Source organism: Dama dama, chromosome 3 (assembly GCF_033118175.1).
Source record: "Dama dama isolate Ldn47 chromosome 3, ASM3311817v1, whole genome shotgun sequence".
Classification (NCBI taxonomy): Eukaryota; Metazoa; Chordata; class Mammalia; order Artiodactyla; family Cervidae; genus Dama; species Dama dama.
Window position 1 is genome coordinate 59,078,316 of NC_083683.1, and position 71,978 is coordinate 59,150,293.

The 71,978-nt window shown below is 42.6% G+C and overlaps 1 protein-coding gene across 1 annotated transcript; it reads left to right on the forward strand.

Moving 5' to 3' along the window:
* The first annotated feature begins 784 nt into the window (after window positions 1-784).
* Window positions 785-47,265, forward strand: BEST3 (bestrophin 3). Its single transcript, XM_061123091.1, is given in 10 exon segments — window positions 785-823; window positions 825-937; window positions 4,141-4,235; window positions 4,702-4,935; window positions 16,879-17,033; window positions 19,006-19,083; window positions 19,191-19,343; window positions 22,982-23,062; window positions 24,725-24,876; window positions 46,344-47,265. Coding segments are annotated over 10 exon segments (2,022 nt in total).
* The last annotated feature ends 24,713 nt before the right edge of the window (window positions 47,266-71,978 follow it).

The window sequence follows — 71,978 nt, forward strand, 5'->3', positions numbered from 1 at the left end:
TACATACTTTAGCAAATAAAGACCCAAACTGACTTGGGTTTGACCACTGATTTTGAAAGTATCAATGACAAACTAAGAGAGTAGGATTGAAACATATGCATTACCGTATGTAAAATCGGATAGCCAGTGGAAATTTACCGCACGGTGCAGGGAGTGCTCAAATCCAGTGCTTTATGACAACCTAGGGGGGAGATGACTGAAGCGACTTAGCAGCAGCAGCAGAGGCGGGGATGGGGTGGAGGTGGGAGGGAGACTCAAGAGGGAGGGGACATATGTGCACCTATGGCTGATTCATGTTGGCACATCACAATGTGTTGATACAATTATCCTCCAATTTAAAATAATTAAACTTTAAAAGACAGCAAAAAAAGAAAATTTCAATTAATATAACATATATCAATACCCTAAATCTTCCCATGGATGCAGAAAATATATGATATTACAATGTATTTCATATATCTTATTTAGTCATTCAAATATTTATTGAGTGATAGTTATATAATCTCTAAATAACATTTAGACATGAGGGCAAGCTTAAGATGTCTAATATTACTTTTTCCAGAACTACTTTCCTTCCCTTTTCTACTAAAAGATTTAGCACTGAGGTCGTGGTTATCTCCAAATTCCAAATTGTTCAAGCTAAGAAAGGCAAATAGTAAAGAAGCCTAACTCATTGCTGACTAGGATTTCTTTGAAATACAGATTTATGCTCTGTCTTAAACATTGCTTTTTACTTGTGTTTTGTCTTCTTGCTCTTCTAGGAAAAAAAAAAAACCTATCCAAGATGACTGTCACTTACTCCAGTAAAGTAGCAAATGCGACTTTTTTTTGGATTTCATAGGTTACTCCTCAAGTGGAGAGGCAGCATCTACAAACTACTGTACAGAGAATTTATTGTTTTTGCTGTACTTTACACAGCAATAAGTTTGATGTACAGGTACTTTCCTTTGCATGTGTTCTTAAATGACCATGAAATAGCATATATGAATACAGTCTCAAAAATCCAAGTCCTTTGGTTGCCTCTGACTTTTGCATTATGTAATCTCCTCCTTTGCATGATTCTCTGTCGCCTTCTTCTCCCTGGGACTGAATATCTTAATCCACACCTAACCATTTTTGAGATGTTAAATGGACTCTAACCCATTGTGTTTAGGTGGTTATTCCAGCCCCACTTTAACTGGTCATGATGAAGTATTATTTGTGCTTCAGGAATTTTGCTCCAGGCAAAAAATGAAAGATTTATACCTAGATCCTCCCTGAGTGATGATTTTTACCATTCAAAATCATTATTTGTGCCTCTGAATGATATCATTCGTAGTTTGAGTTTATGATTTGACTGCTTGCAGCGACTACTTACATAATTAACACTTTCATAAATAGTGTACATCAGGCAACTTTCCTTCCTTTTTCCTGGAATGGCAACATCTTATCCAAGATGGTGCCCCCAAACTTACCAATATCTCAATGAAAGAAAAAGGCTAAAAGCGAATTTATTTTCTTCATATCTTCAAAGTTGAGGGCACATTATATTCACAAAAGATGTTTATTCTTTATAACCTCACAAACTTTGCCTATCAGATTGACAGGTAATTTGAGCAACATTATGTCCATGAAATACTTTTATGACTAAAAATTATAGTCTTAAAAAATTTTATCAGTGTTATAAATGGGAAGCTCCATGAGTTCTTTTAATTAATATTGATTGCATAATTTCTTCTCAGGGAGAAGTTAAAACTTAAAATAGGAACATTAAAGGTTTTTGAGGCTGTATTTCCACCTTTTCTGTGCCTATCAGTCTGTTCTTTCCCTTCCGCATACCATGAACAAATTTGCGCGTCATTGCTCTCACCTGTATTCTTCCTTGCAGCAACAGGACCCCATGTGGAGAAGAGGGAAGTTAATTTGACTGGTCGGTAATGACCAAAAACAGTTATTTTGCTATATATCAAAACTACTGTTCCCAAAAAATGTATATATTGGTATACATTTTGGCAAAATATCTTTAAAAGGGAAGTTTTATTGAAAACCTCTAATTATTTTTAGAATAAATCCTCTAAATACAGTATTATTTTGACAATTTATTTATATGGCATCCAGTCCTTCACAATATCAAATGGTGGAGGAAGACACATGACTTTTCAGGATAATTGTCTCATTCGTTTATTTTTACTAATGTGTATTTATTGCTGCTGCTGCTGCTTAGAATAGAATAGCTCTTAGAACAGTTGCGTCATAGCCAGAGATGCTCCACTGGGCCTTAATTTTGGCTCCAATGTCTTATTTATTTCCCACAAAATTGTACGCGTATATTTTTTCTAAAGACCAAAAAGTGCTTGTGTTTATAACAATCATCATTAGTTCAAGCCATTTTTCATTCTCTAAATTTCAAATGTAAAAGCTTATTAAAATAGATCCTTTAATCTTGATCAAAGCTCTACCAAGAACTACAGGCTGAATCTGTCGAGAAAGTCAGACATACCTGTAGACAAATATAGACATAGTTTCATTCTCATATCCATTAACAATGCTAAAATTGTTTAATCCCATTATAAGCAAATAGTTATGCTTGTTAAAAATCATAAGATAGAACCAGAATTCACTAGTTTGATTATCTCTCTTTGTATTTGGGGATACGTTTGACAAAATACTTGCTGTAGTACCTTCTAGCTAGTGAAATTTCTATGTGTCTATTAGCTTAATATTTTTTCTTTGACCACTTTATTATTGACTATGACATTATATGCTAAGTGGTTTTATATATCACGTATTCTTTAATCCTCCTAACATCCCTGATACACAGGTATCATTATTATTATCCTCATTTGCAAATGAGAAAACTGAGACTCAGAGAGATTTAAAAATATGCTCAAAATCCAAATCTGTAAGTGGCAGATCTGGGACTCAAGCATGGCTCTGTGAGGCTCTATGGTCTGTGCTGTCCACATTTAATTCTCTCTGACCAACTCAATTTGAGTACCAGAAACCATTCTGGCTGTAACTTGTAATCAGCCTCACCTTGAGAGACCTATCCACCAGGTAATGCCTTGCCTGTAATCTTTTCTTGACTGTAGAATTTCTGACACCCCCTCCAAAGCTATGGCTGCACCCTCAGCTTTGGGCACTCCAAGCCCACCCCGAATCCCACACACCTTTTTAGCACCAGCTCCCAGCTCTTCACCAGCAATCTGACTGGTGGCTCACTGTCACCTCATTATCCCTCCGCTTCCTTCCTCAAAGCTGTACTGATCCAAATAGGCCTCTGACACACGCTATGGCATTTCCAAGGGAGTCCTGATTCTTTTGGAACAGCTGCATTCATTCGTTTATTCAAATTCATCCGTGATGCTTTCTTTCCAGATTTCAATCATTATTATTAGCCTGTCTTGAGATATCTCTTCTGATTCTAAATCTCCCCCTTGAAACATAAATATCAATAATAGCTCTATTAAATGGATTCATGTTTAACAATACCAGAAAATGGGCTTCTGTCAGATCTATAATGTAAATTTTGATATTTTTATACTATAGAAATAAAAACTCACCACATATAATAATAAAAATTTCACTTCTAGCTGTTGAATCTGTGTTGTTGTTCTATATTTTAAATAACTCTAGGCTTTAAAATAAACAGTTATAACATCCCTTGAGGTATAACACACATAACCAAGAATGTACTGAGGAGAATATTCATGAGAAAGTAAGAACAAGATGTCAAATCCAGGGTTATTATTTAATAATTACTTAATAAGCATATTCCAATAATAAGCATAATTAAGACATTCTTTTTTAAGTACACATGTTTAATAATTGGATAATGGACTCCTTTATGAAGTATTTTGCTCCAAATCCCGTGCATTAATCATATAAAAATTAGAAAATATAAAACATTCAAAATGAAATGGATTACTATGACCCACTGTCTAATGACCAATAACATTTATGTACTAAAAACATTAGTACTTAAAACGTTCAGCAGTTAAATTTTGAGATACATCAGCTTAGGTATAAAAGGAAAAGCTACTGCTCCTTTAAAAAAAAACTGGGATTATTTTTGCTTAATTGTTTGCAGTGAATGTCACTTGCAAAGCAGGTGCAGAAGTATAATATCATAAAGGGCTGTGCATTTTATTTTTGCTCCAGATTGTTACTTACAGGAGCCCAAAAACGTTTCTTTGAAAAATTATCAATTTACTGTGACAGATATGCTGAACAAATTCCAGTAACCTTTGTGCTTGGTAAGTATAGGTCACACGCAGCATGCAGCCACACAGCTGTCTCTGCGACGGCAACACCAGTGACTCTGCATGGGAGTGTTTCCAAGCTGAGAGGCATGCCTGAAAAGTCACTGCTTGCAACAGAACCAGAATCATCCATAAGGTTTACCTTCAAGACTGCTTTTGCTAAATTAACACCCAACAAGTTTAAGGTAATGATCTGCACTTGGACAATTAAGCTTTCTCTTCACTAACTCTCCATTTTTTGTCACCAATATGTGAGTTCTAATATTCACTTACTGAGTGTTATGCCAAAGGCACAAATTACTTTTTTTTTTTTTTTCTGGAGGGAAAAATCATAAGATATGGATAACTAAATGTTTTTACACCCTGATCTCTAAAAAAGGCTAAAATTCTGCTAAAAGCATCAGTGTCAACAACGCGTCTTCGGTAAGGAATTGCTTGACAGTGTCCTGTTATTCTGCAGGCTTTTATGTTACTCTCGTAGTGAATCGATGGTGGAACCAGTTTGTGAATCTGCCCTGGCCAGACAGGCTGATGTTCCTCATCTCCAGCAGCGTTCACGGAAGTGACGAACACGGGCGCCTGCTCCGGAGGACGCTGATGCGCTATGTCAATCTCACCTCCCTGCTCATCTTCCGCTCGGTCAGCACAGCCGTGTACAAACGGTTCCCCACGATGGACCACGTGGTTGAAGCAGGTATTGTGAATTACTTTTCCTTTCCATGGGGCTCCTCTCAACCTTCACATCTCCTCTGAAAATATCTTTTATTCATTCATTCATTCAAGAAACATTTACTAAACACCAATCCTGTGCTACAAACAGTCCTAAGAGGCAAGAAATGAATAAGTCATCGTTCCTGCCCTCAAGAGGTTTACTTGGGGCGCAGGGCAAAGGAAACAGCAAACAACCTCATATTACGTTGCCAACAGTCATAATACAGTAATATTATATTATAATCTATAATAATTATAATATTCCATTGTCATGTTTCATCATATATCATTTTTAAAGAAATATAAGCCATCTGTAATATTATCTTACATTGTCTAGCACTTAACAGCTTATGCACTTTCACAAACATTATTTCATTTGGACCTCAATAAAGCCATGAGAGATTCAGAGAAGATGTGACCTGCCCTGGATCACATTGCTCATTAAAGGGAGAGTCAAATTTTCAATTAAGGCTCAGAACTCCTAACTTAATACTTTTGCCCAAACATAGCAGATTCTGAGAGGAAATAGCAATGTGGGTTTTCATCTATGCAGACTCTGATAGGTGGCAGTAAAAGGCTGCTTCAGTGGAGGTCTGTTGTCTCTTCTGTTCCTCAGAGTAGATGTAGTTCTGTACCTGGGCTCCGGGACACAGGATGCTGAGAACAAATCACATTTGAAGGATGGTTCTCTTTGTGGTTAATATTTAGCAAAGAAGCTGCTAAATCAGCCTTCAAGGGGATAAGGATTAAATGAGATCATTGTTGGCATGTACAGAATTAAAATGGGTTGTTGTGCTGAGTTGTCTTTGATCGATCTGAGAGAATATTGAAATGTATAAATGAATATATAGTAAACATAGGAACCATGAGATGATTTTGCCTTTATGTTGAGTACAGTCTCAAATTAGTTTTCATTATCCAGTCTCTTTTTCTGAAATATCCTTGAAAATACATAGAGATATGTATATATATTTTAAGAGTAGCATTTTTGCTTGTTTTTGGAGGTTTGGGAGGTTTTTGTTTGATTTGATTTTGTCTTCTCAGATGACAACAAGAATACAGAATAAGAGTTCCACTCCTTCTCCACCCTTTACCAGCTTAATGACCTTGTTTAAGTTACTTTACCTTTCTAATGCTTCAGTTTTCTCATCCTAAAATGGGGTTATAGTGATTTTGTAAAACCCTCTAATCTCATATACCTCATAGCTTGTTGTGAGGATTAAATAAGATAATACTTGCAGTGTCTAGAAGCTTACTTGGCACATGGTATGACATGCATTCTTGCTTTTAATAATGAAATCATCTAGTGCAAAGGCATAACACAGGCCTTTGATCATTTTAGAAGGAACAATCATTTGATGTGACATCCTAGGTCTTCCTGATCATCTCTGACCAGGAGGCTGTGAAAGTCAAGATGGAAATGGAAGGAACGTAGAGGCTGTTGTGAGGGGTGCAGAGCAAGTTGTGGGAAAGCAATGAGTCACAAGGAGTCAGTTATAGAGTCAGATGAAGGGTATAATGGCCTGGCAAACATACAGGTATATTACAATGTAAAACCGGTCAGAACTTAAAGAAAAATTAACTGCCACCCGTCCTCCAAATTTAAAAGTGGAACACTGCTTCAGAACGACCAGGTTGAAAATGCCACTTGACAGGTTAATTTTCTTACTCTAATATCCAAAGGATAGAATGAGATAAGAATTTTGACCTCTGGAAAATGTTATAAAAACAAATGAGAAAGATTTGGCTCATTCCAAAAGGATGAGTGAGAGCTAAAGTTTACTCGGATGGATAAAGGTACCTCTAGTCCTGACACATCCTTGGAGAGAAGAGGGCACATTTTGACAGGAATCGGAACTCCAGGCCCAATTCTCAGAGTAGATCTCCTCCTCTTAACGTCACCTTCATATTAACAGCAAGTGGGGAGGTGGAAGGGCAGCTGGCAATGAAGCCCCTTTTGGGACCCCAAGTCAGACATGAGCTCAACGAGGCAGGCCTGAGTTGTTCTCAGGTCTGAGGGGCAAGTAGAAATTGTGCGATGAGTGGGAGAATGATGTTTAATGATATGAATTCATTTCTTTTAGGTGCACTTTTCATAACACCAATGCTCACTCATTATCAAACTTACACAAATGCCTATTTTGGTTACTTGCATCCACCCTCTCCCCCTTTCCAAGACATTTAGAATACTCCAATACTTCTTTCTCTCCAACCACCAGCACCCCAACCATTCCAAGGGCATATGAAATCATTTGCTCCTTGATGTGCATTTAAACAAGTATGTCTCAAGGTATGATCTGCAGGCCCATGGGCCCTTTACACCTTGAATAACTTGAGTTGTTTATTTAAAATGCAAAATCCTGGCTCCTGCCTCAGACCTACTGAATCAGAACCATGGAAGGCCTAGGAAATCTGCAGTTAATCATGCTCTTGTGCTGCTTTGTCTATACACTGGAGTTTGAGAAGTTCTGAATCTTTTCTGAGATGCTTATTTTTTAATCCTTTTTCTCATCCCTGGGGTAAAAAGCTTTGGCATTCACCAACTAATTCATTACTAAAAACAAAGCTGTAACAGTTAAAAAAAAAAAGGGTGAATTCAAGGTTTCGACCATGCTAGAGGCTCCAGAGATGTAGGGTGGCTTTGGGCAGCAGTTTGCTCAGAGGTCATCATCTAGGGCGGCAATCCCCAACCTTTTTGACACCAGGGACTGGTTTCATGGAAGATAATTTTTCCATGAACTGATGGGATGGGGGGTGCTTCGAGGTGATTCAAGCTCATTACATTTATTGTTGACTTTATTTCCAAGATTATTACATTGTGATATATAATGAAATAATTATACAGCTCACCATTGTGCAGAAACTGACAGGGGGCAGAGCTTAGGCAGTCACATGAGCGATGGGGGCGCTACACAGATGAAGCTCCCCTCACTCCCTTGCCGCTCAGCTCCTGCTGCGCAGTCCGGCTCCTAACAGGCCACAGGCCAGTACCAGTCCATCACTCGGAGGTTGGGGACCCCTGATCTAGGGGACCTGAATTAGACCTGCCTGGACACAACAAGCATCATTCTCACTTTGGGCTTTTGGTCAGTTTGTGGGAAGAGTCTGAAGGAGGAAGAGAAGTGAGGGAGATAGGAGGGGGGCTAAAGCCTTTGCAAGTGCACTCTGGGGTCATGACTAATTCTGACAGTGTAGAGGTCTCTACTGGAGAAGGCAATGGCACCCCACTCCTGTACTGTTGCCTGGAAGGTCCCGTGGACAGAGGAGCCTGGTAGGCTGCAGCCCATGGAGTCACTAGGAGTCGGACACGACTAAGCGACTTCCCTTTCACTTTTCACTTTCATGCATTGGAGAGGGAAATGGCAACCCACTCCAGTGTTCTTGCCTGGAGAATCCCAGGGACGGTGGAGCCTGGTGGGCTGCCATCTATGGGGTCGCACAGAGTCGGACACGACTGAAGCGACTTAGCAGCAGCAGCAGAGGTCTCTACTGCTCTTTTTCACTTATAAGTGTTTTCTCAAAAGGCAGAAAAAGGGGTGGTGGATCCGCATGTGCCCACAGGAATACCAGGTTTATGTATTACCTGGTGGGGCAAAGGCTCGAGCCTCTGCCTTCCAAGCTGGGGCACATGCTTCGGAGACAGGGTCCTTCCGGGCTGCCCCACTGCCACCCACATCGGGGGGCAGCCTCTCTGTCTGTTGGTGGCACCGGCCTTCTTTAACAGAGAGGCCTGGCTCAGTCTGCACGTGGCGTTGGCTTCCAGGCCCCCCCAGACGGGCACACGTCTCCTCTCTGCCTGTCCTTGGCCTGTGCCAACATTTCTGGGAAGAACAGGAAGTTCAGGCATGGCGGAAAATGTTTGGCAGATGCCCCGAGCCCAGAGCCAGGGCACCTGCTCCGCCTGAGGGCAGAGAGGGCTGGTCGTAGAAACAGGGGCCCCCTAAGGAGAGGGGACAAAGCAGGGGGGCAATGTTGGGGGCACAAAAACCTCAGTGGACTTCCCCACATAAAGCCACCTATCAGGGAAGTAAATCTTCTCAAACTTAAATCAGTATGGCTAAAACTGCAGGTCCTAAGATACCACTCCTAGCAATTCAGTAGGTCTGGGGTGGGGTCTAGGAATGAGCATATTTAACAAGCTTCTGGAGACTTCGAGGCAAGGGGGCGTCTCTGGATCGCACTCTGAGAAACAGTGAACTTGAGGGCAATGGCAATTTCCTTCCATCCTCTTTGGATGGCTTCAGGGAGGGTCCCTGTCACAAAGATTCAGGACTAGCAGGAGAAAAAGAGGGAGGGGTGGAGAGAATAAAGAGCAGCATTTTCTTCTGAAGCATCTGGCAATTGCTTGACTAGAGCTGGTGGTTGAAGCAGTCTGAGCACAGGTTGGAAAAGAATTTCCAGACACAGAGTATTTTAGAAGAGAGAATTTGTTGAGAACAAAGGACTGAGGTAGTAAGGGGCACTGCAAAGACAGCAGGCTGACTTCCTAACAGACCAGGAGGAGCTGACTCAAGGGAGAGCAGAGTGAGAGATGCTGTCAGAAGAGCGCGCCAGCTTGAGGGCGAGCAGACCTCTTACATGGGCTTGTGGCCACTTTTTATGGCCTCAGGACAAAGAAAATTCCTATGGAAAGGGGTGGTCATTGACTGGGGATTTTGGGTCTCCACCTTGTCTCATATGGAGCTGGGAGCTGGCAAGTTAGGGACAGAATGTCTCATGATAAACAGGATGGCGTAACTCACGACAAACAGGATGACCTATGCCAGTGGCTGCCGAGGAGCTTGGCAAATTCTGGAAATATTACCCTAAGACCCCAGCCAGGGGCTCCACACTTGTGGACTAGGTCATTTACCTGCTGGTCCTTGAACATTCCTTGCTGTTAAGTTGGACACTCAAGTTACATTATTCCAGGAAGTTAGAAGAATCATTATTCTGGGAAGTACATAAACTTTGATGTTACAGGTTACATTTCCCAGATTATAAATTAAAAGTTCTTTACGCTCCCATGAAAATAGAAATACAGCAATCAAATGCAAAAAAAGTGTTTATTATGCTGAAAGTTCCCCGCACTGGTCCATTTTCATACATTTATTTGCCAGAGGAGCTGCAACCCAGGAGCCTCTGTTATTTTCCCTCTTGGCTACAAACCTACCCTGGAAAATTCCAGTCACTTAAATCACCTGTCTTGGAAGATGTCACTCATTCCAAGTTGAGTCAGTGGCTCAATTCCAGATCTTTGCCAATTTAAGTGATGGCCTTAATTGCGTTTACGTTACGGTGAGACTGAATCAAAATATTTTATCTGGAGTTTCACAGTGACCAGGAGAAGAAAACATTTCCCTTCATAATTCCTCACCAGAAGCACAAAAATAGGTAAAGGGAAATGGTATACATTCTTCTAAAAGAAACAGTACTAAATCTGTTTGCTAAATCTGTCATGCGTTTGCTCATTTAACAAAGATTTATTGAGTGGATACAGTATACTGGGGCTTCCCAGGTGGCACTATTGGTAAAGAACCCGCCTGGCAATGCAAGAAGGAGATGCAGAGTCAATCCCTGGGTCGGGAAGATCCCCTGGCGAAGGGCATGGAAACCCACTCCAGTATTCTTGCCTGGAGAATTCCATGGTCTGAGCAGCCTGGCAGGCTACTGTCCACAGGGTCACAAAGAGTCAGCCACAACTGAAGCTACTAGCATGCACACACAGACCGTATGCCAGGCATTGTGCTGAGCACTGGAGCGCAGCTGAAAGCAAGTGTGGGTGTGGTCCCTGTCCTCAACCGTCAGTAAAGATTGCTACAAATCTTTTCTTCTATGAATCATTTTCAGAAAGAAGCACAAATATATTTACAGTTGAAACTGACATCACTGCATTGCATTTCTGTTTCTCTGGATAAGTTTCCTTTTGTGCATGGTAGCCTGTAAGAGTGGTTAAAAGACAGTAAAATTTAGGGAAAGGGCACTTCTGTTTTCTCAAAGGCCTGGAATCTTAACGTGAAGTTCCTTGAGCTTCTGCTCTGATGAGAGAGAGCCTGCGGACATCCCATCAGAATTTTTAGCGACACATATAGTTAACAGGCATAAATACAATTGAGTAAGCTCCCAATTATCAAATGACTGTTGAGATAAAAGTTCTAACTCTAGATACACTGACCGGAAGGCCAGCCCCACACTTAGATCATTTAATCTGTGATCTTCTCTCACTAAGTAAAACAGAATAGATTCTGTATAATATTGACTTTCTGCCCTGTGGTCTGCTGTTCACATTATCTGGATGCATTCTGTGGTGCTGGGGCTCCCTGGTCTCTCTGAAATTTCCCACTGTTCTGTGCTACAGGAGGCATGATCAAGGGGACAGTGGTATTCACGGCTGTGCCAGATTTTACTCTGTTGGCCGAACTTTAACAGTCTGAGTCAGTTACGCCTATAGTCTCACATGATGAGCCCAGAACAGACTGAATGTCATCTTGTGAGTGAAACTTGACTCACCTATGCACACTGGATGTACATGGGCCAGAAAGACCACACATCCTTGAAATAACTGCCATGGATGGGCAGTCTCGGCTCAGTGTCTGAAGGTTCCCACAAGCTCCGTTTGGGCTTCCCTTGTGGCTCAGCTGGTAAAGAATTGGCCTGCAGCATAGGAGACCTGGGTTGGGAAGATCCCCTGGAGAAGAGAAAGGCTACTCACTCCAGTTTTCTGACTTGGAGAATTCTCGTGGGAACTATACAGTCCATGGGGTCGCAAAGAGTCAGACACGACTGAGTGACTTTCACTTTTCACAGCTCTGTTTTAGGAGTTAAATCAAGACTCATCAATCAATGCCTCTCAAAGGATGACCATAGATCACGACATTCAATGAATTATCAAGGGTGCTTATTTAAATTACAGCTTCCCAGACAGCCTATGAATCTGACTCTCTGGGGCTTGGGACCCAGAAATCCACTTCTAAACAAGCTCTCCAGAAGCACTATGCTTGACCCAGAGCAAGGATGCTAAAATGTCCAGCTTGCTGTGTGATTCTGCATGAGATGCAGTTGTTCTCAAACTTTGTTATAAGATAGAATCACTAGGGATCTTTTAGAAATACCGATGCCTGGCTCACATCCCCAGACAGTAACATTCAATAGGTATACGGTATGACCTGGGCACTGGGAGTTTTAAAAGCTCCCAAGGCCATTCTAATGTGCAGCAAAGTCTTGCACCAGAGCACATCTATTGACTCCTCCAACTTTATCTGCAAATTGTCTCAGATCTATTTACCCAGCGCAAATGGAATTCTGGGCCACCTGGACAGGCGAGGAGTTAAGAGCAGTGATTTTGTGAATGGTATTTCCAGTGAGTCATGTGTAGAAGGCAGTGAGCTACCAAATGGGATACTAATTTAGAGACAGGTATGGCTGACTGGAGATGTTTTGCTCACATTAGGGAAATAGAGGAGTTTTTGTCTGTGTTCAGCATTGCTACCCCAGAAACTGACTTTACTCAACCGTATCTTATCTCAAGCTTTTCAAATTGTGGGTTGTAGCTTATTCTTGGGTTCTTAAATCATTTTAATGGCTTGGAGCCAGCATTTTTATGGAATGGAATGGAACAGAGCAGAAAAATCAAGGGGCACCTCATGCAGAAAAGCCAATAATTGTTTTAGGATATCTTTCTTTCTGTGGTTCATAGAGAAAAAAAAATATGTCTGAATACTACCTTCCACAATGCCTTCACACTGAGATTGCATCTCTCTCTCAGTCGCATTTTTGCCTTCTCTTGGTTTTCCCAGTTGACAGGGATTTCTGAACTTCTACCATTGAATTTAAAGAACAGCTGCAGCTGAATCTAGTGGCTTCATTCCATTCATTTGGAAAGTACACAGAGGAAAATGAATCAGGCTCACTGCAATGCTTCCGAAGAAGTCACCTCTCTGAGAACAGCTGAGATGCTGAATGCACAAGTTACTCTTTCAGAAAGAATTGGCAATAAACCCTGCTAAAAGTTTTGAGAAGCAGAGCTCTTAGCTCTTCTCTTAATAGAGCCTCACGGGCATCTCTGCTTTAAAGGCAAAAGACATCTGTCTCAGCTGCAACCAAATCTGCAATTGCTGGAATATTGTTGATTAATGGACTTCATTGGTCCTTTGGTTTTTTAAAGCAGTAAAATTTTGCCTTAAAGTAGCAGATCCTACTCCATCAAGCCACAATTCAAGTCACAAGAAAATATAAACGTGTGTGTGTGTGTGTGTGTGTGTGTGTGTGTGTGTGTGCATGCATGCGTGCTAAGTCACTTCAGTTGTGTCCTATGGACTATAGCCTGCCAGGCTCCTCTGTCCAAGGGATTCTTCAAGCAAGAATACTGGAGTGGGTTGACATGCCCTCCTCCAGGGGATCTTCCCCCCCAGAGATCAAACTCATGTCTCTTCTGTCTACCTGCATTGGCAGGTGGGTTCTTTACCACTAGCGCCACCTGGGAAGCCCCTGTGTGTATGCATAATTACATATCCATATATATATATATATGTATATTTACTCTAATTTGAAATATTAAAAAGTATTCTTTGGTATAAGCAATATGAAAATTGCTGAGCGGAGCTCAACTAGCCAGAAAACCAGAAGGAAAAGAGATAGCAAGAGAAATTCAAGCCAGATGCAATAGCAAGATAAAATAGCAATGTTAGGAGTGTGGATAGGGTCTGAGGAAATGTGGCATGAAGATAGATATGTGAAGGAAACAGGGTAACATGAGGATCAGCCAACTGATGATATTGCCAAACTGCAGCAAATCGATACCTGTGGTGAACATAGCCTTAGAGACGAGGATAATGACCACATTCTGAAAATATCAATGATCTCTGGTTAAAATGGTCTGAAGCACTGATGAGGATAGCATTCCATTTAATAACAAATGCTCTCTGAATTGATTTCACTAACAATCTAGACTTTTCTTTCAAGGGACCAGTAACTCAATTTCCAAAGATAGGGTTACTTTGTATAAGACGTGTAACCCTGAAGGAAATAATAAAAATTATTCTGCCTGTATACTCTTGGAGGACACATTAGTGTCTGGTTCATTTTTCACAGCACCTAGCAAAGTACTCAGTAAATTGGGACTGAACATTTAAAACCCCCTGCTTTCCTAACTTTACGTGTCCCTTTTCAACCAATGGGTTTGCTACACGATAGGGATGGGGGGAGGGGGGTACCTAACTCTTGCTTTAGTGTTTGCATTAATTCCTCACTCTGCACATTTGCTTTCTGCTAAGAAGCCAAGAAAGGACTTGCCAGCACAATTTGATCCATACTCCTGAATAAAAAATAACCAGAGGTAAAGTTATTCTTTGGTCAAATGACAGAGATTTCAGCCAAGTATACAAATGCGGTCATTTTTGGCAATTGCATTATAAATCCCAAGACTGTAACTGTTAGACAATTGATATGAAATGTCTGAGAACAGGCTTCCAGGGAAAGGATGAAAGGTTGCAGTAGGTCTTTAAGCACAGAGCCAACACAGGTCAAGTTCATCTATTGACTTCTTATCATTAGATTTAATCATACCCTGCAAGTCTTTTAAAACAAAAACCCAAATGGATTATCTAGATCATGCAACAACTTTGAAATGCACTGAGGAACAAGACAAGCATTATTGGGCTGATTCTTATTTTTGCCCTCCAGAGAGAGTTCAGTTCTCCTGGCGTGGGCAGACCTTTTCAAAGCTAATGTAAATAACCTGAGTATTATCTAAAACCAGTCTCTTGTTGGTAAATACTCACCTTGTAATTGTTACTCTGTTTATTTCAAACTGAGTTAACAGAATCTTCATTCAGTGAGGCAGTGATTTTCCAAGCATTGCTGTGGTTCAGAATTTCCTGCAGAGATTTGTAAACATGCAACTGCCTGGACCCAATTCGTTAGATCACCCAGGGAGATTTAAAAGCTTGCTTACCCCTGGACCTTACTCTAGACCAATTGAATCAAGACCTCTGGGGATAAGGCAAAGGCACAGGTATTTTCTAAAAGGCATTTGAGCTAAGGCAAAGGCACATGTGACTGTAAGGTGCAACACTGGGTCAGCAATCTTGCCCTAATGGTCTTTTGGACACAGGTAGGAAGGAGAGGGTGGGATGAATTGAGGGAGCAGCATTGACATATATGTACTACACGTGTAAAATTGATACCTAGTGGGAAGTTGCCGTGCAGCACAGGGACCTCAGCCTGGTGCTTTGTGAAAACAACTTAAAACTCTGTTCAAAAGAAGACTGGTTGTGTAAAATACTGTACGAAGCTAACTAGAATGCAGCCATTAAAAAGAATGATTCTGCTCTCCACATCTTAACAAAAAAATCTCCAAGATATAACTTGAAACAAAGAAGCAAATGGCAGACATGTATGGAGTATAAAGTCATTTGTGTTTTTAAAAATTTGGCCTATATGAAATCTGTGATACTTCTCCGGAAATATACACAATAACCTGGTTACAGTGATTCCCTTCAGGGAGGGAAACTGGTTGGTTGGGAAAATGAAACTTACTTTCCCCATTAATATTTTTTTAGCCTGTTAGGATTTTTGTGCTAACTGAACTACTAAATTGAATTAAAAAAAAAATAAAAGGTCAAGTGTAAACAGTAAGCTTTTGAAGCACATATTTATATGAACAAAGCTTTTTACATAGCAGACACTCCATAAATGTTTGTTAATAAATAAACCTGCTACCTTATTATTCTTCTCCTATTATTCAAGTCTCTTCTTTCGGTGTGCAGGCGGTCGAGGATGAGTAAACTTTCACATCATATATTATGTGCTAGCACTTACTGAGCGTTATTTATGTGCAAAGTGTTATGTTAACCTCTTGACATATGTTCCTCATCTCAGGTACTCCTACAACATACTTGTGAAGTAGACATTATTATCTCTCTTTTACGCATGAGAAAACTGAGGCTCAGAGAAGTCACTTAAAACTGAAGCAAATTGTGTTATGCACACATATACGTACATACACACACACATGGAGACACAAAAAATCAAAGAAACGCTTTTAAAGTATATGCAAAATGCTGTGGGGACTGTGTAGATAATATGCTTTATGCCCTCCCAAAGGGTCTTATCAGGGGAAACATTTGTGTCTGACACAGCCATAACACACGGCAAGACAGAGCCCCATGGTGATTTGAAGGGAGAGGCAGAAGGAATCAAGGAAGGCTTCTCAGAAGAGAACCTGGTTAATTAGGTATTTGAAAAGAAGCATCAGGAGGAAAAGTCATGTGATTCACCTGTTTGGCAAAACACTAAGTGCTTTGTATACATTATCACCTTTTATTCTTTTAATCCGAACAATTCTAAGTATCCTTGTTCTCAATTTTACCAAACCCTAAAGAAGAGACATTCCCCTGATGTCCTAGTCCACATTTAATGCCACCTTGCTTCCTATTGGCCCTGCTATCACACACACACACACACACACACACACACACACACACACACACACACACACACAGCTATATATCAGTATATGAGGCAATGCATGTAAGCAGTCCCTACAGAGGTAAATACTCCTTTTCTCTAACACAAGTAAAAACTACTTGAGACAGGAACCACATTATTTTTTATTTCTTGAATATCCCCCATTCTATGCTCACATAGTAGACACTGAAATATTTAGGGTAATATATTAATGCTAAGGGGCTGCCCTGGTGGCTTAGATGGTAAAGAATCCACCTGCAATGCAGGAGACATAAGAGATGCCAGTTTAATCCCTGGGTCAGGAAGATGCCCTGGAGAAGGCAACCCACTCTAGTATTCTTGCCTGGAGAATTCCATGGACAGAGGAGCCTGGAGGGCTACAGTCCATGGGGTCACAAAGAGTAGGACACGCCTGAGCAACTAAGACAAATATTAATGCTAAATCAAGTCTGTATAACCTATCTCTTTATTTTGTGTAAAGGTTTTATGACAGCAGATGAAAGAAAATTATTTGACCACCTCAAATCTCCTCATCTGAAATACTGGGTTCCATTCATCTGGTTTGGAAATCTCGCAGCTAAAGCCCGGAAGGAAGGTAGAATCAGAGACAGTGTTGATCTTCAATCACTGATGACTGTAAGTACATTGCAAACATCAGTTAAAAGATATGAATCAGATACCAACAGGGACTTGGATGTAAAAGGCTGGACTTGGACGAGTCCGCTTTGGGCTAGGATTAGAACCCTCAAATGCAGGAGGAGAATATAACACAGTTTTAACTGAGGTTGATTGGAGGTGATTGCTTAGAGGCTGTTTTAAGCAGAAGTAGGCTTTGTAATGAATGTTGAGTTTTAAGCCAACTTTTTCATCACTCATTATAAAGCCTACTTTGAACTATGGTTTTGGAGAAGACTCTTGAGAGTCCCTTGGACTACAAGGAGATCCAACCAGTCCATCCTAAAGGAAATCAGTCCTGAATATGCATTGGAAGGACTGATGCTGAAGCTGAAACTCCAGTACTTTGGCCACCTGATGTGAAGAACTGACTCATTTGAAAAGACCCTGATGCTGGGAAAGATTGAAGGTAGGAGGAGAAGGCGATGACAGAGGATGAGATGGTTGGATGGCATCACCAAGTCAGTGGGCTTGAGTTTGAATAAATTCCAGGAGTTGGTGATGGACAGGGAGGCCTGGCATGTGGCAGTCCATGGGGTCACAAAAAGTCGGACTCGACTGAGCAACTGAACTGAACTGAACTGAAGGCTTTATAATAGGCTTCCCTGGTGGCTCAGACATAAAGAATGTGTAAAGAATACACCTGCAATGCAGGAGATTCAGGTTCAATCCCTGGGTCAGGATGATCCCCTGGAGTAAGAAAATGGAAACCACTCCAGTATTCTTACCTGAAGAATTTCATGGATGGAGGAGCCTAGCGGGCTTCAGTCCACGGGGTTGAAAAGAACAGGACAGAACTGAGCGACTAACACACACAGGCTTTGTAACAGGCTCTATAAGAAAGTGTTCCTTGATTGATCAGCAATGTCTGCAAAGGGCTCAGAAGGTTCTGGCACCCCAGAGGCATATTTGCCATCCCTAATTCCAGGATCCTGGACCCAAATCCCCAGTAAGTTCCCCAAAATTGGAATATCCCAAAGTTAATCCCCTGGAGGAGGAAATGGCAACCCACTCCAATATTTTTGCCTGGAGAATCCCATGGACAAAGGAGCCTGGTGGGCTACAGTCTGCCAGTTCACTAAGAGTTGGACATGACTGAAGTGACTTAGCAAAGTTAATCAGCTTTCCAGATGACCCAGGAAACAAAACTGTGTTTTCATTAAATGAAATAATCCTGAATGCATTTGAGAAACAAATTTATAGATGGACTAGATAGATTTGTGCCATGACAGTCTCCTGCCTTCATTAGGCTAAAAGAAGTGAATAATTTTAAAATAGCTCCCAAATTAGCATATACTCTTTCTCAGTCTTAAATAATAACTTGTGTTCAGTAGAGAAAAAAAAATCAATGGATCTCAGTCCTTTCTGCTTTAACGGAGATAGATTTTCTGTCAATAGAAGTATTCTAGAGTCTTCTTTCATTGGGAAAGGCATAGGATATATTTAGGCTTTTTCCTAGGATCTTCAGTAAACGTGTTTTCAAAAGAGATAGAGGAAACAAAAAATAATCTGCTCTCTACATAACTTAGAAATGATTGTTTAAGATATTAACTACTGCGTTTCTACCACCCCTTTGGGCCTATATATATATATATATATATATATATATATATATATATATATAGTGTGGGAAATTATGAATTCAATAGAGTAGGGGATATTTCTATACCATCCCGATTTATCTTAATATTTTTTTAAACTGTACAACTGTACTTATTCCTTTTGCACATCATTGAATGATGTCAATAGCTTGTCATTTTCAAAATTTTCCTTTTGGAGTGGACTTCAGAACCAATTTCTAGTTCTTCTGAAGTCGTGATCATTATTTTATAGGTGTATTTCTAAAAGCCACAGCCATATTCTGAATCCCAGTAAATGTTATTTACCGCACCCTTCATCTTAGTAAATCATGTTTTCTCTATTTCTGGCTTAGGAAATGAACCGATTTCGCTCCTGGTGCAGCCTCTTATTTGGTTATGACTGGGTCGGGATTCCGCTGGTTTACACCCAGGTATCAAATGCTTGGCACGTGGTTTTTTCTTCCCATTGCCCACTTTGGCATGCTGGCTCTCTCGGGGCAGCCAGGGCTGTGCTCTCAGCAGACTCTCTCTGTTTCAGGTGGTCACGCTGGCTGTCTACACCTTCTTCTTTGCCTGCCTGATCGGACGCCAGTTTCTGGATCCCACGAAAGGCTATGCGGGGCATGACTTAGATCTTTACATTCCAATCTTCACTCTCCTACAGTTCTTCTTCTATGCAGGATGGCTCAAGGTAGCCAACAGTCTCCGTGCCTGAGACCCTCTCTACAATCTAGGTCCTGTTCCAAACTCTGCACACTGATCCATTACTGAATCATTCGTTCATGAGTGACTCCAAGGTAGATTTAACATTTAATAGCTGAGATGTTACCATTTTTCAACTGGGAGTTCGAGAGGCAGGGATGTGGTGAGTACTGTACTGCGGAGATCTGAAGCAGCTCATTTATGCAAAGACGTTACTCTTTTATGGCCATTGATCGTGTTAAGTCTTTGTATGCTCCCATTAGGATTACAATAATGTAATTAAAGTATTAAGTATACCTGCATTGATATTTTATACCACAACAAGCGACTAGGCAGAGTAAAAGAAAGTAAATAAGAAGTCTTGTATCTCAGACTTAAGCATGATTATTATATTATTATCTTGGTTCTGGGCTTCCCAGGTGGCTCAGTGATAAAGAATCTACCTGCAATGCAGGAGATGTGGGTTCAATCTCTGGGTCAGGAAGATCCCCTGGAGAAGGGAATGGCACCCCACTCCAGTATTCTTGCCTGGGAAATCCCATGGACAGAGGAGCCTGGCAGGCTATGCAGTCCATGGCTTGAAAAGAATCAGACACGATTGAGTGACTAAACCATCTTGGCTCTGCTCAACTCTAAATAGTTAGTTTCTATTCCCTGCCCCACGACATTAAATGCATTCCATTTTTAAAACCAGAACTGAGACTCGAAGGAATTCATCAGAATCAAAACCAGAAACACCAGGATTAATGACAACATTTGGTTTGCCAGGAAATTAAAAGCAGGTCAGAGCAATGAAAAGAACTAGTCCAGTCACAGCATTAAATTTTATTTGTTCCCACCACCATCTCTCTTCCACCCCAATGTATGTAACAATATCAGAAACCTGTTTCTTCCCTCTCTTTAGTAAGTAACAGAAAAGATCAAAGATTATGCCTTCTTTAAGGTAACCGAAATCTAAGGACAGTTTGAAGGTAACCTTAATTAAGTAGAATTCCAAATGTCTGACCTTCCAAAAAAACACGTGTCGACATGCACATCCAGGTCTTCCAGGTTGTTGCAGCCTTTTCCCTGCAGACGCCTTTACTTTCATTGGTTTGAATCTTAACCAGGAAAAAAATAAATATGTTGGCATTTCAAGTTACCCTCCAAAGAGTAAAGGCATTTCCTTTCCAAATGGCAAAAACATTTTTAACCAGATGACAGAGACTTGATTATTTTTACCCATTTAAGACGAAGAGCAAGAGAGACTAACAGCTCTCATTTCTCATTAAAGGAAAAAGTACATTCTAACTTTTTAAACAGAAAATCACCACAATTGGCCCAAACACTCAATCCTCAATCATTCTGGTCTTCTATTGTCCTTTTGCCTGAGTTGTGCTGAGCTTTTTATTCTTCACTTTGTCCGCATGTGAAGTGGTCAGCCAGGCTGGAAGGAACAGTCAGCAGTTCCTGCCTTTTGAAGTGCTCTCTAATATATTAACATTCTTGGGACTTCCCTGGTGGTTCAGTGGTTAAGATTGCCGCTTACACTGCAAGGGACATGGGTTTGATCCCTGGTCAGGGAGCTAAGGTCCTGCATGCTGTGCAGAGTGGCCCCCCCAAAATAAAATATTAACATTCTTTTCCTTTATAAAATATTTTTGAATGCAAAATATGAAAAGAAAATCTTAGCTCCATTAAGAGATAGGCGACTGTGAGAGAAGGGAGTTTTCCCATCCAGTGGATTGCATCTCAATTTCTAAACAGCTATTTTGTCTTGGCCATTCTAATATTTATAAATATTGAAGTGTAAAAAACCCAACTTAACCTTATGAACCATCTATTACTTAGTTATTTGCTAGAAACAGAGCCTCAAAGTGAGTAAAGGCTATCTTTGTGACAGTCAATTCAAAATCATGGCTATCATTTTGGTAGTTAAAGGTAGACTGTAATACTATATGCAGGACTGATGTCAGGAAAGTGAAATTCTGGATGTAACAAAAGTATTTTCAGGACCCATCCAGCGGCCCATTTTATTTAAAGGAAACCCCAGGCAAAAACAGGCTTCCCAAGTTGGAATCCCTGGGCTGGGAAGATTCCCCTGGAGAAGGGCATGGCAACCTACTCCAGTATTCGTGCCTAGAGAATCCCATGGGCAGAGGAACGTGTAGGGCTGAAGTCCATAGGGTCACAAAGTGTCAGGCATAACTGTGACTTAGCACGCATGCTCACACCAGGCAGGAAAGGGTAGACAACCTCTTGGAACTTGCATTGACGGACTCTTTCATGGATATTGCTGTGTAGCTGACTGATCCAGGCACCAGCCCGGCCAGGGCTGTCCCTTAGAACAGGGGGGTATCCTTCTCTATCAGTGGTTCTCAACAAAGGCCACACATTAAAATCTCCTGGGAGCTCTGCTCACTACTGATGCCCGGCTCAGCTTCACACCCATTAAATCAGAATCTCTGAGGGAGGGACCTAGCCATCAATTTTCTTTAAAAGCTTTTCAGATCATTTTGATGTTCACTCAATGTTGAGAACAGCTTTAAGTGATTAGACCTAAATCTTAAAAAAATATATAGATAGATCTTTTTTACCAAGAAGTCTCAGAATCTAGGAACCCAACTAATCAATGGTACTGCTTTTTTACACACTTGTAAGTTTTTCACATTTAAGCCCAATGTAAAACCATACACATGCGCGCACACACACACACACACACACACATCCAAATAATAAAAAAATCAAAGGGAATGAATAAAAAAAAACAGGTGAGTCTCATTTGGCATATAAATCTCTCATCAAGAAGATGAGAAGCCAGGGGCTTCCCTGGCAGTCCAGTGGTTAAGACTCTGCCTTTCCACTGCAGAGCATGGAATGGGTTTGATCCCTGGTCGAGAACTAGGATCCCACAGCATGCAGTGCGGTAAAAAAAAAAGTTGTTTTAATTTAAAAGAAGGCTGTTCAATTCAGGAGCATGGTAAGAATGTCTAATACTGACCAACTGTTAGAAGATATATGATAAAAACCTAGGTAGCTTCTAAGTAAGTTGCAGTAAATCCTTTAAGTTAAAACTAAGTAAGAAAAAGTCCAGCTTTATGACTTACTCGCTCTCTGACTCACTCACTTAGTAGTTATGGTCCAGTTACTGTGAAATCTCCTTGTAAAATTTTCTTTAATTGTGATTTAAGTCTTTCTCTGCTCTTTAACCTTGCCCACGGTTACATTTTCTCTCATCACCTGGGCTTTTGTAAATTCTTTCAGAGCACAGGCTCTGCACCCCTTGAAGTGCCTAGCATATTGTCAGAACTCCTTCGATATTTGCTGGCTGATTTGTACCCGAGAATCAGTCTTTTGGTTCCTAAACAGCCCATGGCTTCTCCTGGATGGGACCTGCATTGTCACCAGCTGAACAGACAGAGCCTTTGAAGAGCAGACCCACGCAGGTGCATGATTGGCGGTCTGAGAGTTCAGTCTTGCTGACTGATAAGTACCTGTGTGTTTACCAACCCACTCCCACTCTGCTGCAGGCTTCCTGCTGTGAAAGGTGACAAAAGAAATCAGAGAGTGAAACAGGAATCCTCTCCAAACTCCGCTCTTAGTCTTCACAAGCATCATGGCAGACTCATTCTATGTTCTCAATTGCAGGTAGCTGAGCAGCTTATCAATCCTTTTGGAGAAGATGATGATGATTTTGAAACTAACTGGTGCATTGACAGAAATCTGCAGGTTGGAGAAGCTTTTCTTTCCTTTACAAACATTAATAATCTAAACAGACTCTGAACGCAGGCCTCTGAAGTTGAGAGCTTTAGCCACAAATGAAAGAGGTTTGGCTATTCAGTATGTTGCTTCCAGGTTCTTTTGGAACCTTACAAACCTCACTGGATCTCAGTTCCAGTGAAATTCCATCCCTTTTCAATAGAACTTTAAGCCAGTTTTCTTTGTAAGTTTCTTTGTTAGCTTTACATAGCCTCTTCCATCTCAGTACAGACCAATATTTTAATACATTTTTAATGTTTCCAATTGCCACCTAAAAAGATTAACAGTGACATAAAGTGGCAGCCATAACACAATGTGAGTTCCAAAATGCACATCTTGTAGATCCCTACAGTCAGATGTCCAGCAGCTGGACACTGAGAATGTGGGGCCAGGCCAGCCTGTGTCTCAAAATCTCCCTCAATGGTACCAGATGGACCCCAGGGCTTTTACATTGAAGCATTATTCCAGAGAACTTATTCATGAAGAGGTAGCATGGGAGAATTTTTATTTTAGGCAAGATTCCCCTCCAATGATTCTCTTTCCTGAAAACCTAACCAAGAAAAGGCCTTCAGCTTGTCCATTTGTTTCAAGTCCTTACTCAGCTCTTAAACAGTATCAAACATTTAACTGTCGATTCACAAGCTAGCCCCTGTACACAGAGGGAAAGGGGGGACCAAAAAAAAAGGCAGACCAAGTTAGGTTGGAATGTGACAGTTCTAACAAGCTAGGGAACTTACTCGAGAGGCTTGTCTTGGGGAGATACAAGGTGAATAGACCTCCACACCTACCTGCCAGAATCCTAAACTTTGACATAGAAGCCTTACTGGGGTTCAGTCATGTAGTCAGTCCAGATGGTCTCAACAACACATTGCTCTCTCAAGACTGTATCCTTGAAACAGCTCCCACTATGGGGACAATGGGCGGAATGTATATTCCAAGGACAGAAGCCCACCCCATTACCCTGGTGCAGCTCACAGATCATGACCTCTGTATGACCCCCAATAATCACATTGTCAGCCTGTTAAGGAAGAATTGTAACGCCTATACCACTCACTGTAAAAATTGGATTCCCGGAAGTTTAATAATTTATTCAAGCATCAATTTGCCAAAGTCAAGAGGAGAAGACCATTATGACCGCAAGCAGTATAGACTTGTCGATATATTTTTCTAAAAAATCAAACAAAAAAATTCATGGCAAATAAGAAGTGATATCAAGTATAGATGTACTTATGGAATCAGTGAAATGCTGTATTGAAATCTTCAGCTTCCTGTAATATCTGGAATTATGTGGTTGCTGTCAGGATACCCACTAGACAATTAGAAAATTTTGAGCAAAGAATAAAAAGGTGTCTCTCCTGCATCCAGATAAGATGTGCTCCACTCTGGGGTATGTGGCTTGATGAATCTAGTCTGGGCAGCTTTATGGCCCCACTTACCCCCACTGCCAAGCGAACGCCATGTACAACTCTTTGTAGCAGCTCTAGTTGTAGCAAATATAAACTGTGGACATTTATATATTCACTCATTCACACTGTGTTCTGTCCTATTCCAAACTTCATTCACCCACTGGAACTTATTCTTTCTTCATGAATTCACATCAGAATTATTCTAACACTATACTGATGATTTTAGGTCTCTCTTTTGGCTGTGGATGAAATGCACATGAGCTTACCTAAAATGAAGAAGGATATTTACTGGGATGATTCTGCTGCTCGTCCACCATACACTCTGGCAGCTGCTGACTACTGCATACCCTCGTTTCTGGGGTCAACCGTCCAAATGGGGTAAGTGCATTTCTAAAACTCACCAACATTTAGAAAATAAGTAAGTCACCATGCTGATCTTTTTATACTGTGGTCCTGAAGTTACTTTCATAAGAACTCTCAATTACTAATATCCCAGAATGGTAGCCTTTTCAAATTTTCAGACATAATTAATATGTCCAAGAGAGTGAGAAATTAAAATGACTGTAGTTTCTGGTTTAAATATGGAGTGTGTGTGTGTGTGTGTGTGTGTATTTGGGGGTAATTTGCATTTCACCTTGCTTTTATACCACAGCAAATTTTTCTAATAGTTGTGAAACTATCTTTTTTTTCTTTTCCTTCCAACTTGGAGTAGTTATTTAATTATATTGTTATTTATTATTTAATTATGACCATCATAATGAAATGCATTTTAAAAAGTATTTATTGAGCATATACCATGTGTAGGCACTGTGCTAGACTATTTTGAGACAAGTAAGCCTTAAGGTAAATTTTATCAAAAAAGTTTCTTCAAAGATTATGCTTTGATCAAACTGACTTGTTTCGTGTACAAGCCAGTCTCTGTTCAGTGGTTTGAACATAACAATCTGTCCATATGTACTGTGAGCTTTAAATAAATGGGCTGAGGCCTGCAGTAAATCGTGTGCAGTTCTTGAATAATTTTATTAAATCTGATCATGTATTTGATTTTGCAGAAATGTGTGAATGTGGAGGAAGTTTAAGTGTATTTGCTGAAGGCAGATGCCATGGTTTCCAAGTAACTTAAAAAGAAGAATGTGGACAAATTTAGAAAAGTAAAAAGAACCCCTCCAAAAAATTATAGAGAAAGGAAAAACTTTTACAGAATTTTTCTTATAATTTTTGGCAAAACTGTAGTTCATTTTTCCCTGAGGCCAGCTCTAGGCAGATTTATGAAGTGAGAGCGTGTCTAAAGTTGCCACCTGTGACCCTCTTTCTCTCCCTCTCACACTGTTCAGCCCTTCTCTTTTGCTACTGTTAAAAAGCAAAATTCAACTGGGTAAATTTTTTTGAAATTCCCTCCTTAAGCTTTTTAAAAATGTATTTATTTTTAATTGGAGGATAGTTGCTTTACAATATTGTGTTGGTTTCTGCCATGCATCAACATGAATCAGCCATAGGTATACATATGTCCACTCTCTCTTGAACCTCCCCCTATTCCCCACCCCATCCACCCCTCTAGGTTGCCACAGAGTACATTGAGCTCCCTGTGTTTTATAGAAATTTCACATTAGTGATCTATCTTACATATGATAATGAATATGTTTCCATGCTACGCTCTCAATTCATCCCATCCTGTGTGTCCACAAGTCTGTTTTCTATGTTTGCATCCAACTGAGTAAATTTTAAAGGTCTTATTGCTTCATTCACCGGTTCTTGAATTGGGCAGCATCCAACCTAGCAAAGACAAAGGAGCTCCACAGAACTATACAAATGAAAGCCTTTTATAGGCAGAAGGGAGCAGGAATAAGGAAGTTATACATGGCAAAAAAACTGGGCTGTTTATTGCAAGGTCACTTTCCTATAGGAGACGGCAGGGGTCTAACAGGCAGAATACCTAACCAGTGCTGATCAGGCAATTCCTGATTGACTGGCTTAAGATTCCATTTCTGGGAAAACTAATTAAGTCTTGGTTTCGTGACATGGTGCTTAGCGTAAGTGACTCCATTTGGGGCCTGTTGTCTTGTTTTTAGTACTAATATGAGAACATTTAGCTTCAATCCAGTCCATACAATGCTTACTCTTAGCTGAACGTCTCCTGCCTGTTGCCTGCTGCTGCTGCTAATTCACTTCAGTCATGTCCAACTCTTTGTGACCCCATGGACTGTAGCCCACCAGGCTCCTCTGTCCACGGGATTCTCCAGTCAAGAATACTGTTTTGGGTGGCCATGCCCTCCTCCAGGGGATCTTCCTGACCCAGGGATCAAACCCACGTCTCCTGCATCTCCAGCACTGCAAGTGGATTCTTTATCACTGAGCCTGGGAAGCCCTGAATGTCTCCCAGGGCCCCTAGAACCTCTGAGGCTGAAATCCCTTGAAGACTCAAAGAAAAACATGACTGAAAGTATAATTTCAGGCGTTGTGGCAAATAATGAGCCAAATTAGGAGTCAAGAAACTCGCCGTGCTGCCCTCCAAGCACAGCTTGGTAAAGGTGGCTACTCCAGGCTGGCCTTGTTTCTACTTCCAGATGCCCGCTAAGCCTGGGCCCTCCCGTCCAGGGTCTCCTCCTGACCAAGGTACTCATCCCCACCCCAGCAGATTGCTCAGTCTCTATAAATAGCAATTCCCTGCTGTCCGCACTTCTCACTCTTTTGTAATATATTCTGCAGTGGTAGTTTCACAGATATCTGGCAACCTTCTCAGTTTTGAAAATTAATAGATGTTTTCCTGTCAGTTTGTTTTTAGATCACTCTATAAGCTTTAACCTTCCCCTCCTCTCCCGTCGTTGATTAATGCAAAGAATTTGAAGATCTGACTTGTAAAAGAAAGGAGACCAGCACCACTGATAGGGCTGGGGAGTCATCGTGATGACTCTGTTTGGACTGCAAGAGCCACTCGCGTCCATTCCCAGGTGGCTCAGTGGTAAAGAATCTGCCGACCGGTGCAGGAGACACAGGTGATGTGGGTTCAATCCCTGGGTTGATCCCTGGGTCAGGAAGATCCCCTGGAGAAGGAAATGGCAACCCATTCCAATATTCTTGAATGGAGAAACCCATGGACAGAGGAGCCTAGTGGGCTACAGTCCATGGGTTCACAAAGGGTCAGACACAATTGAGTATGCATTCATAAAATGAAGATTTTTTTTTTTGGTCTCAAGATTTAATCTTGATCTACATATTCATCTTAATCATCATAATTTCACATTCCTATGCAAGTGTCCATATTCTTTAGAAAATATTAAAATATGTATTTTGGGAATTCCCTGGTGATCCAGTGGCTAGGACTCCACGATTTCACTGTCAGGGGCACAGGTACTCCATGGCCAGGGAACTAAGATCCCACAAGCTGTGTGGCGCAGCCAAAAAATATTAATAATAAAACAAAAATATGTATTCCTATTTCTAAATATAGAAACATAGTATTAGGAATTTATAAGACCTTGGAGAAAATACATAATCCAAATGATTATTGGGAAGATTAAACAAGATGGTAAGCACAAAAACACTCTATAAATAACTGAAAAGTATTATAATTATCAACTAGTACAGATCCCTTATTTGTGAATGTCAAACTTTGGCACAGGAAGATTGAACAAGTCTAAGCTATTTTTCAAATTTAACTAAGCCTGGAAATCTGTCACAGAAAATGAAATGCTTGAAAGCGAACCAGGAGGTAAGAATGAAGCAAACAGTTACCAGCTGTCAGAGAGATCCTGTGGTTAAGTTGGCATATTCACTACTAGATAAGGTGACCTATTTACTACTAGTTACGATGGCCTATTTCAGTTCACTTCAGTTCAGTCGTTCAGTCGTGTCCGACTCTTTGCAACCCCATGAACTGCAGCACACCAGACCTCCCTGTCCATCACCAAACCCAGAGCCTACCCAAACTCATGTCCATTGAGTCAGTGATGCCATCCAACCATCTCATCTTCTGTCTTCTCCTTCTCCTCCTGCCCCCAATCCCTCCCAGCATCAGGGTCTTGTCCATTGAGTCAGCTCTTCACATCAGGTGGCCAAAGTACTGGAGTTTCAGCTTCAGCATCAGTCCTTCCAATGAAGACCCAGGACTGATCTCCTTTAGGATGGACTGGTTGGATCTCCTTGCAGTCCAAGGGACTCTCAAGAGTCTTCTCCAACACCACAGTTCAAAATCATCAATTCTTCCACACTCAGCTTTCTTTATAGTCCAGCTCTCATATCCATACATGACTACTGAAGAAACCATAGCCTTGACTAGATGGACCTTTGTTGGCAAAGTAATGTCTCTGCTTTTTAATATGCTGTCTAGGTTGGTCATAACTTCCCTTCCAAGGAGCAAGTGTCTTTTAATTTCATGGCTGCAATCACCATCTTCAGTGATTTTGGAGCCCAGAAAAATAAAGTCAGCCACTGTTTCCCCATCTATTTACCATGAAGTGATGGGACCTGATGCCATGATCTTAGTTTTCTGAATGTTGAGCTTTAAACCAACTTTTTCACTCTCCTCTTTCACTTTCATCAAGAGGCTCTTTAGTTCTTCTTCACTTTCTGCCATAAGGGTGGTGTCATCTGCATATCTGAGGTTATTGATATTTCTCCTGGCAATTTTGATTCCAGCTTGTGCTTCCTCCAACCCTGCATTTCTCATGATGTACTCTGCATATAAGTTAAATAAGCAGGGTGACCATATACAGCCTTGAAGTACTCCTTTCCCGATTTGGAACCAGTCTGTTGTTCCATGTCCAGTTCTAACTGTTGCTTCCTGACCTGCATGCAGATTTCTCAAGAGGCAGGTCAGGTGGTCTGGTATTTCCATCTCTTTCAGAATTTTCCACAGTTTATTGTGATCCACACAGTCAAAGGCTTTGGTATAATCAATGAAGCAGAAATAGATGTTTTTCTGGAACTCTCTTGCTTTTTCGATGTTCAGCAGATGTTGGCAAGTTGATCTCTGGTTCCTCTGCCTTTTCTAAATCCAGCTTGAGCATCTGTAAGTTCACAGTTCACATATTACTGAAGCCTGGCTTGGAGAATTTTGAGCATTACTTTACTAGCTTGTGAGTGCAATTGTGCGGTAGTTTGACCATTCTTTGGCATTTCCTTTCTTCAGGATTGAAATGAAAACTGATCTTTTCCAGTCCTGTGGCCACTGCTGAGTTTTCCAAATTTGCTGACATATTGAGTGCAGCACTTTCACAGCATCATTTTTTAGGATTTGAAATAGCTCAACTGGGATTCCATCACTTCCACTAGCTTTGTTCCTAGTGATGCTTCCTAAGGCCCACTTGACTTCGCATTCGAGGATGTCTGGCTCTAGGTAAGTGATCACACCATCATGATTAACTGGGTCGTGAAGATCTTTTTTGTACAGTTCTTCTGTGTATTCTTGCCACCTCTTCTTAATATCTTCTGCTTCTGTCAGGTCTATACCATTTCTGACCTTTATTGAGCCCATCTTTGCGTGAAATGTTCCCTTGGTATCTCTAATTTTCTTGAAGAGATCTCTAGTCTTTCCCATTCTATTGTTTTCCTCTATTTCTTTGCATTGATCACTGAGGAAGGTTTTCTTATCTTTCCTTGCTATTCTTTGGAACTCTACATTCAAATGGGTATATCTTTCCTTTTCTCTTTTGCTTTTCACGTCTCTTCTTTTCACAGCTATTTGTAAGGCCTCCTCAAACAGCCATTTTGCTTTTTTGCCTTTCTTTTTCTTGGGGATGGTCTTGATCCCTGTCTCTTATACAGTGTCACAAACCTCTGTTCATAGTTCATCAGGCACTCTGTCTATCAGATCTAATCTATTTGCTATTAGTTATAATGACCTATTTACTACTAATTAAGGTGGCCTATTTACTACTAGTTACTATCGCTTATTTACTCACAGGCTCAGACCCCCTAGGGTCTTTTAGGGGAGGTTTTTGTGAGACGTTTAACTGGACTCCACTAGAACTAACTCTTCAAGAAACAACTAGGCAAACGTTTACTTGGTCTTGACTTTCTGCATGAATGAGGACCCCAAAGGGGGGCCTCACAATCCAGGAAAGGTCACTGCAGGAATTCAGGGTTTTGGAAGTCAGCAAGAATGTGAATGTCCTCTTTAATCCTTTAGCATCACTTTTTCCCATGAGTATGTTATTAGACAAGATGTGTCTGGTTGCCAATGACAGAAAACCAACTCAAGCTGGGCTTAAGCAAAAAGGGATTTCTTGGGTCACATCCAGAAAGTGGCCTAGCTTTGGATGTGGCTGGGTCCAGAGGCTCATGTATGTCACCAAGACCTGCATTGCCCTATCTCTCAGTTCCACTTTTCTCTCCACTGGCTCAGGTTCCAGGCAGGCTCTCCCCTCCTGATGTCAGACAGACAAGATGGTAGCCAGCAGCTCCAGGTGTATGACCTATCTTCTCAACAAATGCTGTGGAAAAACCACATCTCTTTTCCAACTCCGAAAACTGAAGTACTAGATTCATTATGATTGGCTAGGTTTGGCGAACATATCTGTTTCTGAACCAATAACTATCAAGAAGAAAACACATTATTTTGATTAGCTAATGTTGTTGCATGCATCCATCTTTGGACCAAGGGGTATGGTCAGCTCCAACCAACAATATGGAGCAGGTGATGCTGGCAAGAAAGATGAAGGTGCTATTACAGGAGAAGGGTGAATGGTCTGCTGGGCTGGCGAAGACAATAGGTGTCCTCTAAAATCTTAAAAGATAACTCACTAAGCATGGAATTATTCACTCACCAAATACAACATCAATACCAAGTAAATCATCTGAGTGAGATTCAGGGAAAAGATAGTAAAAGTAAGGATTATTGTAGCACAGGCGGTTGATGATGACTGAGCCAAGTTTTTCTTGCATTTGGATGAAGACTAGATGTCAGCATGGTATGGATGCAAACATCTCAATGTTCATTTAAAATCCCTTCCTGAATATTTTTTTTAATTTTCTTATTCTTTTTAAGATATATGTTCCCAGCATATTTAATTCAGAAATCAGATTTCCCTCATCTTTTCCTATCAGTGTTTCAGGTTTGTAATCACAATTCCCATGATTCAGAAATTCCAAAATGGAGGCAATGTCTTTCAATAACTGAATAACAATATTACTATCCAAGGGCAACCTGAGAAATTACTCTGCCTCATACATTTTTTCACATTTAGCACACTACGCATTTCCACATAAAAAGGAAACTCCTTGGAGACAATTTCTTTGTTCTCTATATTCAGGAACATGTTCAAAATATTGCTCTATTTTCTACACATTTTTCAAATATACATTACTGAAATAAAGTAATTCCTCTCCTCATTTTTATCTCAAGTGCAAATTTAAATTTTCATTTTCCTTGTGTCTTCACATATGGAGCTTACATGTTCATTTATTCAAGCAAAATTTTCTTTTAGGGCCTAGTATATGGTAGGTTCTATGCCAGATGCTAGGAATAGGCAAAACAAAAACAAATTAAAAAAAAAAAACGTGTCTTTTAAGCTCTCAGACATAATGAGACTACTTATAAAACAATGTGGTAAATGCAGTGATAGAGAAATGCTGAGAGTTTTATGGGAATACAGTGAAGGTACACTTCATGGGGTCTGATAAGTCAAAGAAAGCCCCTTTCAGTTGGGGAATGTAGTATGCATCTCATTTTTTAAATTTTTATTCTTTAGACTTCGAGATGTGGCATGTGGGATCTTAATTCTCCGTCCAGGAATCACAGCTGCATCCCGTATATTGGGAGCACAGAGCTAATCACTGAATACCAGAGAAGTCCCTAAATTCATCTTTAAGAGTGAATTTGGACAAGACTATACGGTCTTCTTTGGTAACTCAGATGGTAGAGAATCTGTCTGCAATGAAGGAGACCGACTTCAGTCCCTGGGTGGGGAAGATCCCCTGGAGAAGGGAAGTGGTTACCCACTCCAGTATTCTTGCCTGGACTATTCCATGGACAGAGGAGCCTGGCAGGCTACATGTAGTCCATGGGTCAGCAAAAAGTCAGACACGACCGAGTGACTAACACTTTCACTATATATAAAATAGATAACTATTAAGGACCTACTGCAGGGCATAGGGAGCTCTACTCAATGCTCTTTAATGGCCTATATGGGAAAAGAATCTTAAAAAGGAGTGGAGACACATAGATAGATATAGCTGATTCACTTTGCTGTACGCCTGAAACTAACACACCATTGCAAATCAACTACAGTCTAATTAAAAAAATTAAAATAAGATTTAAATAAAGAATGAATTTGGGATTTCCACGGTGGTCCAGTGGTTAGGACTTGGTGTTCTCACTGCCAGGGCCCAGGTTTGATCCTGGCTGGGAAACTTAAGATCTTGCAAGCCACAAAGCACAGTCAAAAAAAAAAAAGAAAATCAGTAAAAAAAAAAAAAAATGAATGAATTTGCATATAGCACATAGACAGAAGTGGGAGGATGCAGCAGAGAGTACATTCTAGGTATGAGCAAAGACAGAAAGGAATGATAGTGTATTCAAAGCAACAATTTTTTTAAAATTTCAGCTTTATTGCAATGGAGTTGACATATAAAATTATAAGATAAAGTGTAATTGTGGTGATCTGATATATGTAAACATTGTGAAAGGATTCCCCCATCTCATTAATTAACAAATCCTTCACCTCACATATTTGGTTTTTTTTTTTTTGTTAAGAATGTTTTAAGTTCTACTGTCTTAGCAAATTGCAATTACATGATACAGTGTTATCAACTATATTCACCATGTTTTAATTAGATTCTCAGACCTGATTCATCTTACAGCTGAAACTTTATACCTTTTTACCTATTTTATCCCTATTTCCCCCAACCTCCTAGCCCCTGGCAGGGATTTTTCTACTCTGTGTCTCTATTCATGGGATTTTCCAGGCAAGAATACTGGAGAGGGTTGTCATTTCCTTCTCCAGAGTATCTTCCCAACCCAGGGATCAAATCTGCGTCTTCTGCATTGGCAGGTGGATTCTTTACTTCTGAGCCACCAGCGAAACGTGTTTCTATTAGAATAACAATTTGATATGCAAAGCAGAAGAGCCAAGGGATGAGTCTGGAGGGAGAGATAAGGAAGGATCATAGAGGGTTTTAGAGTCTGAGTAAAGAGTTTCAGCTTTTTTCCAAAGCTATTAAATGACATGGTCACATTCGTGTTTTCAACAAGTTGTCCTAGCAACTGGCTGAAAGATGGATGCCTAGGGATAAAACTAGAGTCAGAGAGACCCTAGTGAGCAGGCCAGTGGTATAGTTTAGACAGGAAAGCATAAGGGCCAAAGTAGCACAGTGCTCCAAGGTATGTTGACAGTGGAGATGGCAAAAGGGACAGATTTGAGAGAGGAGAAGGAGTTTAAAATGATGGAGTGATTGGTAATGAACTAAGGATGATAGAGAGTAGTGAGAAAGAGCTGCTGAAAGGGAAAAATATGAGCCAGCTTCCTTTCACATGGGTTGCATTTAAGGCATTTATGGGCAATTCACATGGAGATGTCCAACAGGCCAGGAGCACAGAGACAAAAGTACAGAGGGATGCTTTTAACTGTTAACACTACGTGGGTGTGTTAGAACCCAAAGAGTGGGTGGGAGCACCCAGGAACCATGTCAAGTGAGTAGGCCAGAATACAAAGGGTAGAACACTGTCACTTAAAGAGTGATCAGAATAAAGGGGTCCTTGAAAGAGAGTAGGAATGCTCACTACAGATGCAGGAGAAGATCCCCGAGAATGCCCTGTCCTAGAGACCAAGGGTGGAAGTCTCAACATGAAGCCTGAAAAACACCATAGGAGTTTGCATTTTAAAGCGATTGGAGACTTAAGTGAGAGTGTGAGGCAGAAGCTAAATTACAGCAGGTTGAGGGGTGATTGGGAGGCAAGGAGATCAAGATTGCCAATGTAACCTATTTTTCCAATAATTTTATAATAGAAAAACTCAAACATATACAGAAGTAGAAAACAAACTATAGTAAATCTCAGGTAGCCATCACCTACCTTCAGTTATCAAGTCATGGCCAACCTGGTTTCATACATCTTCCCACTCATCTTTACCCACTGTGAGGCAAATATAACCACAATACCACTTTCATGACTTAAAAGCAAAAGACCCAAAACTCAAAATAATTCCTTAACTCATTAACTATACATGAACTCTTTTTTTGAGAAGTCTGGATTGTGGAGAGGAGATACACTAGACAGTATCCAATGAGACACAAAGTCAAAGACAATGTCATGTTTTTTAATTGTTTTATAGAATTTTAGGATGGGAACATCTTAAGCATGTTTACAGGAGAGGGGGAATCTGCCCTCCCTATGCTACCACCCATGCTTGGAATTATTTAACCAATCTCTACTGAATTTCACTTCGATATTATGCCCTGGTCTTGTCTGGACAGATCCACCAAGACTGTCTATGGTATTTACTGTAGTACTGTCCACTGTATGATTTAGCATCCCTTTTATCAAAGGACCCACAGAAAAATTTATCTCAGCCATCAATGGGGAGAAAAAGAAGCTTTGCCTCTTATAGGTAACTCTTAACACTATTTCTCTTACACACTATGGATCTTATAACTGATGATGGACTTTTCATTTTGGCTACTGAAAACTGAAAACCAAATCCATAGCCCACCTTTAGTCAGTCTGTGAGATTTTTTTGCCTGTATCTCTAGGTACCCTGTTGGTCTCATCTTGTTAGTGTTCCTTATTCTTTGTTGTTGTTGTTGTTTAGTCACTAAGTCGTGTTTGACTCTTTTGTGATTCCATGCACTGTAGCCCTCCAGGCTCCTCTGTCCATGAGATTTTCCAGGCAAGAATACTGGAGTGGGTTGCCATTTCCTTTCCCAGAGGATCTTCCCAATCAAGGGATTAAACTGCATCTTATGCATTGGCAGGCAGATTTTTTACTACTGAGTAACCTGGGAAGCCCGTTCCTTATCCTAACCCTGTCTTTAGATATTATTGCATTATATTATCTTTATAGAAAGTGAAATTGAAGTTGCTTAGTCTTATCTTACTCTTTGCGACACCACGCTCCTCCATCCATGGGATTTTGCCATCTTAAAGCCTTTATAAGATGAAGTAAAATATAATAAAAAAACAAATCAATGTCTCTTCTCACTCTGAAAAAGGAATGAAAAAGGACAGTTAGAGTCAAGGGAGAGAGGAGGGAAGACATGGGAGCCAGGAGAATCAACAGAGGAGGGCCTAGGGAAAACCTGGGGGGCGGCAGGGGCTGGGGCTGCTCACGAGGAGGGGGCCTCAGAGCCCGAGTTGGAGGGACGGACTGAGGATGGATGCTGCAAACGGCAAGGGGAAGTGGTACCTGTGCAGCCAGTGACGCAGGAACGTGTTCCCACCACATCCAACCATCATCATGTCTTTTTTTAATGTTTATTTCTATTTATTTATTTGGTTGCCCCCAGTCTTGGTTGTGGCATGGGCACTCTTAGCTGTGGCATTTGGGATCTAGTTACCTAATCAGGGATCAAACTAGGCCCCCTGCACTGGGATCGCAGAGTCTTAGCCTTGGGACCACCGGGGAAGTCCCTTATCATATCTTAATTCAAAGAAAGATGCAACTGACAAAGCTCATCCTTCTGTTGAATCTGATTTAAACATTTTTAAAGATGTGTTAAAGGCTTCTGTTTTAAAACAGCATTTTATAATTTCTAACACCAAACCAATGCTGAAGTTCCATCTCCCATATCTTGTGCTTAGCACCCAGAATAGAAATGCTTTCATAGATATTTTTGTCTTGAGCATTTAATAAACCATGTTATTTAATATACAGCCTCTAATTTCCACTTAGTAAACCATTCTATGAAATAACTGAACAATGAAAAAGAGTCTTTCCTATTTGAACTTCATTCCCATTACCATACCTAAGATGATTTCAACTGAAGCTCTTTAGTTTCTACTTTGTCATAATCTAGAATGCTTTCTGTTCTGCTATTTTGATTGAGGCATTGTTTCATTAGCTTAACCATGGAAACACTAGTAATCAAGATTAATAAAGCACCCACAAGCAACCAAAAGAAGAGTTGTCCATAAGATGCACATCAAGAAAATATACCCAAACCTTACATGAAAACATTATCAGGTCTTCTTAAGGCAGTAGCAGACACTTAACGCTTGATAAACCTCACCTAACCAAATCAACAAAGGTCCGTCTAGTCAAGGCTATGTTTTTTCCAGTGGTCATGTATGGATGTGAGACTTGGACTATAAAGAAAACTGAGCACTGAAGAATTGATGCTTTTGAACTGTGGTGTTGGAGAAGACTCTTGAGAGTCCCTTGGACTGCAAGGAGATCCAACCAGTCCATCCTAAAGGAGATCAGACCTGGGTGTTCATTGGAAGGACTGATGTAGAAGCTGAAACTCCAGTACTTTGGCCACCTGATGTGAAGAGCTGACTCAATTGAAAAGACCCTGATGCTGGGAAAGATTGAGGGCAGGAGGAGAAGGGGACGACAGAGGACAAGATGGTTGGATGGCATCACCGACTCAGTGGACATGAGTCTGGGTAAACTCTGGGAGTTGGTGATGGACAGGGAGGCCTGGCGTGCTGCAGTTCATGGGGTCACAAAGAGTCGGACACGACTGAGCCACTGAACTAAACTGAACTGAACCAAATCAAACCTAGAATATTCACACTCAAGTCAACTTTGCTGAAAATAATCTCTCTTTTAAGCAAATGAAAAATAAGATTCAGGCCCAGGCCACCACAGCTAGCTTGAGGGAGAATGCTTGTCTTCACATTTTACCATCATGAGTTCACTCCGAAATTCTTACTATTTTTTAGATACTTGGATTTATCTATTAGCACATACTTTTAAGGCTCTGAGGGATGGAATACATGGAAATTAAAGACCTGAGGTCTCGTAACTCCCTTTAATCCTATGTTGGAAATCAAAGCAGCCAAGAGTAAAGCAGCAAAGATCCCTTAAAGGTATTGGAAAAACCCTAACAAAATATTCATCCATAACAACTAAAGGACTTGAAATTCTGGAGAAGAGAGGCTGCGCTGCTTAAGAAGTGAATCACTCAAGCGTGTTGTGAGGGGCATCCACGTGGGGCTGTGCTCACAGGGTGCTGCTAATCTAAGAGCAGCTCTCAGTCTGACAACCTTAAACCTGTTGACTGAAGTCCTCTTCAAAAATCACTGTTGTATTGGGCTTTTTGCCATGATTCAGATATGTCAAAACTTCCTCACATCGGTAGTGTTCTCAAGGAATCGGTCTGTAAAGTCAATTAAGTATCCACTTAGCAAAGAGGTTGTTCAGTCTCTAAATCGTGTCCAGCTCTTTGCGACCCCATGGACTGCAGCATGCCAGGCTTCCCTGTCCTTCACTATCTCTCAGAGCTTGCACAACCTCATGTCCATTGAGTCGGTGATGCTATTCAACCATCTCATTCTCTGTCATCACCTTCTCCTGCCCTCAATCTTTCCCAGCATAGGGTCTTTTCCAGTGAGTCGTCTCTTCGCATCAGGTGGCCAGAGTACTGGAACTTCAGCTTCAACATCAGTCCTTCCAATGAATAGTCAGAGGTGATTTCCTCTAGGATTGACTGGTTTAATATCCTTGGTGTCCAAGGGACTCTCAAGAGTCTTCCCCAACACCACATTTCAAAAGCATCAGTTCTTTGGTACTCAGCCTTCTTTATGGTCCAAATCTCACATCCAGTAGATGACTACTGGAAAAACCACAGCCTTGACTATATGGACCTTTGTCAGCAAAGTGATGTCTTTGCTTTTTAATACGCTGTCTAACCCCAGTCTCATGTCTCCTGCATTGGCGGGTGGCTTCTTTACCACTGGCGCCACCTGGGAAGCCCTAATAAAGAGGGAAGGGGGAGGTCACTCAGTCGTGTCCGACTCTTTGCAACCCCATGGGCTGTAGCCTACCAGGCTCCTCCGTTCATGGAATTTTCCAGGCAAGAGTACTGGAGTGGGTTGCCATTTCCTTCTCCAGGGGATCTTCCTGACCCAGGGATCGAACCTGGGTCTCCCACATTGCAGGCAGATGCTTTACCATCTGAGCCACCAGAGAAGCCCGTAATAAAGAGAAGAGGTGTTCAAATTTCTGTTAGAGTTCCTTCTGGTTAGGAGTTGAGGACTTAAGATTTATTCAGTTCTGTCAAACTACAACCACATACCCGGAAATCATTCCAAAAGTTCTAAAAATATGTAGAAATAATACAGTTACTTTTTTGCAATTATACATATATGTATTTAATGTGCACAAAGCATTTAGGATAGTATAGTACATTCGGAAGTATTCTTAGTGATATTAGTTCAAATTTTCAAAATATGTATTCAGGCAAGCAGACTGTGTCAAAATGTGGCTAAATATACTTCTAGATGGATGTTTTATTCAGTAATCCCTTCTTAGCCAACTATATTCAAACATTTTAACTTAACAAGAAAATACATAGTCATATATATATATATATATATATATACACACATATATACTATTGCATGCTTGTTCCATAAACAACCAAAAGTATATCAAAATCTGAATCACTAACTTCAACAAAAATGTATTCTTGGAACATTGATTTTCACTTAATGTACCAAAAAGGAAGGAGAGATGGAAATTCCCAAGGATGTGAATGTGCATTAAGTTCGTAATTTTAGAACTTGCTCAGGGATTTTTTCATGTACCTACACAGGGTCACTGCTGATGCTTAGTTTTCCCTAAGTGGTATGAGGGGTACAGACAGCTTCATGTCCTTTTCTAACAAAACTCACATAGGATACAACAGTCTTGAAAGGTGAGGACTGTAACTTTGGGCCACAATTTCTTCTTGCGAGAGCCAGGATAGAATGGGTCAGCAGAAGCAAAGTGATAATGTGAGGCTGGATATGCCTGTTATTTAACCAGATTTGCCATAATCCTTGGTCCAAACTAGCAGAGAGGCAACTGAAAGGCCTCCGGAGGATGGCCCGCTCTCTGGGGTCAGCAACTTCCCATGATGCTTCACGGCTTAAAACTCTGTCATCAGGGAAGGAGCAGGCAGGCAGGTTGCTGGGTGACTACAGCCTCTGTCAGCCTGCCTCTGTCAGCTTAGCATGAGGGTTTTTACTCACTTTATAAATCCCTGGTTAGCTTTGACAGGGATTCTGCAGTGCAGAAGGTTAAAAATAACAGTGTGCACCTCTAATGGGTTTGAAGAGCACATTTGCTTTGCCCATGAATAAACACCCCTGCACACGTATCTCTCCCCGATAGATTTTCAGGCAAATCCCTGGCTCCCTCCAAGGCAGCTGCTTGACTTTGAGGACACTCACAATTTGAAAACAATAAATCTGACATGAGACGTAGAGCCCGTTTTTTAAATATCATTTTCCTAAAGTTCTCGTTTCAGCTCTGCTCAAATGACCTCTTATTATTTTAATTTAAATTGTCAAAATACCACTTCAAACGTGGCCACAAAGAAAGCAAGATAAACATCCTCTTGTTTTATTGTTTGAAATTCTATATTTACCTGATCACACTAAAGAGAAGGGGTTTGCTTTGCAAAAGGCTTGCTTTGAAAAAAAACTACATTAAAACTTTCAAGCCGTGGGGGCCATTTTGGTCTTTCCATGTTAGACACACCCCAAGAAGTCTGGATGTCAGCTGCCATCTTCTGCCATCCTGTGCCCAGCCTCTTCTTTGTTGTGGCAACAGGAAGTGATAAGTGTTCTTCTGTACCCCTGGGCAACCCAAGCACCTTTTCAAGAGGCCTTAATTATATCAGAGCCCTCAGATATTAGTTATTGGCCAGGGAGACTGTGGATTTGGTGGTTTTGTAGGTATCCAAAAGATATTTTTTAAACCTTTATCACTTTATTATTTATTTATTTATTGGCTACAAAAGGTCTTCGTTGCCATGTGGGCTTTCTCTAGCTGCAGCAAGTGGAGGCTACTCTTCATTGCAGTGTGCAAGCTTCTCATTGCGGGGGCTTCTCTCGTGGAGCACAGGCTCTAGAGCGTGGGCTTCAGTAGCTGTGGCGCATGGGCTTTAGTTGTTCTGCAGCATGTGGATCTTCCTGGAGCAGGGATTGAGCCCATCTCCCCTGCTTTGGCTGGCAGATTCTTAGCCACTAGACCACCAGGGAAGTCCTCAATAGGTATTTTTAAAACTGTTTCTTTACCTTGAGATTAAATTAAGAATACATCCCAATTCTGACGTGTAGATGTGACTTGTAGAAATAATGCATGCTCTCCCTCCTTCCAGAACCAACTAACCTGCTGAGCTTAATATAACCTCTTCTCTCTCCCCGATGTATACTCCTCCTCCCTTTCAAAAATAGCCCAATACAAGTCACAGCCTTTCTCATTCTTGCTTTTTCTACACTGATCATTTATATTGTGCCATAAATTTTTTTTTGGCGGGATTTGACAATGTCTGCAAATGGCACCAAAAACAATATTGGGAGGCAAGTTAGGGCAGTCCCACCATCTGACTGGTTTTATCAACTTTCTCGCAAAAAACCCAGTTCCTCCTATCCTTTCATTTGCCCTCCATCTACTCGACATCCTCATCTCATCATTAAATGACTACAGTAGTCATCCCTTCCAACATGTTAATTGTTAGGTGGCAGCTTGGAGGTGTAGTAACATTTTAAAGGACACTCTTAAGGAGAAAAGGGAATGACCTTCAGACAGACTCCTATTATTTCTTCCAATCATATGTAGTCAGTGGTGCTTTAGAAATCCTCTCTGAAAGTTTGCCAGTCATTGACAGAGTCCTTTTTATATCGTCTACTCTTCAAAGCTTTTCCACATATATTATTCCTTTTGAACTTGCAAACACCCTTGTAAAACACGTTGAGTATTGTTGTCATGCTTAGATTCTCATACATCATACTTAGTTTCTCAAGTATGATGCTAAGCCACAGGGAGGTTAAGTGACTCTCCAAAGGTCACACAGCTAGTTAGCATCAGCCTGGGCAGCAGTCATCCTGGCTCTGCAAGCTCCTGAAATAAATTATCCTCCTCACCACAGAGGTAATTCTCAAATTCCATCCTCTGGACACTAATGGCTGCATGGCACTTTCCATGAATGTCCTCCGGTCTCTAATTACCTGCCTATCTCAGTCCGAGTGAATTCCAGGACATAAGACTTAGATTTTTCAGCTGACCTTCTCTAATATATAGCACTATAATGAGGGTGCTTACATTCTATGACATAATGTTTCTGCTATAACTGTTTTGGGGCATTTTAAGTGGTGTTATATTTGGGCCTCAGGACTGTACTTATCCTGTACTAAAGGTACATTTTAAAAACCAAATAAGGAGAAGAAAGTCTAAAAAGACTTAAAAGGTACTTGGGAATAAAGAATCTTTAATATATTCTATTCTGCATCTGTTAAATGCTTGTTTTTATGTAATTGACTGCCCTGGGTTTTAGTTACAGCATGCAGACTCTTAGTTGTGGGATCTAGTTCCCGGACCGGGGATTGAAGCCAGGTCCCCTGCATTGGAAGCACAGAGTCTTAGCCACAGGCAAGTCCCTATTCTGCATATTTTAATCATTAAACCATTTTATTCTCAAACCACAGTTTCTATCGTATGGGGAACCATGACTGTCAGAGAAAGGAGATGGGCCTTGGGGGTTGGCAGTGAAATCTTCCATCACAAAAACATTTGGAAGAAAGGTCATTAAGTCCACTGTGCAGGGGAGTTTCGCTTTGGCTCTTTGATAACGTGGAGAGTAGGAAGGCTTCCTTCATCACTCCAGCATAAGGTTCGTAAAACTGCCCCCAGATCACAGACCACCAAGTGTTCTTCCAAAGACCCACTAAGAGGTCTCTCTGACTAATGGTATGGAAAGTTCCCACCTCAGGTTCCTTATCCAAAGCATTTTTGGATGAGAACACTCAACAGTATTGCTCTCCACGTAGCTTTTCCCACTGGGACATGACCACCAAATGACACGACTCTAGATAGGCCCTCCACTCGCAGAGACAACCCACAGCTGCCCACTGCCCCTGGGGTAAAGTCCTAATCCTTCTACCTGGTATATGTGACTCTTTATAATACAGTCCAGGACTACCAGTTTTACGCCTGACACTATTCTGTGTTTGACACAAATCTGAGTAGTTCCTATTCACAAACACCTAAAGTTCCCTGCTGTCTCATTTGCTCAAGTCACTTTTTCCACCTGAAATATTCTTTCCCTTCTCTGTTAATCTGATTCCAATGCAGTATCAAAGACCAACTCAACAACTTACTCTGGGAACTTCCTTGGCAGTATAGTGGTTTAAAATCTGCCTTGCAATGCAGGGGATGCAGGTTCGATCCCTGGTCAGGGAACTAAAATCCCACATGCATTCAGGAAACTAAGCCTGTGCCCCACTACTACTGAGCCTATGTGTCGCAGCAAAGAAGCCAAGTGATGCAACTAAGACCCAACACAACCAAATAAATATTTCTTTAATGTAATTTGTCCCCAATTTAGCTATTTATAAATGTGTCTTCTTCCTCCTTTTAAATTATGTTATTTAGAGTTTAAGGCAACAAATGTGTTTGTGGTAGATGCTCAATGCATTCCGTTAGGTATGTGGATAAATCTCACATGTCCATACCACAGTCTCAGAGGCAGGAAGGTGCAATAGGACCTCATGGGTAATCCTGCCCAATGTCAGCGGGTTAATCAGCAGAAGAGCAGCAAGAACACTGACCTTTCTGGCGTTTACACTTTGCAACTGATTTGTTTTTCTCCAATGTATGACCCAAGGCCTTAATCCTTTGCCTCAGTTGAGTGTATACATCCACTACATCCATGCATAGTTAGAAAGGTTTTTCTATAGGATTCATGAAGTTTTGAAGTAATAATAATACTGACATTTTTTCCTAGAAGATTCTGTCATTCTTACAAGGTTGTGTGGCTTAGAAGTAGTTAAGGGGAAAAAAAGAAGTAAATAAGATAGGCTTCCCTGGTGGCTCAGACAGTAAAGAATCTGCCAGCAATGCGGGAGACCTGAGTTCAATCCCTTGCTCAGGAAGATCCCCTGGAGAAGGGAATGGCAACCCACTCCAGTATTCTTGCCTGGGAGATCCCACAGACAGAGGAGCCTGGAGGGCTACAGTCCATGGGGTGGCAAGCAGTCGGATACGACTGTGTGACTAACATTTTCACTTTAAGGAAAACAAATCCCAAATAAAAAGTCAAGATCCCACATGGAGGACAGAGGCCTGTCTTATAAAGAGACGTTGTCAGGTCCACCTCAGTTCCCAGGGCATGTCCAGCATGGTGATCTCAGGGATCCACTGCTCCCGTGTCCTCTGTAATTAAATGGGTTCCTGGTGTATGACTGACCTAATGGAGATCTGACCTAATGAAATGCACCAAGGAGTGTCACCAAGGCTGCTGAAGCATGAACCTGCGTTTCTCAAGTCAATGTAACAGAATCTGAGCTGTGCCGGCTGGAGGCTGGGCCAGAAGGCTATCTGGTAGCCAAGGGCACTGCCAGGGCTTTAGAATAACAGTACAAGGTGGTAATCGGATGCCATCCCACCACATTTAGCCAGTTAATCATCACAATCATCCATCTTTTATTCATTAACATGGAGGAATGACGTTTTCTTTGGCCACCCACTTTGCCCTTTCAGGTTACACCAATATTATGCTGTTCCAATTTTTTCCTCTGTGTCTCATAAAACGCATCCAGTTTTAGCATCTTGTCACTGCAGATGTCAGTGTGAACACTGGAATGGGATGGCCAGGTCACTGTTGCTCCCAGAGTCAGCAGGAGCATCTGTATAAGGGCAAGTCTTTAAGTAGTTCTTCCTGGAGCTTCCTTAAGAAGACTGCACGTTCACGGAGATGTGAGACAAATAACCACATGATCCAAGGCAGGAGCCTACCTTACTGAACAGTATCCCTTACTGTTATCTCAATCATCCATTTATTTCAGCCTTGAAGGAGAAGGTTAAACATGGTAGGATTATTTGCACATACATGTGTGCATGCTCAGTCGTGTGTGTGCTCAGTCATGTCCGACTCTGCGAGCCCATGGACTGAAGCTCTCCAGCCTCCTCTATCCATGGAATTCTCCAGGCAAAAATACTGGAGGGGGATGCCATTTCATCTTCCAGGGGATCTTACAGACCCAGGGATTCGAACTTGCATCTCTTGTGCCTCCTGCTTTCTGCATTGGCAAGCTGATTCTTTATCACTAGCACCTCCGGGGAAGCCCAGGATTATTTATTTTATGTCTCAAGGTTAAAAATTCAACAGAGTATTCTTCAAAATACCAAATCAATCAGACTTAATCACCAGTGGATCCCAACCTCATTGCAAGTCCATACCCCCTCCAGGGATGCACTCCTTCCACAAGTACAGAAACACAAAGCGTGGGTAAGGAATGATATCAAAGACCTCTGTGCAAAGAATATACTGTCCATATTATTTTGTCCCTGGGCCCTACCTCAACATTTGACCCCTACGTCGCAGACTTCATATAGAAGGGATTAAGAACAAAGGCTTTGGCGCTTACAGTACTTATAATTGTTTTAAGGTGACACATGTTTGAGAGAGAGGACCATTGTAACAATTATTTGTTGCTGTCATGTCATGCAAATGTCTTTTTCCTTAACTTTATTTCAGATTCCATAGTTGAAATTTTTGATGGAAAACAAGACGCAAGAGGTTCTGTTTGTGCAAATAGAAAGGCGTGTACATGAGGGGCAGAGTGTGTTTTGTTTGGCAGTTCTTGAGCTACCATTTTGGTTTTTGTTTTTAGTGCTGGAGGGCAACAAATTGGCAAGTAAGGCTCTAGTTAGCTTCATACTCTTTTTACAGTCAGTTACTAATGGGTTAAAATGTCTGTGATGCATACAGAATTAGCACTCCACTTCTGTTAAGAATGAAAGCTTAATGTCTAATTTCAAACATTCCCTGAATATACTTCCTCTGTCTAATCATACATTAACTTCCACCAACTTTTATAAAGTATACACAAATGGATTATTAGGAGAAAAAACAAAGGTTTTAGAATCAGATATTCTGGGTTTAGCCCTCACTAACTGTATATAGCCTTAATGAATCTCTAGGGCCTCAGTTTCCTCACCTGCAGAGTGTGAATAATAATAACACAAACATACACGATTACTGTGATAATTGATTGAATTAGTACATGGTAGGTGCATGGTCAGTAAATGTTAGCTGTTGTCTGGATTGTCTTGAATTTAGCTAGAATCCATTGTTTTGGGGGGTTATATATACCCTGGGAAAACATGGCTTTAGTTCACCTGTAACAAAAGAGAAAGAACACATATTATATCTTTTTTTTTTTTTTAATGTCCAAGTTTCTAGATCAGTGATTCTCCAAGTCTGGGAGGGGACCTCTGGAAATCCCCCAAGAACCAAGACCCCGAGATCCAAGTCCTTAAGGTCAAAACTATTTTCATAATAACAGTAAACTGTTATATGCCCTTTTTACTGTTGTTTTTTTGTGAGTATGCAATGGAATTTTCCAGAGGCTACATGCTTTGTGATGATGTCGTCACTGAGTTCATGGAATGTGCGCTTGCACATTCTTGCGCTTTTTTATAGTCCTCAGTCATCATTTCCAACACTGTAAATAGCAGTAGCTATAACCACATAAACCAATCTCTCCAGGGTACTCAGTAATTTTTAAAAGTGTAAAAGGTGACCCAAAAGTTTGAGAACCTCTGCTAGATTATCTCATGTTAAAGTACCTCACTCCCTCCTCCATTTCAAAATCTGTAATGTGAAAATATCAAACTCGGTCCTTAATTTTGAGACTCTGGCCCCAAGGTCAAGCCCCTGAAGCTGCTCTGCCTGCATTTTGTCCTCCTGTGTTTCAGATTGTCTGGGTCCGACCTGCCGGGTGACGAGTGGTTGTGGGATTTTGAGAAGCACGGTCATCGCCGTTCGGTGATTAGAAGAGTCAAGAGGTTCCTGAGCGCTCACGAACACGCCTCAAGCCCCAGGAGGAGAAGCTACGGGAGGCAGGCCAGCGACAGCTCCATGTTCTTCCCCCCAAGCGACCTCAGCCCAACCAGGGATCTGCTGGATGTGCCTCCAAGAAGCCATCACCGTGCCTCGGCCGCCGGGAAGCACCCCCGGTCTCCAAAGGGGAGCCCCAAGCTGCGCTCCAGCCTAGGAGAGCTGTCCACCATCCGAGAGACCAGCCTGAGTCCACAGTCCAGTGTGAGGGGCTCCCCCACCAAAATGCCGCAGGTCTCCAAGGTACTGGCCACAGCCACCAAAGCGCTCGTGGCTGTGGCAGAGCACGACCACCGTGACTCCACGGGCTCCATCCAGAGCTCTGACTTTACAGGGGTTCAGCCCAGCAGGCCTGAGCAGCAGGAGGACCCTGTGGGGTTGGTCCCGTTCTCCTCCGAGAAAGGGGTGCCTCCTAGGGACCCTCGTTCCCAGACTGTTCCAGCCAAAGCTGAGAAAAGCAGCCTCAAGTCTGCCTCTGAGGAAGACCCTCATGAGAAGGACAAGTCCCCCCAAAAGTGGAGGCTCCTAGAGTCCAGCCGCACCTCCCTGGCACGCCTGAGTCTGGATCCCATGAACCCTGAGCCACTTCCTTTCTTGGACCCAGAAACATCCTCAGAGACCAGTGGAATCACCTTTGCGGCTGGTCCTCGAGTCTCTCCTGATGTGCTGTATCTAATGGAAAACCTGGACACCAAAGAAACGGATATTGTAGAGTTCAACAATGATCAGACGGAGGAGTCTCCCAAGGGAAGGCCAGAACATTCTAGGACCTGGTTCTAGCCTAGAGTCTTACTTCCCCAAAAGTTCAAGCGGTAGTTCCAGAACATACCTGGGGGCTGGTCAATTTTTTTTGAAATGATCATGCTGTGTAAGCTACTTAAAACTTTGAAGGGCATTATGATACTGACATTATGGGAAGATCAAACACATTCATGCTATCTAACACAAAGTGACTTTCATGGAAGTTACACAGACCACAGTGATGTACCTTAAATAAGGAATCATATAAATTCATAGGTTGTTATAAATTATAAATTCATAGATTGCCTTATAAATTCATAGATTGTTAAGCTTTGAAAAAGGCTTTATAGATCACAGTCCGATCCCCTAGTTTTGCCAAAAGGGAGATGAATGATTCTCTCTTCCCCTTTTTTTCCCCCGTTTCTTCTTTTCTTCAGTTATAAAGACAGGGAGATGGATCATATGATGCCTCAAAAGCCCCCTCCTAATGTCAATTTCCCTGTGTGAGGCTTTCTCATCATCTCACTCCACTTTCTATAACTATTATCATTTCCTAATTCTTAAGTTTCATCAGCATCAGGAAGCTCCATCTCCCTTCAATTTTCGTTTCAATTTTCAGGACTTAATTTTCCTCTCATCTGCCTTTATTTCCTCATCTTTTTATCCTTCTCGTGCCCCTAGTCTTTCTCCCTCTCCAGTGACTCTAGTCCATCCTCCACTTTCAGGCTGTAACGTTTTCTCGTTTTCTCCGGCCGACTCTGTTGCTTACTCCCTGCCATGATTTTCAAGGAGGTTTTGGCAAAGTTTCCGAGGGAGCAATTAAAGTGTCAGTACATCCAGCCTGACTTCTCCCAGCCTCACAGGAAGGGGCGTGGGAGCTTTCTGTTCCCCACCATCCCCTCTCAGCCGCGGCTGTCTCCTTCTACAACCAGTCTTAGGTCCTGAATACTGGAGAAGCCATGAGGGCATGATAGCTGCATAACCAAATGCTTCAGAAGAAAATAACAAGGTTTGAAACCGTTCCACTCCGACTTTTTAAGTAAAAATCCCCATTATGTCACAACACGGGACCAGTTACTGTGTCTGGCAGGTTGTCTGGGATAAAGTAGGGTATTGGAGTTAGGGAGTCCAGGATCACAATGGGGAGGGGACATTGACTAACTTCCTCCAAGGAGTTCTTGGTCTTATCTGCTGGGGGCTCCCAACTTTGCCCGGGAGGCCATGTCTAAAGAATACTGCTCTATTTCGGTCATATGATGAAGCTTGACTGCAAGCTTAAGAAACAAAATAATCCTAATTGCTACCACTTATTGAGTGTTCACAATAGCATGTAAAGTTCACAGATAATCCTACTAATCCTCACAGGAATCCCATGAATTGATATACTATTAGCTCTATTATTTTTTTTTTAACCTTGGCTATGACAGTCCCGTTTATTTTTTAGTTTTTTTTTAACTTATTCATTTTTTCATTGAATGATCATTGCTTTACAGAATTTTTTTGTTTTCTGTCAAACATCAACATGAATCAGCCATAGGTTCAATTTTTGACCTATTTTTAATCTATTTTTTAAAGAAGTCTTTTGTTTCTTAATGTTAGTTATTATTATTCTCTTATTCAAATAATATACCTTAGACCAATGCTTGTTTGCTTTCTTTCTTTCTTTTTTTTTTTTTTTTTTTTTTGACTGCATGTCATGTGGGATCTTAGTTCCTGGACCAGGGATTAACCTCAACCCCCTGCAGTTAAAACCATGGAGTCTTAACCACTGGAACACCAGGGAAGTCCCTATCTCCATTTTAAAGATGAAGAAAACAGAGGCTTTAGAGAAATAACTTGACTAAAATGACCAAACTAGGAAATGGCAGGGCTCAGATTCAAGCCCAGGTCTCTCTGACTCAGAGCCCACACTCTGGTCCAGCATGTTTCATCCCTCTTCTATGTTGTCTGTAGGGCCCTGAATCTGCCAGCATTTTGCCCAGAATTCTGGAGGATGCCCCACGGGAGCTGGGCATAAGACTCTCCAGCCTTGGAGGCCTGTCCCAGTCCTCCCCGTTGAAGTCCACCTTGACCTTTTATGCATGCACACAGGAGGTCAGTGTTCCAGCATGAAGCCTAGCCATGGTCCTCTTCATTTCTGTGACAGAAGAAAATTAACAGAACCCTCACCTCCCTTCCCCAACTTCTCCCAACAAGCAGTGTTATACATAGCACGTTTTTACAAGACATGGCACCCAACGGGCCACCCCAGCAGCATGACAGCAATGACATTTACTTGAACTAACTTTTTGCGAAGAGCTAAAACGTCATAACATTGGAAGAAATGGTATTCTTTGATGGTTCTCTATATTGGTCAACAGTGTTAAACCTGGGAAAGGTACCTGCATTCCTGAAGCATTATCTACAGACTATGAAGTCAGGCCCCAATGCAACACAGCTATAACACAGGATCCCTAACCTTTCCCACACTCTTTTCTTTAAAACACTTACTTGTTTATTTGGCTGTATCAGGTCTTAGGTGCAGCACATGGGCTTCTCTAGTTGCAGAGCATAGGCTTCTCTCTAGTTGTAGCACGTGGGCTTAGATGCCCCATGGTACGTGTGATTTTAGTTCTCCGACCACAGATGGAACCCAAGTACCCTGATTTGGAAGGCGGGTTCTTGCCACTGGACCACAAGGGTGTCCCTCTTCTGATCTCTAAATGCTATTTTCTTGTATGTTTCAATTTAAATCTTCTAATCTCTTCTCTTTGGCTTTATCTATTGCTCAAATTCAAATAAGCTTCTACTTAGCTGCTTTTGAAATATAATCAATTTCTGTCCCTAAAACCAAGGTGATAAATTATACACAACTAGAATCATACATTTTGTGGAGGACTAGGAGGGTTCATTTATCTTTGCCTCCCTCCACCTTTGTCCAAAGAATTATTTAACTTCCTCAGTATTTCATCAAAATTTGAGGTGGCCTCTATTTCCTCCTTGCATTGCACTGAAAACTAAATAATGGCTCGTTCAATGAGTCCATGTGGTTGAATTCAGCTATAAATTCCTGCCAACAGTTGCCTAGATCAGATGAAGAAATTCCCTATAAAGTGAGTTTATGGAGACAGACCGAAGTGGCAAAAACAAAACAATTTCTTCTCCTGTGCCTGATTTTATTGTCCGCCAAGCCCATTTTCACCTAAATTCTGGAAACTTCCACCTGCTGGATGAATGTTCATAACAACCAGCAGCTTAGTCATTTGGGCTTTTCCTTTCCAAGAACAGGCTCAGCTCTGCTCTGCATTAAATGTAATCCGCAAGCCATAGGTGCAATGAGGCCAAGCCCTACTTATTGCATTCTCCTTCTGTTCTCCAGAAATGACAACTCTGCCCTGATGCTTGGGTCCACAGGTCAGTAAAGATAAAGGCCCAGGAGCTTTTTCTCTGTCATCTAAGAATTTAGGGATAACTGCCCACTCCAAAACAAAGAAGGCTGTTCTCTCCTCTCTGTAATGGTCCTGTCTATTTCTTGGGTCACTGCCTCCACTACTCCAGGCATCCACTGCAGCCCAGCTCAGCTAAACTCTGGAAAATATATTTTAAATAGAATGGAGAAATATATAATTTACCATTAGTCTAAAGAAAAACTCACTTAACCTTCGTACACCTCTCTTTTTAAGTGTTTCCCCCTCTAGCTTCCTCCTTCTCCAGAGAAACTGATTCAATCCTCGGTCATCATTCTGAGACCTTCCTATCATAAACTCTGCTCTCTGAGAATCTGCTGAGGCCAGGCAGCCATGTGGTATGAGAGAGACACCCAGTGTGTGGCTCGTCTCCCAGGGGCTTTGTGAACTTCAGTGATTCAGTGAGCCCCCTCCTTCTGCCTCTCATATTCCCATTTGTGAAATGGGTTCTTCTCTGCCCCACCTCACTGGCCATTGTGAGGAATTGAGGGAGTTTATGTGAAAGGCAGGGAGCCCCAGGCAGCACTGTGTGGGTGATGGGTCTGACTGGGAATTGATGTCTCCATAGATCTGGCACCAACTGCAGAAAAAAAGACATCAGTCATTTGCTTATCAGGATCCCCTGTTCTCCAGGATTCTAATCTCCTTCATCCAGAAAGCTTCCAGTTTCTCTTTTGGCTTCATTTCCCCCCTAAATGCTTCTTGATGTCTCATACATCCTCCTTTCCTCCAGTTTTTCTCATTCCTTCAGTCCACACAATAGACCAGCCTCATCACCATGGTAACAAACTCTGCCCCTAACCCATTTTACATATCAATTCTCTCAATCAAAATGTGGAACTAGAAAATTTCCTGGCTGTCCAGTGGTTAAGACTCTGAGTTTCCACTGCAGGTGCTGTGGATTTGATCTCTTAGTTAGGGAACTAAGATCCCATAAGCTGTATAGTGCAGCCAGGAAAAAAAAAAAAAAAAAGAATTAGAACATGGAGATGTTCTAATCTAATTTAAAAAAAAGTGGAACTAGAGAATGATCAATTGCATTTGTCCTTTTCACTATAATTCTAGAGGATTTAACCTTCTTTTTTGTTTTGCTTTCTTTGATTTTTTTATTCTCTAGTTTTGGGGAGTGGCAGTTTCTCTCTACTTGCTTCTCATTGCAGTGGTTTCTCCTGTTGCCAAGAACTGGCTCTAGAGCGCACAGCTCAGTAGTTGTGGCACACAAGCTTAGTTGCCCCTTTGCGTATGGAATCTTCCTGAACCAGGGATCAGACCCATGTCCCCTGCATTGACAGACAGATTCTTAACCACTGGACCACCAGGGAGGCCCGAGGATTTAACATCTCTGGTTTGCAATTAGAAGACCCTCTTAGGGCATCAATCTTCCTAAACCTGGCCCTATATCAGTTAAGAGTGAATAATAACTACAACTATAAAAGAAATTTCTAAACAAGAGCAAAATTAAAATCTAATTCCCTTCCCTCTTCACAATCATCCTCTACACGATCAACCTTAGTCATTTTCTGATGTGCCCGTGCTGTGGTGTCAATAGGAATAACGACAGATTTTCCTCATTTTGTCTTTCAAACAATCTCAGGTAGATCATCAATCCTTTCACATGCTTTCCATTTTTCTTGGTTCTATGAACCCTAATTTTTAGGACAGTATTTTCATGGCAATGATTATTGAGTCAAAAGAAGCCATTCAAGAATACCAAGATTGTTCTTGTATTGCGAATCTTAGACAACCCCAGCTGTGGCAAAAAGAAAACTGAAGCAATTACCCTGGAAAACAGGGGCACAAAAAACACATTGACCTTAATTACTCTATTAAATCTGTGTGGAGATTTTGTTTTTGTGTTTTGTTTCTGAATTAGTTCAGAAAATGGGCCTCAGTTCTCCTTTCACCACAAGTAGATTTGGCCAGATGATTACCAGAACCATCTTTTCTGTTTGTTTCACTTTGTTTTTGGCTGTGTGCCATGCAGGATTTTAGTTCCCCAACTAGGGATTGAACCTGTGCCCCAGCACTGGAACCATGGAGTCTTAACCACTGGACCACTAGGAAAGTCCCTGGAACCATTTTTCTGATCAGCTAGTGGTCCCTGGTGGCTCAATGGTAAAGAATCTGCCTGCAATACAGCAGACACTGATTCGATCCCTGGGTGGGGAATATCCCCTGAAGAAGGAAATGGCAACCCACTCCAGTATTTTTGCCTGGGAAATCCTACAGACAGAGGAGCCTGGTGGGTTACAGTTCATAGGGTTGCAAAAGAGTCAGACACGACTTAGTGACTGACACATACGTGTAAGATATTTACCTAACAGAAGCAGCAAAAGGCCTGTTGTATCTTGTATCCTGAAGATGGATAAGAACATTTCTAAAACAGCTTTTGAACAGAAACACTGATGTGTCCCAAGTTCTTTGTCTAGCTAGTGGTTATTGACCTGAGGTGATTTTGTGCCCAGGAAATATTTGGCAATGTTTAGAGACATGTTGTCACACTGGGAAGTGTTACTGGCATCTAGCGGGTAGAGGCCAGGGATATTGCTAAACATCCTGCAATGTACAAGACAGATGGTCACAACAACCATGGAGCCCCAAACACTCAGGTTAGGAAATTTAATTTAGGCCAATAGAAAGATGGGCTTCCCTGGTGGCTCAGTGATAAAGAACCCGCCTACCAATAGGAGACAGAGGTTTGATCTAGGGATTGGAAAGATCCTCTGGAGAAGGAAATGGCAATGCACTCCAGTATTCTTGCCTGGAAAATCCCATAGACAGAGGAGTCTGGTGGACCACAGTCCATGGGGTCGCAAAAGAGTCAGACACGACTTAGTGACTAAATAACAACAGATAGGTAAAAATGAGACAGCCGCCAAGCAGATGCATGAAGAGAGATGTGCTAAAGAAAGAAGTAGACCCACAAGACAACAGAGGAGCCCAGCAACTGGCTAGATTCTTTTTCTGTGTATAAACTATGAATGAATCTCTATTTCTCCCATGATGCTAAACAATATGTCAAATCCAGAAAAACTAGATGGAAACCCTGAGGTTCACCCTTAGAGAATTCCATGGATGGCTCTTACCTGTAAGAGTAATTTAACATCATTGCTAGCATGACTATAATTTTCTCAGAATGTATATTATATAAAGGGCAACAATAGTATATTATGCCAAATATTATTCAGGAGTTTGTGCCAATAAACTGCTAGACCGTGGACTGACAACTGATCCAGCTTTGGTGTTTATATATGTCTTACTTAGGATCAAACAAATAAACCATACAGATAATCTGGCATTTTATTTTTCAGTAGAGAATAGTTACATTGGGTAGGATCATTCTACCTCCTGTCCATGGGCCAAGCAAACTCACAGGTCTCTCTACCTTATACGTTCTCCAGCACTTCCAGGAGAGTAACATCAGAGGATTAGTGAAGTTCTGAATAATGGCACCAGCTGAACTTTGATTCAAATCATTCATGAAACATTAGTGACTGCAGACTGTCAGGCATTTAGCTAAAGCTGGGAGGTGGGAGACTGGCCCCTCCATCCTCTCCCACCCATCTGTCACTCTCTTCTGCAGGTCTAGGTGAAAATCAAAATGGTCTCTGAAGTTCAGCCAACTGGCTTCTTTGTATGTCTCTTTGTTTGCTTCCTTTCATCCCCAATCTTGATCCCCTACCCAACCATTTTAATTTATTTATGTAAAGCTCTTTGTTTGCATTTGTTGTTGTTTCGTCGCTACGTCATGCCTGACTCTTTTGCGACCCCATGGACTGTAGCCCACCAGGCTCCTCTGTCCATGGGATTTCCCAGGCAGGATACTGAAGTGGGTTGCCATTTCCTTCTCCAGGGGATCTTCCCAAAGCCAGGAATAGAACCCGCATCTGCTCCATTGCAGGCAGATTCGTTACCGCTGAGCCATCTGGGAAGCCCTTTACATTCTTACAAAAGATGTGTTACTGTTTTGTGTGCCAGGTATCTTAACTTCTGTAAGTACTTATACCATAGGCTTTATCCATCTCTCTGTTGATTTTGTTTGTTTTTTAACTTTCTCTTTTGTGTTGGAGTTTAGCTAATTAACAAAGCTGTGATGGTTTCAGGTGAATGGCAAAGGGACTCAGCCATACATACCCATGTATCCATCCTTCCCCAAACTCCCTTCCACTCAGGCTACAAAAGAACATTGAGCAAAGTTCCCTGTGCTATACAGTAGGTCCTTGTTGGTTATCCATTTTAAATACAGCAGTGTGCACATGTTGATCTCAGACTTCCCAACTATATCTTTAATTACTAAACATTTATTCCATATGATGCTTTAAGACCCTCCCAAGTTCCCTGTACAGGCTTCCCAGGTGGCGCAAGGGTAAAGATTCCACCTGCCCAGGCAGGAGACGCAAGAGATGCAGGTTCAACCCCTAGATCGGGAAGATCCCCTGGAGCAGGAAATGGCAACCCACTCAGTATTCTTGTCTGGAATAGTCCATGAACAGAGGAATCTGGCTGGCTACAGTCCATGGGGTTGCAAAGAGTTGGATGCCAAAAACATACACACACACACACACACACACGCGCGCGCGCGCACACATTCCCTGTAACATCTAATCCATTGTTTCTAACTCCCATATGGTCTAAGATGTCTTGGAGCCTACTTCTCTACTCCCCAGGTTGCCTCCACCGCTCTCCACAGTAAGCACCTCAGATGTGTTCCTTTATGGCCCCGTAGGAGAGTTTCTTTGAGGTGTAAGCCCATGAGCAGAGTCGCTGGGTCACAGGGCCGGGATACATTTAACCTAACGACTCTTGCCAAATAGTGCTCCAGAATAGCAGCACCAGTTGGCATTCCCCTTGCCCCCAAGCCTCACATTGTGTCTCCACTACCCCCTCCCTGCCACACGCTTGGCATCACCTACATTTCTAATTTTTCCAGCCTAACAAGTGTAACATGGCGCCTACTTGCTGTTTAACCAGGGTTTACCTGCCAATTAAACATTACTGGTTACTACATGACACTTTTCTGATTTAAATGACATCAAGTATCTCTTCATATGCTTGTTAATTCTTTGGGGAACTCCTCTTCTGAAAAATTGCCTTTTCAAATGCTTTACCCTTTCATCTAATGGGGATTCTATATTTTTCTTGTTGGCTCCGGAGAGTCCCTTTTATATTCTAGAATAATAGCAGATCCTTGTTAGTTTGGGACGTTACCATAATCTCTTCCAGTTTCTTGTGTGTGCAGTAAAAGTGCCCATGGTGTTGTTTGTTGAATAGATATCCTTAACTTTGATATGACCAAGTTCATTCATTTTTTTTGGTTTGTTTTAGATTTTTGAAAGTCTTTCCACATCTACGTCACAATACTCTCCCACCATTTTCTTCTGTCATCTTTATAATGTTAGGTAGTGATCTGGTTTTATTTTTCTTCATAGAATGAGCCAATTCCCCCCCCCCCCAACACTCTCTACTAAATAACCACATATTACTAGCTCCATGTATTTCTTATAAATCAGATACACTAGTATGAAACAAAATAGCATCTGAGAGGACTGAAGGATAGGGTGTTATGAATAGAAAAAAGGAAGACTGAGCCTTAACTTCATAGAACTCATGCTCGTCCCCACTAAATACAAGCTTTCTTCAAAATGCATTCTCCTCCTGCTATCTTTCAACTAGTGGTCTCCCCGTTTTGTGTGTGGAGTGTTTAAACTCTTCCTATTATACCCTCCTCTGCACAAAAACTCACTAAAATAGGCCATCTCTTTGATCAGACTGACTAAGCTGCACAGGTATCCCTTGATACATAAGGAGCCTTTGGTAAAGAAGAAGCAATGATGGTGTCACAGGGATAGCCTGGGGTCCTTCAACACTCAAAAGGAGTCAGGACTGAATCCAGAGGCGTGGAGTCCACGATCAAGCTATGGATCAGCAGAGGAGGAGGCACCACGCCAGGAGGCCAGTGTCACTTGCTCACGGCCTGAGATCTGCCCTGAGCCTTCAGGCTTCCCCACAGTCTCTCTCCCACGAGTCTTGACTCTGTAACAGGCTGTGCTCAGAGACCGCCCCGGTGTCCGTGCTCACTACCACCCAGCCCTGGCCTTAGGAATCAGCTGCCGGGCTTGAGACAGTTGCAGATGTGACTTCAGAAGAGAACTGATCCCACCTTCTCATTATTCCTCAAAAAACCCAGCATCCTTGATACTAATGATAGGCTTGCTATTCATACACGTGGTCGGGGACCCTACAAACTCCAAAGTGGAAAGCACTTTTCAAGGTTAGAAAACACCTTCAAGCAAAAGATTAGTCACATTCTTCCCAGTAAAACTGGAGCTTGATTACTTTCACCACAAAAGAAGGTGAGGATGCAGGCAAGCTCCTGAATGACACATTCACCTCTTTTCAACCTAAGTTCGCTCCTCCTGATTCCCATTCAGAGGCTATGTGCCCCTTGCTACTCTGCCAAGGAAGAATGTTCGGGTTTAGCTGTGAGAGGTTAGTCTCACAGGTACCGTGGAAATGGGGAGAATGCTGACCGGTCCTCGGAGGCAGCCATGCCTTTTCCACTGGGCTGTAACCTCCGTTCGCTGTCTTATTCAATCAGTGTACCCCCAGGCTTAGAACAGTGTCTGAAACAACTCCAAAACAAGTTAGATGAATGAATGATTGAAATAAAGAAAAAAATGAATGAATGAATAAACCAAATTAGTTCTAGAGCTAAAGTTTAGGAAACTTGAAAATCTCAATCAAAGGCAACCACAACCTTAGCTGTGTGAACTCGGTCAAGTTTCTGGAACCTCAGGACTTCACCTTGCTCAGCTCTGAAATAAGTGGTTAGACTAAATGATTTAAGGTCTCTCTCAAAAGCTTGTTTCAATAATAGTTCTGGAGATTTTATACATGGGGACGAAGGAAGAGACAGTGATGATGAATATTGAGAAAACTGACCCAAATGGCAGAAAGAAAACAAAAAGAGAAGGGGGGGCAGTGGCGGGGGTGGGAGAGATTAACATCTATTGGGTATTTGGGGTGTGCCTGGCATTTCACATACATCATTTAAATCAACCTTCACCAGGTACTATCACCTGTTATGTAGGGAGAAGTAGAAAAGTTAAATAACTTGCCAGGGGTCTCATAACAGTTAAAATTTCAATCTAGGGTCTCAGCCCAGGTCCCTCAGGCTCATTGCTGATTCTACTACTTTATGTATGAGCTGTATGTGTTTAGTCACTCAGTGGTGTCCCACTCTTTTGCGACCCCACGGGTTGTAGCCCGCCAGGCTCCTCTGTCCATGGGGATTCTCCAGGCAAAAATACTGGAGTGGGTTGCCATGCCCTCCTGCAGGGAATCTTCCTAACCCAGGAATCAAACCCTGGTCTCCCCCTTTGCAGGCAGATTCTTTACCATCTGAGCCAACTCTATACTGCAGCCAAAAAAACCCAGTGAAACAGGTTAGGATAGAAATGTCTGTATGCAGATCAGCAATCAATTACCATAACCCCTGGAGCAGCTCCACCATAGCTCCAGAATTTGGTGGGGAACCTTGGGAGCCACCTTTTTGGAACACCTATTATGCATCAAATGCTATGGTTGAAATGCTGTTACATTATCATACGTAGTCCTTTTAATGAACTGTGAGGTATCACTATACTCATTTTACAGATAAGGAAACTGAGGGAAGTGAAATAGTGTACTCATGTCACAGAGCTAATAACGGGCAGAGGAGGGACGCAAAATCGGTTTTGCACATAAACTATGAGGAAATGCATTGTCTCCCTAAAGAACAGCCCAACTCCAGAGCGTATGTGTCTGTAAACACCTTCCCTGCAGTTAAACCTGTTCTCCTCATGATCCCTGCCTTCACGGAAACAAACTTCAACCCTTGGCTTAACCTAGGATTGTACTTTGCCACTGGTCAAAGCTTGAAACAAGTGTTTGGATTCAGCACAAGACCACTGATTCCTTCTCTGCACACATGTGAGGTGTGTAGGTGTGTCCTTCCAAATGCTGGAATCACCTGGAATGTATTCATCTAAGTGAGCTCAGCAAAGGAAAGAGAAGCAGTGTGCACTTAGAGAACGATCTTGTGGTTTCTGGGAGGGACAGGTTGGGGGAAGTTACGGTTAGGGGTTTGGGGACAGACATGTGAATACTGCTATATTTAAAATGGATAATCAACAAGGACCTACTGTATAGCACAGGGAACTCTGCTCAACATTATGTCCTGGATGGGAGGGGAGTTTGAGAGAGAACGGATACATGTACATGCATGGATGAGTCCCTTGGCTGTTCCCCTGAAACTATCACCACATTGTTAATCAGCTAAACTCCAATACAAAACAAAAAAAGTTTTTTTAAAAAAGAGAGAGAAGCATTGCGGATGTGCCTAAAAGAAAGGTCCCCTCCCCCTCACTTCCACCCCTGCTACGGGGAACACAGACCTCCGAGTGACTGGGAGATGCCAGATGCAAAGCCCACTCAATTAGTCCTGATTCCAAAGTGCTGAGAGTGATTCTAGTGCTTAAAGACACAGCATGAGAATTTCCCAAACAACTTGGCTCCTAAACATAAGCCAACTATTTCATCCGCTGTTTAAATGAAAGACTTCCAACAATTTTTAACATCCAGGCCATATGGACTTCCTGAAAAAGGTAATTAATAATATGCCTGACAGGGAACCTCCCTAAGAGATTTGCAGTAGCAGTTTTCACTCTACCAGTGTTCTCACTCTATGCTGACTTTAGGGCCTAAACTTGGTATAAGGTCACTGTCACTTGTTCATCACCCAAGGGGTGGGGGGTTATACTGGAGCATCCCGGAACCATTTCCATGAAGAGAAAGTGCAACAGTAGAAGCACTTAAAAACAATTTTATTGAATCTGATTTTGTCATTTTTTTTACATTAAGTGGAATGTGTGTGTGTGTGTGTGCGTGCGCATCCATCCCTCAGTCACGTCCACTCTTTGTGACCCCATGGACTGTAGCCTGACAGGTTCCTCTGTCCATGGGACTCACCAGGCAAAAATAACGGAGTGAGTAGCCTTTCCCTTCTCCAGAGGCTCTTCCCAACCCAGGGATCGAACCCTGGTCTCCTGCATTATAGGCAGATTCTTTACCATCTGAGCCGCCAGGGAAGCCCCTTAAGTGGAAAATGTTAACTAATAAGTTCCTTTACTTAGCAGTCTAAGACAAAGTTAGACACACAACTTTAGTCTGCAGTGGGAAAGTGCCGGTTGGTGGTCTGAATCTGATTTTCTCATAGCTCTTGCTTAACCAAGATTCTCCAGTTTAATAGTCCTACTATGCTAGACCTGCTTCAATCAGGTGTTGCCTGTTTGGCCCTGGTGGGTATCAGGAGTTCAGATTCTTTTACTTAAGCATCACCAGCTCCATAGAGACCTCAACCACTATGAGTTCCCAAACTGTGCAAAGAGGAAAAGAATAAGAAAATTCAAAGCTAATGATCTCAGAGCATGTTTCTACTTGGTGCTGGAGACTCCAGCAGCCCTCTGTTGCCAATTCGTTTCTTTTCTGACCTGCATCTCTGGTTGACCTGTACAGTCTCTGTATTCTCCTGGGCCCAACAACAGTGCAGATCATTCGAGACACGAAGACTCGTGACATTAACCTTGACAGGTCCCGCGGGCAGCAGGCCATGCGGGGCTGTCACATCTCAGATGACCCAAGAACAGCATGTCATTTCTGTGTCATTCCCACCGGAGAAACCCGAGCCTCTCCACTCGGGTCCGCGTCGCCACCACTGCGGGTCACAGTCCCTGGCAGACTGCCTGCCTGACTGTGGAGGGACGCAGCCCAGAGCCCTCCTGCTATTTCCAGCCATCGGCCTCCAGACCCATCGGTCACTCTGAGGTCAGCTCCAGAGCAAGTAACACGGAGCACGGTATAACAGGGGCAGCTCCACAGAGAAGGAAGATGAAAGGATGTGTAAATTTTAAAAGCTGACTTCACTCTCCTAAGGGAAAGGGCAAGTCAGTAAGTGGGGGAAGAAGAAACAGCTAAGCCATAGTTGGCAAATCCTATTGGAGACAGGCAAGTGATGGCCGGGAAGAAGATCAAACCCACTCATTACCTAGGAAAGAAAGTCCATAAAAGCCAGGAGGGACAAGAAACTGGGGAAAGACCAGAAGTCAGGAGAAGCACCGAATTCAAGATAGCAGAACACTCCCGTGTGTAGCGCTTTCCCAGAAAGGGACTCTCCTCAGAATATACTCTTGGGTACCCAGAGAGCCAGTGAGAAGGGCCCCAAGGAATTTGAGAACAAAGAGTAGGAAGCATCAGATTCGAAGGGGACTTCTCGGGGCTTACCTGGCGGCTCAGTGATAAAGAACACACCTGCCAATGCAGGAGACATGGATTCGATCCCTGGTCTGGGAAGATCCCGCGTGCCACGGAGCAGCTAAGCCCACGCGCCACGACTGCTGGGCCTGTACTCTGGAGTCAGAGGGCAGGAACTAGTGAGCCCACATGCCCTGGAGCCTGTGTTCCCCAAGAGAAGCCACCAGAAGGAGAAGCCCGCGCACCACTACTAGAGAGCAACTCACTCCCCACAGCTAGAGAAAAGCCCGGACAGCAGCAAAGACCAGGCCCAGCCCAAATAAAGAAACAAGATTTTACAAAAAGAAAGGAACTCTCCCTCTGTCCCATCAACTCCCATGAGGTCTCTCCCCACAGCCTCCAAGACTACCTCGTCCATTCCCCAAGGCCACGCCCCATGCGCAGCTTTTGCAAACTCCACCCCGTTGTGACCCCATCAGACATGTAAGGACAGTTCTGGCACAAACACAGCTCCTGAGATCCAGAGCTGTCCAGAGTTGGTGGTGACATCTAGAGCTTGAAAGCTGCTGACACACACAATCCCATGCCACGGGGCCTCTGGAATCAGAGAGAGCAGAGATGGATCATGTGGGCATCATGGCCACCATGCCTCCACAGCCCGGGGCTGGCTGGGTACCAGGCTCACACTGCTCTGGTGTAGTTTTCAGCAGGCAGGGTACACTTCTGGTGGTCAGTGGTAAAATGTTATGTAAGGCAAATCCACCGTCTTTTGTGGTCCACACGATACCAAGAACACAGAAAACAGAGCAAGCACTTGCTTTTACTTTATGTTCTACCCATAAAACCAAATTTCAAATGTGGTCTAATCAACCCGCATTAAGAAGAGAACATTAAGGGCAAGAAGGCTAGCTTTTGGACTCAGTTTACATGGGTTCAAGTCCCACATCCATCCCTGCTTGTGAAGTTGCTTAACCATTTTGTGACTTGCTTCTCTCACCGATAGAATGGGGATAATAGCAACACTGTTATTGTGAGTATTAAATGAGTTAGTACCTACAAAAGTACATTGCCTGTCACAGAGTAAGCACTTAATGAATGTTTGCTCTCATTACTATATCACCATGTTATTAAATAGTATTGTGATTAAAAGCCAAGGCACACAATCCTATTCAGGCTCAGACACTTGCTAGTTGCACAACCGGTCAAGTTACTTGACACGCCTTAGCCTCAATTTCATCAACTGTGAAATGACATTAATGCCAGTGCCTTCCTCACTGGGTCGTTTTAACAATTAAATGAAATAGTGGATTTAAAGCAATTAATGCAGGGTTTGTGCAAGGTTATGGCCCAGCAATTGTGAACTATTTTTATTATTATTTAATGAAATAGGCTTGACTTCATAACAAAAGTAAGATTTGAGAGTGTTTCAACTTCTTTAGTGGTTCAGTGTTTAAGACTCCATTCTTCCAACGTAGGGGGCACAGGTTCAATCCCTGGTCAGGGAACTAAGATCCCACATACCTTGAAGCAAGGCTAAAAATTTTTTTTAAATAAATGAAAGATATGAGAATGTTTAATGTTTCTTCCCTGAATTACAAAAATGACTCTTTCACAGACTCAAAGATCTAGGTACATGATTTCTTAAATTTCCTGCCTTAAGCCCGTTTGATAAAACACCATATAGCAAACTCCGCTTGGAAAGGCCAAGGCCAAAGACAGGCCTCGGCCTACCTCCAGGTGGCAGCATTTGACATGTTGAGCTTGGGAAAGCCCCGATCACATCTCCAGTTCATCCCTCTAAAGCCAAGGGTCACAGTGATGTTGAATTCTGCTGGAGGATCTTAGATGCACTTGAAATTGCCTCCAGGGGAGAAGGTTTGGGACATAACCAGGACTGTGGTTTCAGGGCTCCAGTCTCTTCAAACTATTTGTGTGTGTGAGTGTGCTCAGTCATGTCCTTCGACTCTTTGTGATCCCATGGCCTGTAGCTCACCCTCAATGGGCTACTCTGTTTATGGAATTCTCCAGGCAAGAATCCTGGAGCAGATAGCCCTTTCCTTCTCCACTGGATCTTCCTGACCCAGGGATCAAACCCGAGTCTCTGGCATCCCCTGCATTGGCAGGTGGATTCTTTACCACTAGTGCCCCCTGGGAAGCCCTTTAAACTATTTGAGTCACCTCAACTCAGCGTGTGTTTTCTGAAGGCCCAATTCATGCAAAAATAAGGGAAAAAACAACAACAACAATACCTGTCCCAAGCACAATCCCCTGACTAGGCTGGTCCCCTGGCACCAGGGCCTGGCCACAGACCAGAGGACACCCCTATAAGCTTTAGGCTGCCCTGCCTGGAGGGCATTGCTGGCCGTGCCAGTCCCAGCCCCAGGGATGGATTTGAACATGAGAAACTTTGAAAGGCAGTAGTCCAGTGGAGCAAAGCTTGCTAGGGGCAAAGGTCCCTGAGTCTAATGTGGTAAGAAGAAAAACAAAAGAAGGAAGCACGGGGTAGGATGAGAGGAAAGGGGGAGAGGCAGAAAGGTGAAGGGGTGTCCCACACGGCTCCCAGGGCCCGCTCAGCACCCCCAGGGCCCTGGGCAGCCCGGCTCTCCTTCCATTGCGCGCAGAGCCCCGCTTGTTGTTGTTCAGTCGTTGAGGTCTGTCCTACTCTGTGAACCCCATGAACTGCAGCACGCTAGGCTCCTCTGTCCTTCGCTACCTCCCAGAGTTTGCTCAAATTCGTGTCCATTGAGTCGGCCATGCTATCTAACCATCTCATCCTCTGACGCCCCTTTCTCCTTTTGCCTTCCATCTTTCCCAGCATCACACCCTCGGTAATCCAAGGTCTAACAAGAGCCCACGCATACCTACTCATTTCTTAAACTTCTGTTGACATTAATCTCTCCCAAATAGGTTGTCTACCAAAGAGAACAACCAAGAAATTGGCAGCCAAGAGTCATGAGTAGGGAAAATGCAAGAAAGATAATTGTGTTATCTGAGATCAAGGAGGTAATGAATGAGCCCCTTCCCCTCCCAGGCAAGCTGGTGTCTGGGGATGTTAGTCACGGGGAGGAGGCAGGTCAGGATGGGACAGAGAGGCAAGGCTATAGCACTAGAAGCCTAGGGCCCCAGTCGGAGAGGAGCTGGGGCTTCAGCCTCGTCATGCCTCTGGGCCCCCAAGATCCAGCTGCTCCTATCTTTTGGAATTACTGGGACATCATGGGATGGAGAGTCTTTTCATGTGCAGGACATCAAGGAACAGTCCTAAGAGGTTGCTAATAGTGCACCAGCTCCAGGCTGGTGACAGTAAATGCATTCATGGTGCATTTCTATGCTGTCAGTCTGCCTGTCCCCAGAACCTTAGGGTGAAAAGGGAATTTCGGGGTCACTTAGAGCAGTGCCTTACCTTTGATAGAATCCTCCTTATAACATCCCTGCCAAGATTCATCTGGCCGAATCCCTCTAGTAAAAGACAATTCACCTCCACCAGGCGACCCACTGTACACTGAAACATCACAGTCAGGAGATGGCCTCTCTACCCTGGGGGTAAAGCTGCCTCCTGGCCACCAGATCCACTGTTTCTCAATCTACCCCTGGATCCACAGCTAATGAGTCCCTCTTTCTCCACACTCAGGCCCAGCGCCAGACATTTGAAGAATGCCATTATGCTGCATCTATTTAAGGTCCCCGGGATTCCCTGGTTGCTCAACTGGTAAAGACTCCAACTGCAATGCAAGGGACCCTGGTTCAATTCCGAAGTTGGGAATTTCCCCTGGAGAAGGGATAAGCTACTCACTCCAGTATTCTTGGGCTTCCCTGATGGCTCAGTCAGTAAAGAATCCGCCTGCAATGTGGGAGACCTGGATTCAATCCCGGGGTCGGGAAGATCCCCTGGAGGAGGGCATGGCAACCCACTCCAGTATTCTTGCCTGGAGAATCCTCATGGACAGAGGAGCCTGGCGGGCTACAGTCTACAGGGTCGCAAAGAGTCAGACACAACTGAGCTACTAGCACAGCACAGTGTAAGGTCCCAGCTCACACTTGCTCACATCTTTTCTTGAGACCGAATCTTGCCAAGTGAAAGTGAACGTTGTTCAGTCGAGTCCGACTCTTTGCAACCCCATGAACTATACAGTTCATGGAATTCTCGAGGCCAGAATACTGGAGTGGGTGGCCTTTCCCTTCTCCAGGGGATCTTCCCAACCCAGGGATCAAACCTAGGTCTCCCACATTGCAGGTGGATTCTTTACCAGCTGAGTTACAAGGGAGGCCCAAGAATACTGGAGGGTGGGGAGCCTATCCCTTCTCCAGCAGATCCTCCTGACCCAGGAATTGAACTGGGGTCTCCTGCATTGCAGGCAGATTCTTTACCAACTGAGCTATGAGGGAAGCCCAGTCTTGCCAAACCAAGACCCAAACTGTTGTTTACATCTCCTGGCCTTGAGCCCCTTTACTACCTGCTCTCTCTCTACTCAAGACGTGTCAGTTTCACAACGGCTCTACTCAAACATGTGCCCAGAAGTGAGCACAACGCTCCTCACATTTTTGTGGGCTTCGCTTTCCACCAGCGCGCAGCAGAGCAGCAGAGCCAGTCTCCTTGTCAGAGTCGCTCGGTTTCTCCTCACATAAACCCCTGATGGGGGGATTGTGCCCCTTCTGTTCACTGCGGTACCTGCTTCCCACTCCAGAGATCAGTCCACTCTCTGGCACTGGGTGGACACTCAGGATGCGCTTGTTTAGTAAATGAATGACACTTTGAGAATACAGGCTCATTCTCTGTTTTGTTTTTGTTGTAGTAGTATTAATAGCTGTTGCTTCCTGTTAATAGTCAGAAGAAACAGTTTTATTTTGGGTTTATTAAACCCCATCCAAGTAGACATATCAAGTAGACAGCTGGATAGACAGACAAGTATGGAGCTTAGCGGAAAGGTGAGGGCTGGAGAGAGATCGGACAGAAAATGAAGCTGCATCTCTGCATGAAGTTGCCTCGGGATTCGACTAATCCAGGGTTCTATGCTCTTTCCATGTGGCTTTCCAGAGCCAGCGACCAGTAAAACAGAGAACCTGTGCCCCACAACCAACCCAAGCAGTAGAAACCTCAGGCCGCTCACCTGCCCCTCCTCCATCCTCACCATCCCTGAGAGGTCCCTATTCAGTGCTGAACAGGGAGCATCATCCCTGCTTGGCCATGGGAACTCCAGAGGAAAGATCTGAATCGCAAGTGCATTCCTGAGAGTGACATGGTCAGCTGCCACTACTGCTAGAGAGTCAGACACTTCCAATCTAAAGCTAGTTTCTCTCCGAGGACATGGCTGGTATCTTAGAGATCAGCAAGCGAGCAAGGGGCATCCGTGTGCTTCCTTCTCACATCTACCCACCAAGAACAGGCACACAACATGGGAATCCTGGTGTCCCATGAAAGACCAGATCCCCATGGTGGACTCCAGAGCCAGGAGTGCCCTCTGGTGGTCATGATAACACTGATGATTATGATAATAACACTATGAGCTAGTTAGTCAGTCACACCTGGAGAAGTGCATGGACAGAGGAGCCTGGCAGGCTATGGCCAATGGGTCGAAGAGTCAGACACGACTAAAGTGACTTAGCTCGCACACACACAGACTAACTAACATTATCAGGAGCATTTACTGTGAGCTAGACTTGTAATAAAAATTTTACCCAGATTAACCCATTCATTGCTCACCTTAACTTTATAAAGTCCTACTGTTTTACTATTTTCCCCATTTTTAAAAATGAGAAAATTATCAAAGCAATCAGATGATTTACTCAGAGTCATAAAGGGCAGAGAAGATTGACTTCTCTCCTCTTGGTCATCTATCCCCTTCTAACTCCTAAAGAAAGGTATAAGCCATCCTAGAAAGAAAGGGGGAATTTAAATATATATGTTTTTCATTTAAAAAGTAAACACATTACATATTTTGGAAAAAATAGATAGAAAAATAAGTTGCCCGTTATCAAAACCATGTCAGCATTTTAAAATGCTTCCTTGCCATCCTTTCCTTCTTTTTTCCCCTTAATTATAAGCAAGGTATAATATAAATTCTTCACTGAAGGGTATTCTTTAAGACTTTTTTTCCTCCAAGAATTTTTGGTTCTTAGATGTGATTTTCACATTTTTTTAAGTCAAAGCAATAGGGATTTCCTTGTACATCCAGCAAAGAGTCTCACCTAGAGCTCCCAGATAGGAGCGCTGTAATATCCCAGCCTGCTCTGGGGTGCTACCCAGAGAGCCAGGGTTGCCATGGAGACTGAACGTAGCATGAAACCTCAGGACAAGTCATAACGTCAATCATCCGAGTGCAGTGCCCTCAGAGCAGGTGTCTCAAAGGGGACTTTGGGAACTCACTTCTGTAGCTGGCTCACTTCTATCTGTACAGAGGCTCTGAGCATGGAGAGCAATAGGGCGGCCATCCACAGGACCTAGGAATCTTGGGAATTTTCCTCTGGGCCGCCACGTCCCAGATCTAGGGACGTGGCTCTGTGGCAGCCCTCTCCATGAATTTGTTTCACTTTTCTGCACTGTTTTTTGAAAAGCACCTTCTTCTCACCAGAAGCCTTTGTGCCTCTATCTGGGAACAAAGAGATGCTCCCTACAAATGCAGTCCCTGTGGGCATCCTTGCGTCAGACTCCCAACTCTGTAACTTACTAGCTGTATGACCTGGGTGCTATTTTAACCTCTCAGAACAGTTTCCTCGTGTGGAAAATGAAGATAGTCATTGTTCTTATTCACAGAGTTGCCAAGAGAAGTGAATAGACATTTAGCTCAGTACCGAGTACACAGAAAGAGCTCAGTATATGGTGGCTGTTGTTCTAGAAACCTTCTGCAGACAGCCAGTGAAGGGGGGCAAAGAGCAGCTGTCTGTGCAGTGGGCAGCTGGAGACCACATGTAAGATGTGTCATTCATCTGGCATGTCCAAACTCCTGACGCTCTTAGTTCTGTGCAAGTGCCAGAGGGGCAGAGACACCGCCTGAGTCCTCTCTGGATCCCTCTCTCCTCCCCCTCTTTCCTGGGCCATTTCCCAAGAGTACAGAAGGACCATACCAGGAGTAATACTCAGATTATGTCAAGACCTAGACTGAAGCAATATAGTGCCAGCCAAGGGCTTCCCAGGTGGCACAGAGGTAAAAAAAAATTCACTTGCCAATGCAGGAGACGAAGGAGACTCAGGTTCGATCCCTGGGTCAGGAAAATCACTGAAGGTGGAAATGGCAACCCACTCCAGTATTCTTGCCTGGAGATTCCCATGGACAGAGGAAACTGGCAGGCTACAGTCCATGGGGTCGCAAAGAGTCAGACACAAATGAGCGACCGAGCACAAGGATCTGAAACAGAGTCTTTGGAGCTTCCTGTTGCACCAGGTGTTACCACCTTATTTCCTGGATTGTGGGGAGGTGAGGGAGGGGTCCTAGGAGAGGAGCCTGGGAAGCTGGAGCAATGGAGAGAATACTCTGCAGACCCTGGGCAAGGGTTCCTTACCAACTGATATGGAAATTATCAGTTTACATTTTAACAACCAATATGGCCAAACTATCATGTACCAACTGATTTATCCCCAGGTGAAACCCCTGAAGAACATAGAGACCACAGACTGTGTTAAGCCCATCTGGGGCCCATGCCCTGTTGCAGAGTGAGTTGGGGAGAATAACCTCATTGCCCAAGAGACTACTCAAGTGCTAAAACTCCCCTATCCATGTCATGCCTTGCTGATGCTGTAGGAAGAAGGGACCCAGAAGTTGGATGATCTTAAGTCAAATTCCATTGCAAATTTCTGCAGAGCAGACAACCCCAGAGACTGAGCCTGTAGGAAGAATGTACCAAACCTAAAAATGCAGCCCAACACCAACCACTTAGGCCCATTCAGTCTTTCATTCCACTAATACTCGTTAAGTCTACATTAAGTGCCAGATGCTATCCTGTGGGCTGGGAATACAACAGTGAGCAAGACCCACAGAGTATCCGTCCTCATGGAGCCAGACAGAAAATTATAACACAGGGTGATACAGTGGGGAAAACAGAGGGTGCTAAGAGAGCCAAGGAGTGCACCTAATCCAGAAGTCTCGATGCAGGAAGTAATGTCTAAGCCAAGACCTGAGGGTGGAGTGGGAGCTAGCCAGAAGAGGTGGGGGAAGCAGGAAGAGCATGTGCAAGGACCAGAGATTGGCTGAACCATCAGTAGAAGAAAACAATTGAACAGGACTTGAAGTTCCATGAAGTAATCATGTTGTTGTGTCAAGTTTGGGGTGTAATAAATTCTAACATGTGGTCCTAGCTTCTTGCTTAACCAGAGAATGGCTTGGACAGACTTATGTGTGTGTACTTCCGCTTAGTCACTAAGTCGTGTCTGATTCTTTGCAACTTCATGGACTGTAGCCTGTCACGTTTCTCTGTCCATGGGATTCTCCACGCAAGAATACTGGAGTGGGTAACTCTTCTGCCTGACCCAGGAATCAGGCTCTGGTTTCCTGCATTGCAGGTGGATTTTTTTTTACCATCTGAGATACCAGAGAAGCTCTTGGAAAGACTATACCCCTGTGAACCAAAATTTCCAAGTCAAAGGTGCAGGTTGGTAGGGACACCAAGTTAAGGGGTAGTGTCGCAAGGGGCTAAGTCCTGAACCGTGGATCACATAAACTCCGGTTCAAGTCCTAACGCTACTCCTGACCTTGGCTGAGTTAAGTCACCCTCTCTAGGCAGTAATTCTCTCATTCGAAAATGGAGAATAACGTTGGTATCTACTCTGTAGCCCAGTAGTAGTGTTCAAATGAGATAGTATATGAAGTTCTCAGCATCATAAATGGTATGGGGTTGATTCTCATTATTAAAAATAGTTTTGTGGAATCCACTCCTAACTTAAACATTATTTTGTGCCCAAGAATCCCAAGTGTTTTTTAGAACGGAAGTCCAACCTAATCCAAACATCATAGCTAATAGTTATTGAGAATTTACATAGACCTGGCCAGACCTATACTCCTTACATGGGTTACTTTAACTAATCCTCATGAAAACCCAATAATGGCGGTGCTACTGTTTTCTAGGTTTCACAAACTGGGAAACCAAAGCAGAGAAGTTTAGTCACTTGCCTCAAATCACTGAAAGATTAAAAATTCCAGAACACTGACAATACCCAGTGCTGGCAAGGATGTGGAGAAACAGGAACTATCACTCATTGCTAGTGAGAATGCAAAATGTTATTGCCACTTTAGAAAACAGTTTGGTAGTTTTTGACAAAACTAAACATTTTCTTCCCATATGGTCCAGCAGTCATGTTCCTTGGCATTTACTCAAACCTATATCCACACAAAAACCTGCACACAGATATTTACACATAATTGCCAAACTTGGAAATAACCAGGATACCCCTCAGTAGGTGAATGTGTAAATTGTGATATATCCAGACAATAGACTATTAGTTGATGCTAAAGAGAAATGAGTTATCAAGCCATGAAAAGGCATGGAGGAAACTTAAAAGCATATTACTAAGTGAAAGAAAACAATCTGAAAAGACTATATACTGCATGATTCCAACTATATGACATAAACAGCAAAACTATGGAGACAGTAAATGGATCAGTGGTCGCCTATTACAAGAGTGGGGAGATGAATAGGCAGAACTCTGGGTTTTGGGGGCAGTGAAACTATATTCTGTATGATACTACAACAGGGAATACACAGGGAATACATGTGTCCAAACCCGAAGAATGAACCCCAGCACCAAAAGTGAACCCCAGTTAGACAATGGGCTTTAGGAGAGAATGATGTGTGAATGTGGGTTCATTGATTGTAACAGATGTACACTGCGGTGTGAGATAGCCACAGTGTGGGAGGCAGTAGGGGGTGAGTACAGGGCTATACAGGAATTCTCTGTACTTATTGCTCAGTTTCCCTGTTACTGTAAAACTACTCTTAAAGCCCTCTTAAAAAGTAGCTTGTTAATTAAAAAACCAAACAAAACACAGGCTTCGCATCCAGAAAGTCTGGCTCCAGAATGCACCTCTTTAACCACCATACTATCCAACTTTTTTTTCCTAGAGGCTTGTGGGATCTTGGTTCTCTGACCGGGGATTGAACCTGGGCCCTCAGTAGTGGAAGCATGGAGTGCTAACCACTGACCTGCCAGGGAAGTCCTCCCCAGCTTCTACCAACATTTGATAGAAGTCAAAGAAAAAAAAAAAAAAAGAAGAAGAAAGAAAAGAAATATGTACATACAAAGTAAAACAAAGGGACGGCTGGGTTTTGGAATGTGCTTAGAGGTCAGGTTGCCAGTCCTCCCTCATCCTTTCTAGAGGGCAGCCAAGGTTTCGAGGCTGCTGAAGCTGCCTGCTGCCTCTCGGGTAGTGTGTGATGAGGAGCGCCTGACGTGTGGCGTGAGGCCAGCCTCCCCAGGGCCCTTTGGTCTGGAAAACAGCTGTGAGTAATCTGGGGCACCCGGAGCAGAAAACCTTATCACTTGGCCCGTCCCAAAGCCTCTGAGAAGACTATCTGCTGGTGCAGCTATGCCTGCCACTGTCCTATTTTTAGAGAAATGCATTCTTTCCAGGGCTCTGCTTCCTACAAAGGAGCAGGCCAGCTCTGTCCCAAGGAAGAGCTGGGGAACAGCAAGCCACTTCCACTGGTTTGTCTTAAGGCTCATTTTCTGCATCCAAAGCATTCAACCACCATCCAAAATATTTGACTAGAGGACTTATAAAATGCCAGCTCATATCTCAGCTGGGACAACCTGGGATGATACTGCTTTCTGCCCTGGGAAGGGAGACATAAGACATTGTACATAAGGAGAACATGAGACTATTCAAACAACAGCATCTTTCCAACATTTCAAAGAATACCATTTAAGGTCAATAAAAAGCCTTTTTTAGTAAGAAAAGCAAATACCTACTTGGGAGAGCATAGGATTAATTTATGTTTTAATCATCATGGTGGGAGGAGGAGTTGGGAGAGTAGATAGTGAACCAAAATGATGTAGATCTGGCCTGGTCAGTTTAGGACTACCCTACACCA